Raw genomic sequence first — 72,089 nt, 5'->3', positions numbered from 1 at the left:
GATTGATTGATTGATTGCTTGTTGCATTTCTATACCGCCATTCATTAAAAGACAACCCCAAGGCGGTTTACAAAAGTTAAAAACATACAATAAAAAGACAATAAAAACATCAATCTAAAAATATAAAAACATAAAAAACAGGCATAAAAACAATACAAGTAAAAACACACAGAAGCAGCAGTAAAACGATTATGTAGAAGCCTGGGTAAAAAGCCAAGTTTTAACAAGCTTTCTAAAAGCTGTGATGGAGTCCGAGGAGCGAATGGCCACTGGGAGAGCATTCCAAAGTCTGGGGGCAGCAACAGAGAAGGCCCTGTCCCGAGTGCACGACAGCCGGGCCTCTCTCATTGTCGGCACCCGGAGCAGGGCCCCCTCAGATGTCCTTACTAAAAGTACTATACTGTACTTTTGGTGAAAGTGGTTGGTTTTTAGCCTCTATGTAGGAACATAGGAAGCTTCCTTATACAGAGTCAGATCATTGGTCCATCCAGCTCAATATTGTCTACACTGACTGGCAGTGGCTCTCCAGGATCTTAGACAGGAGTCCTTTCCAGCCCACGGGGGAGATTTCAGGGACTGAACCTGGGACCTTCTCCATGCAAAACAGATGTTCCACCATTATGAGCTATGGCACCATCCCTTAAAATGTGCAATAGGAAATAGCATTCATTATACCAAGTCAGACCATGGGTCCATATAGCTCAGTACTGACTGGTAGCAGCTCTCCAGATGGGTCTTTCCCAGCCCTGTCAGGAGATGCCAGGGATTGAACCTGGGACCTTCTGCATGCAACACTGATGCTCTTCCACTGAGCTATGGTCCTCCCCATATTTTAATTCAAAACATTTTGGGTCTATTAAAGACAACTAGCTGGGTCAGGTGCAGAGCAATTGTGCCTCCACCGGCCGCTTCTCCCCCCCCCCCCCGGCCCGCTTCTTCCCCCTGCCCACTTCTCCCCCCCCCCCGCCGCCTGGCACTTTCTGGTTGGCTGGCCGGCGACCGGCCCACCACCACCTCCCGCCCACCCGCCAATTCCCGGCGGCCAGGCTGCCACCTGCTCCTGTTGACCGGCCACCCACCTACTGGTGGGAGCAGCCAGCTTCTTCTCCCCGCCACCCACCCAGCGCTTTCTGGCTGGCGGGCCAGCCAGAAAGCTGGCCCGCCACCACCTCCTGTCTGCCTGCCAATTCACAGTGGCCAGGCTGGCCTGCTGCTACCTGCTCCGGGCGGCCAGCCCGCCGCTGCCTCCTGCTCTCGGCAGCTGGGCCAGGCCGGCCTGCTGCCTCTTTCTCCTGGAGACCGGGCCAGGCCGGCCCGCTGCCGCCTTCTTCTCCTGGCTGCCACCTCCTTCTCCCGGTCCGCCGCTGCCTCCTGTTCCCGGTGGCTGGCCTGGACCCTGTCCCTGTCACTTTCCTTTTCTTTACAAGGGGTTGGGGAAGGAAAGGGCATGCAAGCTGAAGAACAGCCCACCACAGTTTAACATTACAGGTGAGACAACATTAGGGGGCTATTCTTACGATCACAAAAATCGGGCTAGGAAAATCCTAACCCAATTTTTGTGATCGTAAGAACCACCGGGCTTGCAGCTGAGCCCGGTGGTTCTGGAGCGGCTAACCCGCTCCTGTAACCCACCCCTTAGCCCGGGTTTGTGGAGCAAGCGCTCCGCAAACCCGTGCTATCTGCTCGTGAGTAGCTGTGGTGCGGCTCCGTGCTGCGGCTACTTGTGAGTAGACCCCCGGCCAGGAGGCTTAAAAGCAGCCTTCCAGCTCGGGGGTCTCCCCAGTATGCCCTGCGCGCTCGTGCAGGGCATACTGGGGCTTCCGGGGGCCACGCGGCCCCTGAGCTCCCCAGCCCCCGCTGGCTCCGTCTTGGAGCCGGATGTCGTGTGGGCGGCCGATCCGGCCACCCAGGGCTCCCTGCCTGCTCGTGAGCGGGGAGAGCGGGCTTAGCCTGCTCTTCCTGCTCACGGCTAGGAACCGGGTCTCACTGATTGTGAGACCCAGTCCAATGTCTTGAGCTGAGACAGCAATTTAGAAGCTGTGGCTGTTTTTCAGCTCTACCCCCCAGACGGTCCTCCCTCCGTTGAAATCAAGGCCCAGGGGTCTTGGCAGATTGCTTTTCTAACTGTTGACTGACCCTGCCGGCTTGTTATTGAGAAATAACTTATGGCATTTATAACTGAGTCTCAAGGAGTTTTAAATTGCTGCTCAGTGTTGCTAGTGTCAAAGCTCTGTAGTCGTTTTATAGCTGTGTTGTAGAAATCTGGGCATTTAAATATGGGAATGTGCATGTGGGTTCTGCATCTTCCTTCCTTCCTACCATACATCCCCTGCTGAGAGAGGTCTGCTAATTTTGGCAGGAAAACAAATTGCTTTGCTGTGACTATTATTATAATTTCTCCCTTTTTTCTTTTCCTTCGTAAGCTTCACAGAGTGGGGGAAAAAAGAACCAGACAGCTGTGTCACAGTCCTTAATCTTATAAGAGACCTAATAAGCTCATCTGGTCAGTTCCCATTGGTGTGCTGAGCTCCTTAATAAACCTTGATAGGTCGTACAGAGCTAAGGACATGGTTTGTCACTCGTGCTCTATGGGAGCCTGACTTTAAGGGGCTGTAAACCAGTTTTCAACTTGACTGGACAGCAATACCACATCACAAAGAGGATTTATGTAAACATTGAAGAGCCCTTTTAATTATTAAATGCTCTTTCTTGAACAAATTTAATGAAGCATGGTCCAAGTACTTAGAAGCTTTGCTCATTTTTTATCCTGAGACTTAATTAATTTTTTAAAAAGTGCTTTCGGCATTATTCCAGTATTGCTCTTGGGTCAGATTTAGCTCCAAACCCAGCTTTTATGTACCAATAAGATCATGTAGAATCTGAAACTAATATTGTGCAGCTCCTAAAAATCTAATTCGTCTGCAGCATTTATTACCATGATGTATTAGAGCATGGGCGATGAAAAAGAGTCAAGCATGATGTCATTTACGGCACTTCTACATGGAGTTTTTATTGTGGTTTTAGGTGTAGTCTCCCCCTACACCAGGTAAATTAATTCAGTGCAGCCAAGATGCACAAATCCTATCACACTCAGGCACCTTGATCTCCCACCCATCCACACAACTGTTACAGGGTATCCCCAAGTAGTGCATGTGTGCTGCATTGGTCAGATAAAATGTGACTTCAGGCACTGCACTGTTCTAACTCTTTTGGCTGCACACAAAAGCAGAAACAAGTAAACTGAGATCCACTTGATGTAGATGCACCCCCTCATGGATAACGGGCTAAACAGAGGATATATAGGTATTGATACTTAGTCCTCCTTGCCATGAAGTGATGTTGACAAGGGCAAAGTGAATACAAAATTATGCCAAAAGAACGGTTTACTCAGAAGCTATCTTGTTCTAGGCTAAGCCAGGGTCTTTGCCAAAGGAGGGATCTAGGAGGGACATAAACCTCACAGCGATGATAGGCATCAGGACCTAGGCTAGCTCCGAGCAGGAGCCCACAAAAGCTGGGTGTAGCACCATAAAAGAGATGTTACTCTAGCACAGGGCTACTCAACTTCGGCCTTCCTGCAGATGTTGGCCCGCAGTCCCCATAATCCCTGGCTATTGGCCACTGTGGCTGGGGATTATGGGAGTTGTAGTTCCAAAACAGTTGGGGTTCCTTAGTTGAACAGGCCTGCTTTGCATAGGCTTGATGTTGTTTATGACTAAGTGAGTTGACTCTGTTGCTTAAAGGGGCCTTGCCTGATTTTCTAATAACTGGCCCTGGCAGTGCTACCTCTGCTAAGGCTGTCAGATCCTAAGGGGACCTCTCTGAGCCAGGGATGTAGGCAAGGCTGTGTCCTCAGGTCATGGTGGAGGTGTTGGCTTGGCTTCCTCTGGCTCTCCTGGTATGGGGGCTCCTGGTGGCATGGGGTCACACAGAGTCTGGGTTGCAATGTCTTCTTATCCTGTCTCATCCCCTGAACTGTTTGATGTCCCTCCATTGTGTGTGGGGCGGGGGCGGGGTGGGGAATCCAGGGTCAAGACAGGTATGCAGCTATAAAAGTTCAGCAGCAAGATCTCTGTCCCATTCAGTCTGGTCCTGTATTCGATATATGCTTCTGATCACATTCCCCCCCCCCTCTAATCTTTCCAGATCATGATCTGTCATTTGGACTAGCAGCAGACAACTGTATTGTCTGACCACATGGAGTACCCATCCAAGAACAGAGAGAAAATTGGGTCAATCTTTGTCACAGCTCTAGGGGTAAACTGAGTGGGACAGATAGTGTGGGTGCTTCCTTTTGCTATAGCATTTCTAAGACTATGTGTAGATGGCAGTGTCTTTCATGAATGTTGTAGTCCTGTGGCACTAACGGAGAGAAAAGGAACCCCAAGAAGAGGTCTCAACTAGCACAGGAGTTTTGAGCTTCTGACCGTGTTCCCCCTCATATCTTTCCAGAACATGATCTTACATTTGGACAAGCAGCAATCAGCACTGGGATTGGCATAGTTTCCTTGTGACTTGTGAGTGTCAAGTGTGCTAAAACTGTACTCAAAACTAACCTCCCCTGTGCCATCTGGAAGCACTGTGAAGCACAAAGTCCAGGTCCTGTTTTATGGGCCATTGCTGCATTAAACACACAGGTGTTACAAAATGCCACGACTCTCATGAAGGGAATGGAGGCACATGTATCTATATCAGCTGTGATGTTGGCACCTGGTATATTATGCTTAATTTGCATGTAAGTGTTACATGGCCCCCCTTTCCCCATATAAAACTGCTTGATCTCTGAGATAGTTGAGTGAGACCCTTTTGCATATTGTATCACCATGAGAGGCTCAGTGGAACTCCTTGCCAAGAGAAGCTTAATTAGCTCCCACTCTAGCTGTGTTCTACAAAATACTGAAAGTTTTTCTATTCCAGCAAGCATTTAGTTCTCTTGTTCCTGGCTTGATGGGTGGCAATGGTGAGGAAGTGGACAGATCAACAAAGGGGAAAAAAGAAGACACATCAGTAATATTAGCCTGTTCTGTGGTTTAAGTTCTCTGGAGGAGGGGTTTTAGGGAGAGAGACTCGGAAACCCTGCAAGAAGACTGTTGCTTCATCCTCAACACCGCCTATCCAGTAGCAGGACAGCACTCAACTGTCCACTGTTTGGGTTTGGTGGGGCTAAGAGTGGTGGGCTGTAGCTCAGTGGGAGAGCATCTACATTACATGCAGAAGGTCCCAGGTTCAATCCCTGGCATCTCCAGTAAGGCTGGGAAAGACTCCGACTTGAAACCTTGGAGAGTCGCTGCTAGTCAGTGTAGACAATACTGAGCTAGATGGACCAGTGGTCTGACTTGGTATAAGACAGCTTCCTATGTTCCTATGTATCTTTGCTTGAAATCGCCTTTAGGCGACCTCCCTCTGTAAGACTCGTTATATGTGTTTGCAAGGGTGAGCACCTACTTGGAACCCTATGGGAGGGGGAAGCAAAGGTGGAGCTGGAATGGAGAAATGGAAGGCAGAGAAAAGAATTAGCACCTGACCTCCCTGCTTCATATCTTTCCTTTCTGCAGCTCCCCACCCCCCTGAATAGCGCTTAGGAGTTTGTTACATCCCAATGCATCCACACAATCTTAATTAGGGTAGGAAGGTGTCCTACCCTAGTTTGGGATGTTGTTGACTACAACTCCCATAATCCCCAAGCAAAAGCCATTGCAGCTGGGGATGCTGGGAGTTGTAGTCAACAACCCCTGTGAATCCCTCTTACAGGGAACACTGGAACTGTGTATGTTCCTGTTTTCCAGTTATCTGTGAGGCTGGAGTGGAGGCACCGGCAGTGATCATGTGCTAAGTAGCAGTTGGGTCAGACGGTTTCATCCTACTCAGCAGCTGTACCCAGGTCTTTAATGAGGCAGGACGAAAAGCCCTCCCACCCAGCTGCCGCTTAGCACATGATCACTGATGGTGCCTCCAACCTTGTTTTTAACTCACAGATGATTGGAAGATGGGAGCACACTCAGCTCTCAGACTAGTTTAGGACCCTTGTCCCACCCTAATTAGGATCATGTGGCCGGCCTTAGTGTCTAGTTTAGCCCCCAGGAGGGCTCCTGGGCCTTTTGCTACTTTTGCCAAGACACACAAAAACTGGGGCAGTAAAGACACGACAGGGAGGAATTTTACTTCTCCTAGAAACTGTCTCGACTTCCCTTGTGGAGGCTTTGAGAGTCCTGATGCACCACACCTGTAGCTGTATAATCAGGAGCAGAAATGAGCAGCCGTTTGCTCATCCAGTTCATATTCATAATGCCTTGTTAGAGCCTATTAGCACCCCCACCCCCTCTTTGCTACTGGAAAGCAACAGATTGCAGTGAATCACTGCTGAGGTTCCTTTTCCATTTGCTTCTTATTAGTAAATCACTTACCGCTACCATTATCTTCCCCTTACATTAGTGCTTCCCTCCGTAGTTGGAACATTTTGAGCAACCTTAATTTGAATCAAATTGTGGCTTTAAATACCGCCCCCCCCCTTAATTGCTGTGTTTAGCTTTCCCACAAGACTTGAACTATTCAGAACTATCATTCTGCGTATTTTTGAACCAAATTTTGCTTTGCATCCACTAGCTTGCACCCTGGCGTGTGCCTTAGTTCTACGCACACAGTGCCTATCACATATCAGAAACCAGCAAGCGTCCAGTTGCTCAAAGATTAAAATAAAGTTTCTTCCTGAATAGGAATGTAGACAAAAGGTTGACATTTTTCATCAGGTTAAAAAATCCCATTTCCTGACCAGCTGTCATGCTTGCAAATTGTTGCTAAGGACCAGAGCCCCAGAGTGAATTCATGGATTCTGCTTTCCAGCCAATTGCACCATAAGGCTGAGGGAAGTGTGGTATTGCTGGTTTGCGGTGATTGAAAGGGTGTTGCCCAGACCTATATAACACAATCTGCCTTGCCTTTTTGTTTTGAATGCCATATGATTTTGCCTTTGCACCATTGTACTTTTGTGTTTCTTGATTTATAATTTCATCATAACACTCCAGAGCCCCAAATCCTGTTACACCCTTTTTGCTGTTTCTCTGCTTCCAGGGAAAAGTTCCTGGTTTTGTCTTTTGTTTGACTGGCAATACCACTGAATGCTGCCCCTTCCTCATTCTGCAAACAAGGCACGTCTTTCATACATTAAGGCTCCAGCTCGGTGCCTCCCTAGGCAAATCAAGTGTTTGCTGTTTGTAAATTAGCTTCAGTGGTAACAATTCCAAAAGCTAGGATTCAAAATTGGACACCTTTGAGGCCTGGTTCTCTCCTGCTGACCTCTTTTGTCATCACTCATGCTAGCACAAAATGTTGAGGTTAATTAATAAAATTATACTGGAAAAAGAAAAAGGAAATTAATGCTGAGGTGGTATGGTAAGGAAACATAGGAAGCACTTTCTCCTTTTGTTTGTACATTTGGTGTCATATTTCTCTCATAGAAGGAACATAGAAATCTGCCTGCGTGAGACCATTCATTTATCTAGCTAGCTCAGTATTTTCCACACTGACTGGCAGTGGCAATTGCTCTCCAAGGTTTCCAGCAGAAGTCTCTCCCAGCTCTACCTGGGACTTTTATGCATAACAGATTTTACCATGAGCTTACAGGGAGGCTTTATGGACTCAAAGGTCTCCCAAAAAACCAGTGCAGTGCAAATATTGGATTTTTTTTGCCCTGGATTTTTTTACCCAGTGGATTTTTTAACCCAGGCTACACTCTAAAGCACAGCGAAAAACCCGAATTGTGTGTGAATTGCTCCCCAATAATTCGCAGGGACTTTGAGGTAAATCTGGCTGATATGTGAATGCACCCCCTCCATTCTGGAGGAGATGTGAATTAAAGGGCCTCAAAAGCCTGATGTGAAAAGCTTCCTGGAGATGCCAGGGATTGAACCTGGGGCCTTCTGCATGCAAGCAGATGCTCTACAGCTGAGCTATTGCCCCATCCTCTAAAGGGAATATATCACAGCGGATGGCACTCACATGTCATCACTCATCCAAATGCAAACCAGGGGCAGACCCTGCTTAGCAAAGGGGAATTCATACTTGCTACCGTGAGACCAGCTCTCCTCCCCAAGGAGGGCTCTGTCCTCTCATAGGAACATAGGAAGCTGCCATATACTGAGTCAGACCATTGGTCTATCCAGCTCAGTATTGTCTTCACAGACTGGCAGCAGCTTCCCTGAGTTTGCAGGCAGGAGTCTCTCTCAGCCCTATCTTGGAGATGCCAGGGAGGGAACTTGGAACCTTCTGCTCTTCCCAGAGCGGCTCCAGCCCCTGAGGGGAATATCTTCCAGTGCTCATACTTCTAGTCTCCCATTCATATGCAACCAGGGCAGACCCTGCTTAGCTAAGGGGACAAGTCATGCTTGCTACTACAAGACCAGCTCTCTTCTAGGTCTCCTCTCCCTAGCCATTGCAACTGAGTCATCATCTGCTGTTCAGAGATTTTGTTTGCATTAGGGACAAACTGTATGTTACCACAAATGTGTGGCTGCCACCAGCTGACATTTCTTGCATTGGCCTGATGATGGTAATTAAAGAACATGACATCGTCATGCTCAGCATGTTTCAGCTCCACTGAATTGGCTGCTGCTGCTGCCACTGCAGGAGTCCGGGAATATTCAGCACAACGACATCATATAAGAACTTTATGTTACCGGGGAGACACAGAAACAGATGAGGATAAGCAGAAACATGTTGCTTGGTCCTGAGACCTGAGGGAACTGTGCAAATTGACCCTATGATATCAGTTTCTGCTTGGAAACAGCAGCGTTTTGTTGGTAATAGTGGAGAAGTTGAAATCAATCAAGTCAAGTGGTTGGGTTGGGGTAGAAGGGAGTGATTATGGGAAGGCAGGCAATGTCTGAAAAAGGAAGACAAGGTAATCTTTGGACAAGACCTTCTGTTCAAAATAACTGTGATTAACAGTGAAGTTATTTTAGTACAACTTTATGATTGTTTTAAATTGTTTCTAATGGTTCTGTTGTGATCTTGTGAGTTGTCCCGAAAACTCATTGGGTCATGAGGCAGGCTATATATATACATAAAAGAAGTAAAATTCCAGAAAAGCTTAGTAGGAAAACTACAATGGGTAACATCCAGACCAAGTTGTTGTTGTTGTTATTAAAAATTTTATACTGCCCTTCCAAAAGGCTCAGGGCGATTTACATCAAGTTAGTCATGACTAAGTCTCATTGAAATTAATGAGCTAGTAATGTCTAACTTGTCTCGTTGATTTCAGGGTAAGGGATGTGCTCGAAACATGATTCGGCATCCGAATCGCAACACAATCCCTTTCAAATGGAAGGCTTCCACAGCCCCTTTAACATGGAGGTTTCCAGCACGGAGGCCATGTGCGTGCCAGTGCTGTGTGGGGGCAGCTGGGGGAGAGTGCCACTGGGGTGCGCTGATAGCTGGGGCGGGGGGAGTGCTGCGAGTACAGCAATGGCGATGAGTGGAGGAGGAGCAGGGATGGACCTGCTCTCCTTTGTGTTAAAGGGTCCGTGGAAGCCTTCAGTTTTAAGGAGACTGTGCTGCAATTTGGATGCCGAATCGCATTTCGAGCGCATCCCTGTTTCAGGGGTGCTTGGTCACGAGTAACTAGTCTGGTCATGAGTAACAATACAATCACAACAATAAAAAATCCTATTAGCTTGTATAGTTAATACCCAAACAACCTGTAGAACTTCGAATAAAACGTTAAAGACATTGGCTAAAATCCAAAGCAGCATTAGGAGGGCAGAGTCGGAGCCATGCCATCCCAGAGAGGCTGCTTCAGAGCTCAGCCAGCATGTTGCTGAGCAGCAAAGCATGCATGGAGAGGGATGGGGGAGTGATTTTCATTGCTTTCTCCCTCCAAAATTACTGAGTCATGCAGCCCTCAGGGACATAATCTTGGCAGCCAAAAAGTACTTTTGGAGGGAGAAATCACTCCCCTTTCCCCTGTGCTCCACAACCTGCTGGCTGAGCTTTGTCCCCTGCAAACTGAGCAAAGAGGCACCTTTCAAAGTGTCGATTCTTTCATATTTAGCACTGGGAGAGCAACTGGGTCTTTCCAACTCAAGCACAGGATCTCTCCAGTTGCTGGTGTCTGTTACTATTATTTTTATATTGTGAGCCCTTTGGTGAGAGAGAGAGAGAGCGAGCGCCATCTTATTGACTTAATATTTACTTTTCTATGTAAAGTGCTTTGAGCACTTAATATTCTTGGTAGTAGTAGCAGCAGCTCTGAAGTAGCCACCCTGCAAGGGTACAGCTCTTGCTCTGCCCTCCTAACACTGCACTGGATGCTAACCATGACCTTTTTTGCTCCTGTGCTCAGTGCAGACAGTGCACTCAACAAACAACATTGCCAAGCTGAGCTTGGCTGCTCCTTCAGGCAGGCACCCTGGACGATCGGCTGGTTTGCCCACTCCTGAGGCTAGCCCTACGACCTTGCCACATCATCAGCTATCTTTGATTGATTTATAGTTTGGGAGAGTATTGTAACCTGTGCAGATTTCTCTCTTCTTTCTCTGTTTCTGTATCAGGCAGCAGTGATATAGGAAGATGCTGAAAGGCATCATCTCATACTGTGTGGGAGGAGGCAATGGTAAACCCCTCCTGTATTCTACCAAAGACAACCACATGGCTTTGTGGTCACCAGGAATCTACACCAACTCGACGGCACAACTTTACCTTTTTCTCTGTATCTATTGAGGAAAAGTGTCATCAAGCCCTTTTGACAAGGCAAATAGACTGATCAGAGAAAGGAACAAATAAAGCAACAGAATCCTGTATCCCATTTCTGTTCACTAGCCTTTTACTGAAAAGAGAGTGTCCTGCTAATCAATAATTTATTGAAAATGCTCATGTAATAAAGAAAAAAAGTGCTTATCCAGTTAAGATGCCTTCCCCACTGAAGATCTGTTGCATAGAAATGAATGTGCGTAATGCTTACCTAGTGATGTGCCACCTCCTTGCCTGTAGATCAGTGTTCTGGAGATTCCTCTTGTCTGCTCTCTCTCCTGCCCGATCTCATTGTCCTTTATATAACCACCACCAACACCTAATTACACCAACAGCCCTTGTCAGCACCCATGACCTTTGGAGATGGGGGATTGATTGGCTACATGGGAACATAGAAATGGTTTTGTTGCACACACCACCTCTTGTTCTGCTGGGATTTGTAAGAGTTCAGTGTTTCCAAGGAAGGTTGTTCCTCCTGATTGCTGTCATCAGAAATTCTGAACAATTCTCTCATCTCCATCTCCTTTCTCTGCCTTCCTAATCATTTTCATGTAGCTTGATCCATTTGCCAGTATAATTTTAAACATGTATAATGTCATTAGAAATCAAATGGTGGCATTGTGATTTAGGAGCTGTTTTTTCAAAATGTGTTTGCAACATAAATATATCTTAAAGATACACAGGCTTGCCTGAACCTTCACATCGTATATTTTTAGTAGCAAACCTAGTGTGTAATAAGGGATCGGCTTCCAGGGTCATCCTCAATGCATCTTGTGATAAGGCTCTACATTCTGGGCTAACTTGCTCAAGGGTTAATGCTTCTTTATCTGGGTTTCCTTCCAGTTTCTCCAAAGTTGCTAGATCTTAATACATATAATTACTAGGCTGTGCAGAATTCTGTATCAACAGAGATCCATGTTTGTTTTAAAGCAAGTCTTTCAGTGCTTATCAATTTGCATGAATTGTGGAAAATTATAGCCTTTAAGCATTTCCCCATCATTTATCCATATTTTTCAGCATTACAGAAAATTAAGGTGTCACACAGTAATTATGTAGACACTGAGATTTTGAAAGCGAAATCTTTCCTGGTATCATAAAAGATAAGTCAAATTACTTCTAAACATCTTAAATACAACATATCATCAATATATATATTGTTTGTTATTTTTTCTGATGCACAACTTTACCTAGGCATACATTTCACTTATTAATGACTGATAGATTATTTTTGGTTTAATGTTCTGTTGATGAATAGTAAAAGTTATGAAAGTGCAGTTCTGCCACATTTGTGCTTCATAGTCCCATTGAATCATCAGCCCACAGAGCATGCTTTGAAGCCCAAACCCTTGAAACTATAACCCCAACTTCTTTTCCTTGGTCTAAGTGGGTGATAGCCCTGAGGTTTGCAGAGATTCTCCAAAGGGGTGGTTTGGGGCTTAGAAGAGTCTTTACCTCATACTGTGCAAATGAGCCAAGCCTCTGTTGGACTCTGAAACCCTTGCTCTAAGATGAGTGTGACAGTGGCAAACATGGAACTGGAAAGGCTTCAGAGAATCGGGAGAACCTTCTCACAATGCACCATGTGGCCAGGAGCTGGGGAACCCCATTATGTCAGCAGCCACGTTCTGATTGTCCATGAGGGGGAAGGAGGTGGGACAAGCCATTTCAAGCAGGTGATCATAGAGGGGGCTATGCAGAGTGGTACATTCGAGGATCACAGCCCCTCTAGCCACAGCACTCTCTAGAAAATATGGTGGTTGGCTGCCAGGACATTCAAATGGAGTGGAAAGCAGACAGATAATCAACAACCTCAGATTCCGGAGCCCCTGCTATGCATTAATATGAGTTAAGATCAAGGGACAGTTTCAGAGTTACCCAGTTTTGGACGGTCCAGGCTTGTGGGCTTTGCCCTGCTTCACACATGCATCTATTATCTATTATTGGCTTCTAACCCAGGTTTGGCTGATCATGTGAAGAGGTTTATTGATTTGTATTGATCTCTACTTAAACAATATATACAACTGTAGCAGTACAAAACAAACACAGAAAAGAACAATTTATCATTTCCCTCTCCCTCTTTCCTGTTCTCTCTCTTTGGTTACAAAAAATACAGGGACATGGATTGGGTGGTCTGCTGGTGTCTGCTTGTGCAGTAGAAAAAAGTTTAGAATAACCCCTGAATTAATCAAGATATCACATTCAGTTTAGCGGTTTAACAAAGAGATCCCATCCATGTTTCTTGACCCAGAATGAATTGGTTCCCTTCAAGTGTTTTACCTGAACATCAAAAACACCTTGGTGGTGGTTGAGGTTAAAAAGAATGATTGAAAGTGCACATTCTCCCCTCTCCTCTTGCTTGCCAGCATAAACATGGAGCACCAGGAGCAAAGGGATGTGCTTGTAAAATTCCTTCACTCTTGGTCTGCTGTGTTTAATGCTGGCTGGTGAAGAGGAGACCCTTCCGCCTTGCCTGCCAGCAGTAAACACAGCATTCTCTCTGGGAGTGAAGAGGCATGGCCTGTGGTGTGTCCACTCCGTGCTGGTGGGTAGCATTAAACAAGGTATAAAGTAAAGTAAAGTAAAGTGTGCTGTGGAGTTGGTGTTGACTCCTGGCACCCACAGAGCCCTGTGATTGTCTTTGGTAGAATACAGGAGGGGTTTACCATTGCCTCTTCCCATGCAGTATGAGATGATGCCTTTCAGCATCTTCCTATATTGCTGCTGCGCCATATAGGTGTGCTGGGAGGGAAAAGCTGATGCTTGCTTTATTTAATGGCTAAAACAGAACCAGGGTGGGTGGCCAGCCACCCACCCAAGCTCTAGGGTTTACCCTGATTCTTCCTGCAGAAATCCAGCAAGACTTTTTGCCTGTGTGAGAACCCTTCCTTAATTTCTTATGATATCTCTAGTTTGGAGACAAAAATACATAGTATGACAAAATGAAATGAAAAACATGTCGCACAATAGAAAGAAACAAAGTTTATCAAGCAAATTCAGCAGTATAAGCACACAACTATGTATTTCCCAAATGTGTCTTTTTCGAAAAGGCTGTTTGCCAGGGACAAGGGTGCCATAGATATGGGCTAGTTGATATCGTTTTCCTCTTTGCTTTGGCTCACAGCCACTCAATGCAATTGCCAACATGTCCAACTGTGGAATTTCACCCAAGTTTTATGATAAGTTTCCAGCTCTCGTCCCAGTCATTAATGTCCTGTTTGATCACAACACTCCCTAAAAATGTCCTGGTAGTTAAGGTTCTCCCCAGAGCCCTTTGTATTTATTATAGTTTATTGTAAACTCCTTGAAGTGGGCACAGCTGTAAATTTCCAGGAAGGGTCAAATAGCTTGGCTCCTCGGGACTTGGTGCCTTCCCCCTAACGAATTTGTGACACCAGTTTTCATTTTAATTGAGTTTTAATTTTTTTTACAGCTATGATGGATGTGGCTGCAAGACAGCAGATGGTGTTGGGAACAGCAAATTAATTATCAGGAAAGGTCATTCTTTGAAAGCACAAAAGTTTCATATCTTTCCCGTTTTTTGCCAGTGAAATACGTCTGCCAGCAACATGAGGGGCAGCTTTTAGAATAAAAAGAAAATAGTAAGATCAATCATATTTGTATCAATTAGATGTCAGAGGACAAATTGGCTATGCAGATGCTGTTTCTGTGGTATCCCTCCAACTGATATCTAAGCAGAACCAATGCTCTTGAGATGAAAAAAACATATCTGGTGTGTAAACTGGTAACTTAGTGAGGTTATGCTTATTTTCAACATGTGAGATTATCCTAGAGGAGGAGAAATCACAGCCCATGTAATTTGGTGCTAAGGCCACTATTAAGTGTAATAGAGCTAGGATTTTGTGCCAAATGTTTTTTCAACACACAAAGGCTGACAAAATATCCAAGCCAAATCCTTGGCTGAAATAAGACACATTCATTCATTTGGTTCTAATACAAAAGATCTGATATGTTGTTTATTGTTAAAACAGAGTGGTTCTAATCCATTATTACTTCTGATGCACAAAGAAGGAAAAGGGATCCACAGAGATGGCGAAACCTTGGACCAAAGTTATAGTGTGGCTTATCAGACCAGCATATTTAAGCTGCCTCATTCTTCTTTTCTTAATCATGTTTGGGGATTTTAGAAATCTCAGTCTATTTAGGAGCAATTCACATAACCACTCAGCATATGGGTGGAGTCTGAAACAAATCTGTGATTGCACACTAATAAATAATAAATAAAAATGTCTTAAATTGTTTATTGTCAATACAGCTCATGCTTTGGCATTTCATTACTCAATTCATATTAGGAAGATTTGCAGTGTTGTTTGTGCTTCTGGCAGATGATTCAGACAATCCTCTGTCCTCACAGTGGTGCAAGCTCTGCTAGGAAATAATGTTCAAAGTGATCATGAGAACTAGTCTTCATTTAGACACCAAATCAGGTTAAAAAACAAAGTCCCAAGAAAACGCAGTTGCTGCACTAACATCTACCACTGCATAACCATGTGCAAACATCCAGCTCAGAATAGTTCCAGGTAATGTATACTGCAGAGTAATTTAAGAATACACCACAGAACTGAGGATAACACAATGAGACTTGCATTTATTTGCGGAAAGAAAAATAACAAAAGAACAATCTCCTGTCCAGAAGAAAAACAAAGCTACTTCTTTACAGTTCAAAGGCGGAAACAGTTGTGAAGATGCAGACACAGGACTGAATTCAAAAGTCAAATCAACCAGTCAGTGAACTAGATTCCTTCCCTAGGCCAAACCACACAATACACATAGACATAAATAATGTTTAGAGAAGAGCAAAGACAATGTTCCCAAAGGAATTTTTTCCAACAATGTAAACTTTAACGGACAGAGAATTGTCTTAAGAGCATCCATCTTGTCTCCAAGATCCCTAATCCCAGGAGAGCCCAGGCAAACCAGAATTCCACACCACCACCATTTTGCCTGCCCACATCTAAAGATTGTTCACACAACCTGGGGTAAAAGTGAGATAGGAGGACAGACATGCACAGCCTACCTCACACCTGGGTCATGTGGGTAATTGGGCTGCCGGCAACTTCTTTTGGGCTTCTGGGAGCCATACTTACCATAGAGTTGGGGGGGAGGAGTGGCCTAGCAGCGAGGAGATATCCCAATGCACCACACTGCTTGTGCAATGCATTGTGGGATATCTGGTGGCCAGGCTTACTTCCCCCCACCTCTAGATTGGCTCACCACTCATGTAGGCGTGTGAGTGACGGAGTACTGCTTGGGCTCTGGATCATGTGTGGGAAGGTAGGATCTTAGCTTCACCCTAGCCCCAGCAATCGTATGAATGATCTTCTAGTGTATTTGATTTGAAAATGGCTTAATCTGTGGTGTAAGGCCAAGGGTGGCTCTGGTGGGGGGGGGGGAACACCCGCTCAGACAAGTAGTTTGCTGCTCCACCTGCCCCCCCCATTTCAGAAATCTAATATGTGGGACACAGCTTGCCCTCCCATAAGTGCACTTTGCCCCATCCATGCTGCCCTCTCCCAAATATTTTTTTTCCTGGTGCCTCCACTGTATAAGGAGAGGACATTCTAATATGGGCAATATTTGCAAGCTGGTACTAGCTAGTGCACAGATGCCTTGTGGTCAATAGCAGCCGCTTCTATCTGTGGGTGTTCAGCTTTGCTAATGAAGAAAAGTGCCTTTGGCAAATTTTAATACATTTTTCTTAATATTAGATTTTGTCCCCCTGCATGCATAAATATTTGAAATTCAGAGGGTTTAAAACACATGTTCATTTGCAGCATAAATATTTTAAATGCACTGCCTTTAACTTGTGTTTCTATTCTTCCCAGCAGACTGGTTACATTTCTCCCAGCTTCTCAGCAACATTATTCATGTTAATTCACTGGAGCACAGTTGGGATGGGAGAGACAATCAATAGTAAGATTTAACTTGTGCTGCGTTCCGAATCTGCCACACTGCATACTATGGTTTCTAGCCAGGGAAAGCAATATCAGATTAAAGTGGGTTTTTTTTGGGGGGGGGGTTAAAGTTTCATTCTCTCTCACTTTCCCTGACTTTCCAAGTTCATGCAAAAGAAAAAGAAAAAAAAAATGTTGTGGGATCCTAGTCCAAATCTCAACTTGCTTTTAAAAAAAAATCCCAGTAAGAATTGGTTCAGTTTCAGATCTCACAGTGACATGAAGACTTAGAGAACCTAGCAAATCACTTTAAATGAGCTGACATTGTGCACCCAGCATAAAATAGCAGCATGACTTTGGGCAAAGTGGACTCCCCTGCTTATATGCACTGTCAATGGCAGGAGAAGTAGATGAGCAGGAGAAGTAGCCAGTTGAGACAACAATTTGCCTTGCCTTGGCAGCCCCTTCTCCACACCTCACCACAGCCCCCACCCAGGAGGCTGAAGTGTGCTGACGCTGCCCCCAGGGGCGTAGCAAGGTTGGAGTGGGCCCAGAGACAAGATTTTAAAATGCTCCCCCTCCCTGAAGCTCAGCTCATGAAGTAAAGACATCTTAAGTGTGGCTGGGGGAGTCAGTCATGCAACTTGTCTCTGGGGGCCCTCCCAAGGCAGTGGGCCCCCAGACAACTGTCTCCCCTTGCCCTGTTATAGTTATGCCCCTGGCTGCCCCTCTCCCTTTCTTCTCCCAGATATGCTTTGCTTACCTGCCAAACAGGGGCATTGAGTGAATGGGTTCAGGGACCCCCGACTGCCATGCCCCAGAGGCTGTGCCTGGCGTCTCAGCCTGCATCTGACATCAGGCGGAGAGGGCATGGCTGCATTAGCAAATGGGGCTGCATGCCTCGTTTGGAAGTAAAATTCGGCCAGTGCTGCGTTTGCATCATAGCTGGGATGGCTTTTCCCGGCTTGCAAAAGTCATTCTCAGCCAGGCTGGGAGCTCAGTGCTGGCCGAAACTTCTCAAAAACAGAGCCATGTGGTTCCATTTTTGTGACGTTTCATCCAGTGCTGGGCTCCCAGCCTCGCTGGGAATGCCTCTCCGTGTCTTTGCAAGCATGGAGAAACCAACCTGGCTATGCTGCAAATGTGGCACTGGTCAAATTTTAGTTCCAAATTGGGCGCGTGGACCCATGACATAGGAACATAGGAAGCTGCCATATACTGAGTCAGACCATTGGTCTATCTTCACAGACTGGCAGCAGCTTCTCCAAGGTTGCAGGCAGGAATCACTCTCAGCCCAATCTTGGAGAAGCCAGAGAGGGAACTTGAAACCTTCTGCTCTTCCCAGAGCGGCTCCATCCCCTGAGGGGAATATCTTACACTGCTCACGCTTCTAGTCTCCCATTCATATGCAACCAGGGTGGATCCTGCTTAGCTAAGGGGACAAGTCATGCTGGCTACCACAAGACCAGCTCTCCACTTCACGAGATCCGGTCTCCAGACTAGCTCTCCACTCCATTTGCTAAGGTGGCCACGCCCCCTGCACCTGATGCCTGACATCAGATGCAGGGGGCGTGGCGGGAGTGGCGGGGGCTGCCGGCGACAGGCTGGACAGGAGCTGCCGGCATCCTCGCCACGCCACTGCTGCCAGTTGCTCGCTTGTTACAACTAGGACTATGGATACTTAAATAGTGCTTTTAATAAGATTTCTCAGAGCGGATTATATAGAAAAGCATAAGTAGAAATAATTTTTTTAAAAAGCAGCAGTAGCAGCATCTTATAGGAAAGCATAAAGATAAATAAATAAATAAAGCCACAGCAGCATCTAGCTTGGCCTGCCCCGGGTTCCCTCACTGCCAGCCACCGTGCTACTGCTCCAGCAGCCATCACCTTGCTCCCATGCTTGCTGCTGCTCTGGCTGGCAAGCACTGCACGTGTCTGCTTTAGTGGGAGAGCTGCTGGCTCTCTCACTACTGGCCATGTCCATCACTCTCTGGCTGCTGCTGGCTGCCCAGCAGGGAGACAAACTGGACCAATGTGGCGCTGCTGGGGAACCAGCGGCAGCCAGAGTGATGGGCATGGGTGAGTGAGGTGATGACGATGGTAATGGCCAGCCCTCCGATGAGGAAAAGTAGGGCGATGGCTTCAAGCCGAGAGAGCATCAGGGGGCAGTGAGTGTGGGCGCGCTAACCCCTCACCCCCACACTGTGGGTATCACCCACCTGGCTGCTGAGCGCCCCGTGCTGTTGCTACATAGGAACATAGGAAGTTGCCTTATACTGAGTCAGACCGTTGGTCCATCTAGCTCAGTATTGTCTACACAGATTGGCAGTGGCTTCTCCAAAGTTCCAGGCAGGAGTCTTGCTTAGCCCTATCTGGAGATGCCAGGGAGGGAACTTGGAACCTTCTTCATGCAAGCATGCAGTTGCTCTTCCCAGAGCGGCCCCATTCCCTAAGGGAATATCTTATAGTGCTCACACATGTAGTCTTCCATTCAAATGCAAAGCAGGACAGACCTGGCTTAGCAATGGGGACGATTCATGCTTACTACCACAAATAAGGCCTGGGTCTTTTTGTGATGTTCCCTCTCCTGACCCTGCCCTCTCCTCACCAGGTGAGGACAGGGTCCCTTTCCCCTTCACTTTCCAGACATGAGCTCTGTCCCATCATCATGTCAGGTAAGGGGTGTGTGGAGTATGGTCTCCCCCTGCAGACTTTGGTCAGTAAGTTCCAGAGTGCCACAGGTAGAAAGTAAACCTTGTCCTCACCCCAAGAATGTCTTTCAGTGCCTCACTTTACTTTATTTTCCATAGATATGAATGAGAGCTATTCACATGGGAAAAGTGAAGACGACACCATTACCACTGGGATGAGGATTCAGCCTACTCCTTTCCCCTGATGACATCAGCCATTGAGCATGAAGCTTGATTGTATCTGCATAACCCTCACCCCTGCATCTGCATATCTGCATCTTGCTCCCCCCACCATTGAGGGAGAGGGTGTGCAGGGTGGGAGAGAGAGACTGATTGACTGAGTGCGTCCATGAAAAGGTCGTTTAGTTCTTGCACATTGGTGACTTTAAATTGTCTTACTTGTGCCTGAGTTCCTTTCCCTCCTGTCTATTCTCAGCCCCCTGTATGTAACGGAAATATATCAAGCCAAGCATAACAAGATAACCTACTGCAGAACTAGGAAGGACATTAACTATCTCTTTGTACGTTCCCCGTACAATCAAATCAGCAAGATGATGATGCATGATGTCCGAGTCTCTCTGATACAGAACAAAACATTGGCTTTAAAAATAAGAGCAGGCTGTGCTCTCAACCAATATCTCTTTGCTCATGTGAATATCCTGTAGAAGCCAGCAGAGGATGTTTGGCCTGGGTGAGGAGTGAGGGAGCCCTGGATACAACTTTTTCTTTGTTAGTCTTGTCCAAGGAGATAAGCTGTCAATGTGAGAAGTGTACCATGAAAAGAAATAGCTGTTCTTCATGCTGTAAAATCCCTGGAGATTTTCTAATAGCGTGAGTTGGATTAAACTAGACTTGGATGTACTAGATTTATCAGCACTTTCAATGGACACTTGTCTATTGCCTTCCCAACATTCTGTGAGCTTAACGTCATCATTTATCTATAAATAAGGAGTAGCATTTGTTTGTTTGTAAAGATCAGTGGGGCAGCCATTCATTCTGCATTGACACACACATGAAGTTCCAGGCCTCTGTCCCTCAGGTAGTGCTGCTACTTGGTAGATTTATCACAGCTATGGCAATCAGGAAGAATAAGAGGATTCCGCCTAGACTCAAGCCCGTTTAAAAAATGAACCCACTGTACATGTTTACAGTGAGCAAAGCAGGTTGGAAGACCTGCCCCCAGTATGTTTCTGCAATGTCAGTCATCCTTCTGCCAACTCTTTTCACACTTCAGGCATTTGCCTGTAGAGGCTAATGCCCTAAGCATGATTGCATCCATTTCCGTGATCAGCAATGGGGTGCCCAACTTACTGACTCAGGATATATGTGAAGGGGCCACCTAATGGCACAGTGGGGAAGTAGCTTGCCTGGGGAGCAAGAGGTTGCTGGTTCGAATCTCCGCTGGTATGTTTCCCAGACTAGGGGAAACACCTATATCAGCAGCCCAACTTTACTTTACGTATGTGAAGACTGAATCCTTAGCACCCTACCTCACCCCTTGAGATAATATTGCCTTAAAGTTGGGGGGGGGGTGTTTACCATTGTAGGTTAAGCCAGGGTTCCACTGAGGCAGGGATCTGGGAGGGACACAGCCTTAGGACAGCTCCAAGAGGAAGAGGATCAGGACTTTGGTTAGCTCAGCTGAGCTACAAGAGCTGGGTCTAGCAAGATAGAAGGAATGTTGCTCCAGTGGTTTTTTTAGAACTGACTGCTAACTTTTATGGGTGTTGCCCAGTGAGTGATTGGTCCTGCTCTTTTCCTAGGGAATGCTGTTTCTTCAAGGGCTTTGCCCAGTTTTTGAAATGCTGGCTCTTTTTGCACTGGGGGACCTCTGTTAGGACTGGCAGATCCTCAGGGGACTTCTCTGAGTCAGAGGATGAAGGCAGGACTGTATCATCAGGTCGTGGTGGACAGAGGTACTGGTTTGAGTTCTCCTGGCATGGGAGGCCCTGGTCTCCCAGGTCTGGGTTGTAGGGTCTTCCCACACTGTCTCATCCCCTGGACTGTCTGCATAATTTTCTAACTGGGGGGAGAGGGGAAGGGTGTCCCAGATCCTTCAGGTCATCACAGGGGATGAGTGCCTGGACTAAGCCCAGGAGCCCCTTCACCTCCCCCGCCCCCTGAGAATGAAAGAAGTTTCAGAATCCAAGTCTGGCTTTCCCTTATTTTTCTGCATCTATTCCACAAACGCTTGCGGAATTTCCTCTGGATGCAGTTCAGTGGTGAGGCTCACCGTATTCTTGAAAGCCTTCTAGCTGTTGTGTTATTTCAGCTCTGTGTGCCGGCAGCCAGTAGAGGGCTTGGAGCACTTAGAACAGCTACCTGAGGTAGAGTTAATCTTGACATTGAAAAAACAACAAACAACAAACCTAACTGTAAATATATCTGTGTCCTACTTCTTCCCTGTCACACATTTAAATCTATTTGATCCACTCTAATGGATTGATCTACAAGTTTGTGCACACACATCCTGCTTGGGGCGGACCGGCTGACAGCAATTCACAGATCATGACCTGTCACATCCACTCAGGCTCACCTCCGCCAGGAGCTGCTGGGAATGAATCCAATTACAGGATAAAGAGTTTTCTTCCCCTTCCATATGGTCTCTACCACTCTCCAGCTTTATCTCCATTTAACCCCTTTCCCGTTGGGTGAGCTCACAAGTCTCAGATAAGCAGCTCAGCAACTCAGCTATGCACCTCTGTGTCTACTGAGGATGGAGAGGGCTGCCAGTGGTGGTGGTGGTAGGGAAGTCTGATGTAGTCTGAGATTTCCTTTTGCCCTCCCCAGTAGGAAAGCAGCAAGCATTTTTTAGAATTTGAAACCAGGTCAGGACATCATTTAAGGCAGTGAACAAATGTTTCACCTAGCAATTAGTTTGCTTGCTCTGCCACTGGTTTCCATCATGACCTTGGGTGAACCTCTTGGAATTGCTGCCTTGCCAATTATTCTGTTTCCTGGCATCCTTCTTTCTTCTCACACACGATGCTCAATGTTAGATAAAGTTATATCTATTTCATAAAACTCAGCTTACACAAATTAGTTCCCTTTCCTTCCTTGCATCTGTAACCAATATTAATTTATTTGGATTAATTTGTGACTTTGAAAGATGGCTATAAGTGAAATGTGTCCTATCCGACATTCATTATTCAGTGCATGGGCTATTGACAATTCTGATGTTTTGTTAGATGTTGATGGGAGTTCAGGAAGTGCAGTGTGATAGAACTGGGATCCCACCCAAGCAAGGCATGGTAATGGTCTCTGGAGGACCAGAAGTGCTGGGTAAGTAATCAGGAAGGAAGAGAAAGAAAATAGGAAGCCAGAGTCAGAGGCACAGTTAACCTGTTGCTTAGCTGGAACATGATGTGATTTTTTTGGGGGGGGGGTAGGAATAGAAGTATGGGACTTGTGAGGGGGAAGCTGAAGTCCTACAATCCTATACCCACTTACCTGGGAGTAAGTCCCACTGAATTAAATGGAAATGGCTCAACCTTTGTGGGGGGTGCCTCCTTGTTCCCAGACACCCATGAGTAGGATTCAACAGAGCTGAGGATGGAGTTCAAAGTGAGATAGTGAAGACAGACCATTCAACAGGTGTTTTGGGTGGAGAATATGGGGCAGTGGCAAGAGAATGATCTCCAACCTGTGTTGCTGGGGCAACAGTCAGTTTTTTTAAAAAAATCCTATATGCCAAAATCACATCTTACAACAAATTCAGTTCCCAGCTGCCTCAAATCAAGATGTTCCATTCATCAGTTGTGGGATGCACTCCTGGCAGACATCTGTAATTTGAGATCCTTGCTGTCCTTTAGGAGAGCCCTTAAAACCTATCTGTTTGGCCTGGCCTTCCAGAGTTTTTAAATGATTAAAAAACTGTTTAAATGATTGAAAAAATTGCTGCCCTGGTTCTCCAGGGGTTTTTAGCTGTTTGAATTGTTTAATTGGTTTTATTCTGTTTTTACAGTTTGATTTTAACAGCTAACTTGTTTTAATTGTCTTTACCTTGTTGTAAACCGCCCTGAGCCATTTTGGAAGGGCGGCATATAAATTGAATGAATGAATGAATGAATGAATAAATAAATAAATAAATAACTCAGTTATCACCTCCAAATCAATCCAGACTCTATGTGCCAGAAGAGGAAAGCAAGAACGAACAAGGTATACCTCACCAAAGTGCCCACAGATTAGATAACTCCAGACGACTCGCAAATGAGCCACTTTGAAAGCAAAGGAGGAAGCCCCGACTCACAGATGCGGCAGCATTCCTCCTAAAACCCCAAACAGTAATCAGGAGGACACTGTAGGTAAAACAGTGAATCTCCTGTAAAGGAAGCTCATTGTGACACAAGAACATTCCATCTATTGTTCCACAGAGAGGATGAATATGAGATGCTTGATTAAATACTGATGGCTATTTCACTATTAAAAACAGGGGGGAAAGGGGGAATCAGTCATTAGACCAGCTCCACAAGAACAGAAACTAACAAGGGGTGATTCATAGAGATGACTTTAATGGGCAATCTGACACACACACACACACACACACACACACACACACACACACACACACACAGTTGGGCTCAATAAAACAGGCAGAACCTTTAAAAGGTGTTGACTTTAAAGACAAAGGAGTCCTGAAAACCCTAAATAGAGACTTGTCTGTCCACGCTACAGATCAGAGCTGCAATTACATCTAAACAACAACAACAACAACAACACCCCACTAATTCAACTCTGACAGAACACAGGAAGAGAATGCAAAAGACACAGGATGCCAGCAATGTGCAAACTATGTCAGGTGGATAAAAAGTGAGTGAACAAAAGATGGCAATTCCAGGAAAAGGGGCTAATATGGAAGCAGCCCAAGTTCAAGAGGATATGTATGTATGCAGGCGCCAGAGGGCAGGTGCTATCACCTGGGGGTCATGAAGAAGCTGCTTGGTTAGATCTGCCCCTAGTCAGCACAGGAGGGATTGATTCTCTCCTAAGAATAATGGTAGAGATTTTTACCAGATCACTAAATCCCACACAAAGGCAGAATGACAATTTTTCATTACTGCAATTGAAGGGCAGGTCTAATTTGTGTAGGAAATCGTCTCAGGGGAATGGATGGGAAGTGTTAACAAATCACACTTTTTGTTATTTCAGCCCCAGTGCATCTTCCTCAAGTGACTCATCAGGACCACAGGACCAGGACAAAAATAGCATTGTTTGATTACCTTCAATGAGCTTGCTTGCCAAGGAGCTTTCTGCTTTTCAAATTCTATTGTGCCATCTAAGCTGTCCATCCATCTTTCTTTCTTTCTTTTTTGCTAAGCCATTTTCTCTTTGTCAACCTTCAGCTCCTGGCCTGAGGTTAAGCACTGGAGGAAGCACTGCCATTGAGCTTTACAGGCAAACATATGCACCTTCTGGAAGGTAACAGAATTTGTAACAAAGGTAGAGAGATGGCTCAGAGCAAATCCATTACAGATTGTGCACACAGAGATTCATGACTATTTCAGGCAAGAAGGGCATTGATTGTAGCAGTGTGGAGACTTCTGAAATAATCTCTTCACAATGCTCTTGACCTTTGAATAAATACATTGACCCAAGTCTCAACAGAGTTGTTGTGTACATTTGCAGAGGCACTCTTACCCCTGGACTTTGTGGCCAAAATCCAGGGCCTCCATGGCCCTGGGGGCCTCCAAATCCTCTTTAGTTTGTCTTGGGTGGTATAGTCGCCTGGCAGAGCATGATCATGCTTAGTGTGTGTGTGTGTGTGTGTGTGGGGGGGGGGGGGGGCGGGGGGGGGGGCTCCAAAGGCCAGGTTCCAAAATTACCTAGGTGCACCTCTGTGTATTTGGTTGATTGATTAAGTGCCATCAAGTCGGTGCTGACTCTTAGCAACCACATAGATAGATTCTCTCCAGGATGATCTGTCTTCAACTTGGCCTTAAGACCTCTCAGTGGTGCATTCATTGCTGTCATAATTGAGTCCATCCACCTTGCTACTGGTTCTCCTCTTCTCTTTCCTTCAACTTTTCCCAGCATTATGGACTTCTCAAGGGAGCTGGGTCTTTGCATAATGTGTCCAAAATATGATAGTTTGAGCCTGGTCATTTGTGCCTCAAGTGAAAATTCTGGGTTGAATTGTTCTATGATCCATTTGTTTGTTTTCCTGGTTGTCCATGGTATCCTCAAAAGATTTCTACCACACCAAAGTTAAAAAGTGTCAATACTTTTTCTGTCTTGCTTCTTCAAAGTACAGTTTTTGCACCCATAGAGTATCATGGGAAAAACCATTGTCTGAACAATTCTAATCTTTGTAGGTATAGAAATGTCACGACATCTAAATATCCTTTCCAAGGTCTTCATTGCAACTTTACCAAGTGCTAGTCTGTGGCTTATTTCTTGACTGCTGGACAGAGGCATATCTAGAGAAAATAGCGCCTAGGGCAAGCATTGAAATTGTGCCCTTGTCCAAACTTCTGACACCCATCTTTCAGATAACTTTACCATAATATCAGCTGAAAAATACAAGTCTGAAGGTCACACACAAGTCACATATCTGAATATGTGTACAGTGACTTATATTAATTAAAAAAAAATTACCTGTAGCCCCTTTGGGGGGCTTCCTAAAGGCCATGGGGGGTCTGCAAAGGTTCCCCTTCCCCCCTGCTGGCCTTTAGGGCCTCACAGGGATAATTTGAGCATGTTTGGTGGCCATTTTTTAAAATACTTTTTTAAAAAAAAAAGTCAGCTAAAAACAAAATGGCTGCCAGGCATGCCCAAATGGCCTCTGTGAGGCCTGGTATGGCCTAGGGCCTCACAGAGGCCATTTGAGCATGCATGCTGGCCATTTTGTTTTCATCAGCCTTTTAAAAACATTTTTAAATTTTAAGAAATGGTGCCCCCCCTTCAAGTGGCGCCTGGGGCACGTGCCCTGCCTGCCCCACCCTAGATACACCCCTGCTGCTGGATCCTTTACTGTTGTGTGTATAGCTAATGTTTAATGGACTTTAGACAGATAACTTATACTGACCAATGCTAAACTAGAGATGGACAAATCCTTCTGGGCTTGACTCAGGACTGAGCTCAACAGAGCTTTTTTCCTGAAATAATGAGAAAATAATTTGTTTTTCTGTTTGTCCTAAATGGACTCCCACTCCTTTCCCCCTTCAGTTACCTGGCCTGCTTGTAGTGACTGCAGAGGTAGCAGCAGCAATGGAGAGGGTAGCCTGGAAGCCTCATTCTCCTGGGAAATATAGTTTTCTCAGTGCGACTACATTTCCCAAGGACCCTAGTAATTTGAATGCTAATACTGTATTTCAGGCACCAAGGAGGAGGAGGAGGGATGAAGGGTAAAGGAGGCTTCTCAGGCCTTCATCCCAGTTGCTGCTACAGCTGCTACCACCAAGCCAGGTAAGTGGAATGGGGGTGACAGAGCAGGGCTAGGTAGTTTTTCCCTGGCATTATATAAGCTGGAGGAGAACTCAGGGAAAGGATGAGGATGTTGCTCAGCTTGAGGCCAGCTCAAAACACTCATATGACTCAGCATTATGAGCTGGGTAAATTTCTGTCCCAAACTCTCCTTTCCCAAAATTCAGTGGCTTCTCTAATCTAAACTATATTTAAGGGGCAGGAAGAGCAAGAAGAGATACTCTTATTTGTAGCCTCTGTCAAGGTTCATAGTCTAGAGGCAAGCTGATAGTCCACAAAGCAGAAAGGGAAACAAGAAGCTCAGACTGCAGAGCCAGGTCAGAACTGGCAGCTTTATAGGATCAGGACAAACCAAATCAAGATCCCTTGTATCATCTGACCTCTTCTGAATACACCGCAGCCATGCAACCTTCTTGCTATGTGCCTTGCTGGCACTGAAGTTCAGCAGAGAACAGTGCTAACAAGCTACTTCTGCCTTGCCAGCAGACTTTTGGCAAGCTGTCAGCATGTCATAGAGAGTAAGATGTATGGCTCCTACTGCCAAAGTCCATGAGAGACCACTTACAGTCTCTGCCCCCTTAAATCTCCCCCTCTTTTGGAGTGGGGATACTTCAGAAAAGACCATTCAAGCAAGTATGTTTATGACAAATATAGCATGACAGGATCAGGGCCACATGGTGGCATCCCATTTACTGTTGTAGTTCATCATTTGAGGTTCAGGTTCTTGGCAGTTAGACTCCTTGGAAATTGTAATCCAGTACTGAGATTCTAAATGAGATTTACGGCCTTTTCAAATCCTGAAAATTAAAGGCTGAAAATTACCACCATCCAAACTGAGAGTGTTTTTTTCAGTCACTTGTATAAAATTACTAAAGCTGTGTATTTTTCACAGTAAGCAATGGCTTATTTCATGATATAAAGTATATTTTTCGTGGTATGTTATCCCTTCCTCAAGATCCGTTTCTTCAGATCTTAATATAAGAAAATAAGCTGTGTGACATTGGATGGATAAGTTCTGATGATGCTTTTAAAAAAATGAAGCCTTATAATCAGGAAGTTGAATATCAGGTGAGATGTGTTAGCTCATTTTAGCAATACCAAACATTGATGCTGATTCTTAATTGAGAGTCCAACCAAAAAGCTTAGGTGCGAAAGGGCCATGAACATCCAAAGTAACTTTTCCATGTGAAAGAGGAATTCTTCAGCTCAGTGAAGTAGATTAGCTTGTCCTTGTTGCTTTTGTGGGTGGGCAAATCTTCCCCTCCCCTTCTAAGATTCTGTTTCATCTAGCTTCCCCAAAACAAGTCTAGGAATTTTGTTTATACATACTAATGTATGTGGGATTTCAATGCAAATTATATAGCAAAGCAAAACAGAAGATGTACACATATAGCAAATTAGAACAAGAATAAAACTTTTTATATTATGAAGACTTGAGAAGTACTGCTTAAATTTCAGCAAGACAAAAATAAATATAATTAGATCTTAATGTCTTGGTGCATTTCTAATTTCAATGGCTTAAACTACTCTAAGACCTAATATGACAGGAATTCAAATTAATGAATAAATAAGCATAGATCATATTTGGCCAAGAAACCAAAAAGGGTGTTATTTTAAATGACCATCTTGGGAGAAGACCAAGGGGTATCATTCCATGAATAATCAGTTGCTTTACAATATGTGCCAGGTCCTTTTAAAGATCCAATCTGCAGAATAATCTCATGAGTTCTAACCCTTGAAAAGTCCTTTGGGCCTCCTAAAGATGTGACAAATTCTTCATAATAGTTACTGGGATGATAATCTCCTCCATATAGTGATGGGCAAGATAGTTGATTCACCTCTGGCTCATAATATCGTATGTGGAAGTCACCTTAATCAAATCCTGATGTTTATGTTCACACAGTGCTTGGTCAGTAGGCAGAAACCTCCCATTCTGACATCTCTTATTTGGCTTCTGTTTTGAAATGGATGTCTGACTACTCTATATCCTGCTTTGAAGCATATCCTCAGTTTTGAGCAAAACAAGAAATGTGATGATTGCATTAACCAACAAGTAACTGAACATATTTCTCCCTGCAGATTTAGTACAGTGGCGGCCGGTATGGGTGGATTGGGGAGGTGGTAAACGAGTCTCGGGTGAGGCTCGTTCTCACTCCTCTTGCCCCATCTTGGCTGCCTTGCTCTCCCTAACCCAGCCACAGTGTTAGCCTTGGGCTGGTCATTTGACCAGTTTTACAACCTGGCAAATGATCAGCCAGCATGGAAGGGGTTAATGCTGCAGCTGGGTGTGGTGAGAGACAGCAATGCAGCTGGGATGGGTCAGGAGGAGAGAGAATGAGTCTCACCTGAGGTCCATTTAACCCCCCTCCCATCTCCCCTACTGGCCAGTGGCAGCCACTGATTTAGTCTATGGGAAGTTGCTGAAGGTAAGTCTCATGTACAGGGCAAAGGGGCAAGCAGTCACCAAATGTGGCTGACAGCTACATGTTGTTGCAGTATTGTCTGCAGAGGAGTGGTGGGAGATAAGAACAGAAGAATAGCCCTGCCAGATCAGGCCCAAGGAACACCCAGTCCAGCTTCTTGTTTCATACAGTGACCCACCAGATGCCCCTGAGAAACCCACAAGCAAGAGGTGAGGTGAGAGCAACAGCTCTCTCTTGCTGTTGCTCCCCTGCAACTGGTATTTAGAGGTATATTGTCTCTGAGGCTGGAGGTAGCCTATCTGCCACCAGACTAGTAGCCACTGATAAGCCTGTCCTCCGTGAATTTGTCTAAGCCCCCTTCAAAGCCATCCAAGCTGGTGGCTGTCACCACATCTTGTGGCAGAGAATGCCATAAGCTAATTATGCATTGTGTGAAAAAGTACTTCCTTTTGTCGGTCCTAAATTTCCTAGCCTTCAGTTTCATGGGATGACCCCTGCTTCTAGTTCTGTGAGAGAGGGAGAAACATTTATCTCTGTCCACTCTCTCTACTCCATGCCCTTAGTCACCTAGAAAGGCCCAGGTGCTGTGGCCTTGCCTCATGTGTTCCAGGTCCCTGATCATCTTGGTTGCTCTCTTCTGCACTTTTTCTAGTTCTACAATATCCTTCTTAAGATATGGTGACCAGAACTGCACGCAGTACTCCAAATGTGGCTGCACCATAGATTTGTATAATATTAGCATTTTTATTTTCAATCCCCTTCCTTATGATACTAACATGGAATTTGTCTTTTTTACAGCTACCTTGCACTGAGTCGACACTTTCAATGAGCTGTCCACCACAACCCCAAGATTTCTTTCCTGGTCAGTCACCAACAATTCAGAACCCATCAGTGTATTTGTGAAATTGAGGTCTTTTGCCCCAATATGTATCCCTTTACACTTGTTTACATTGAACGTCATTTGCCATTTTGTTGCCCACTCATTTAATTTGAAGAGATCCTTTTGGAGAGCCTCACAATCTGTTTTGGATTTCAAACATTCCAACTTCCAATTCTTTTCAAAACAATAAAAACAATTCCCTCAAAAACAGTTGAGTCATGCAGTGAGAGTTTGCAAAATACTGGAAATACAATAATTCCAACAGTTGCAGAATATGAAAACATAATGCATGACTTTGCCTTAATCACAAAAATGACTTGTTACATATGATTAAAGAAGGAAGACAGTTATGGTCAACTTCCTCTAGAACTGGATAACTTTTGTTGTGAACTGGAGGTGTAAATCACACTTCTTATATGATGTACACCGTTTAACCTTACCATCAGGTAATCATATTGAATGAGATAATTCTTGAATGGTACAACAAACACAACTTCAATAAAAATTATTTTAAAAAACAAACACTGAGGGTTAATTCATCCTTCCCCCCATATATTTCACTCTCCTCTTGCAAATATTTGAGACGTATTGTGCAATGGCAAAGAGTGTTTGTCCTAAGCAGCAATGAAACATACAGCATGAGATGGTCCATGGGTGGGTGTCAGCTTTCCATTCTAAAGCAGACTCTGCTTCAGTGGGAAAGAAAGCACCACTGGGACAACAGCAGCCCTCTTGTTATTCAGTTCAACTTCCCAACTCAGAGTCTAATATGCAGTCTGAACTGCTCTTCTCACTGGAATCATAACTGTTCAGTACACAATACTGCCCCGCATGGCACTTTCATAGCTGGTTCACCATTCTCAAAATGTTAAATCATTCACATGGGAGAAGCAGGCAAACTGACGGAACGATACCACTGTCCAGAGGCATTGCTAGGCACTGATTTGGACCCTGGGACCACACCCCCCCTTTTGATAATTAAACTCAATCATATCCCCTAAGAGTAATTACGTGTGTGTTTTAAAAGGCTCTAGGTTTATAATATAGCACCTATGAAGGTGGAAGCAGCAGGCTGCCTTTGCACATAACGTCAAACCAGAACTGAACGAGCCAAAGGTTTGATTTGGTGGTTGTCTGAATGTGTGAAACCATGGTCTTGTCACAAAAGTGACCCGCGGTTCCCAACCCCAAACCTTAATCTGAACCTTTGGTTTGTAGTGAGTTTTGCTGCCTGAGCCTCAGGTTTGAAGGAGGCATTATGTCATCCAAATTCTGATGTCACCCTAACCGGGGTTTTGTGCTGTGCCTGCTCCCGAAACCATAGAGACGGCGGCTCAGACAAGCCCAGAAACACGTCAGCTCTATGCCTTCTGTGCTTCTCACTGGCCACTTCTCAGATCAGTTGCCCCACCCCCTGCAGTCCCCACAGTTCTCCCGACATTGCCCGGCAACAGGGACACCACATTGCCATGTCCCAATCTTCAGTACATGTCAAGGGAGAGACCCACATTATGGGGGTGGGGGTGTTTCCCACGTTCCACTGCATCTTATGCACCTCCCTTTGCCAATGCACACCAAAAAAAAAGGGAAGCAATGACAAGTCAGGGACAGCAGGAGAGCTCTCCACAAAGCAAGGGCTCCAGAAGCATGTGCACAAGCAGATGGAGTCCCCAGGTACCGGGCAGCCTGGTGGTTCCCCAAGAAAGATCACACATGCCACAGGGGCGATACCAGAAGTCTGGGTGAAAAGATGCCCCCTTGAATTCTTGAGTGGTGCTGCTCTGTTTTTTGAACCAGTTTGGGGAAGGGGGTTCCCATCACCTGAGGTGCACACATGCAATATCGGCCATACCTCATGAAAAGAACCATCCTGGGTTACACCTAGATATTGGTTAAATTAACCTGGCAATACTGTCAAGTGTCATGATAAAACCTTAGACATCCTCCCAAGGACCCCTCTCTCATGAGAGTGACAGGCCATAGAGACACGCATGCGGGCCATAGGGCTGCGACCATGCAGTCCTGTTGCTAGATCCCTGCAAGCCCTGGGGAAGGGTACCGCACTGCAACACCTTTCCTGGTCTTGGCGACTGGCCAACAGCAGGGTTCAAAGTGCTCCCTCTGGCAGTAAGTTCACCCCACAGCACACATGCCTGATTTTCTCTGTGCACCATGGCCACACAGATTGGCAGGGATAGTGGCCAATCTACATACACCACAACGCCGGTCCCAGCCCAGGAGTTTTGAAAGTTGTTAAGAGACATCCCCGATGTCACCCAACTCTTCCCACCGAGATGCGCCTAGACACATGGAGTGACCAGGACTGCTTGGGGGTTTGTAATGGTTGAGTAAAGAGGGAAAAGTGTGGAGTATTAATTCTATTATTAAACAGAGATACCAAAGGCCCCACAACAGCAGGGGGTGATGGGTTGGCTTGCCTCCACTGCTGCACTTCATTTTTGGAAGAGGTCCTGGAGGAAGGAGGTAGCTGATGAGATTTGGGGCTCTCAGCAATTCATTGTGGGTCAGTGCCCCATGGGCCATCCCCTAATGGTGCCCCTGCAGCTGTGAGAAAGAGGCAGATTATACTTAGTGATAAAAAAAGGAGCTTTCTTTCTGGGAGATATATTACAGTTCAGGGCTCCAGCTCCAACAGTGCAGAAATAAGGGATGGCTTTGCTCATCAGTCACTGCCTCTCTTACATCACAACAGCCAATGCATACTTTAAAAAGAATCCACAATCTGCCATTTTCCAAAACAATGTAGCTTTGCACATTTTAAAGCAGTGGCATACAAGTTTCTTTGGGGGAGAAAAGCAGTTTCACAGGTTCTTTAAACTGTACAGCCAGCACGCCCCAAGAAGATTCAGATTAAAACTATCACTTTCCTTCTCTATTACTAGAGAAGAGAAAGCTGAGGAAACCTCAGTTCATGTCCAGGCATGCACTGGAAACCCCATTTTCAGCCATGTATCATTTTCATCTCCTGAGTTGAGCTGAGATCTTTGGCTGTTGACCTGATGAGAACTCTAAAATCCATGTCAAGTGTGGACAAGCACATCTATCTAAATATTAATAAGCTAGTAAGAGAAATCTGTCAAACACAGAAGCAAGTAAGAAAATGAGTGCCATTACAAGTTTCTGTCCAAGAGGGACTTGGGTCCTTAGACTTTGTTAGCAGGCAAAATATTAATTCATTATATCTGATTGCTGAATCACAAACTCTTCCCACAGATGTTTATTTACAAGAGGACATGTGTGGGAGTTGATATTATTATTTGATTAACATGTTCAATTCTAAAGCTAGCTCTTTAAAGGTAGAGTTTTTAATACTCTGATTTGAATCTCCATACTGAAATTTGATGACGATGACGATTATACTGCTTTTCAGCCGAAAGGTTCTCAGAGCTTGTTTACATAGAAACAAGCATAATAAGATTAACATGTCCCCTGTCCCCAAAGGACTCATAGTAATCTAAAAGGAAATGCAAGGTAGACACCTAAAACAGCCACTGGAGGGACACTGCTGGGGATGAATAGGGACAGTTCTCCCCCTGCCAGATATAAGATCAATCAATCAATTCAATAAATCAATTCCTTTATTACAGTCACTGACCAGCACAGTTTACAAACAGAAGCCCAACAAAAACCCGTACATAACCTACAGGGTTATGATACAGTAGTTAAGCACATAGTTAAGCATAAAGATCAATTAACAATGATTCTTAATGAACTCCTGGCAAATTTTACTGGCAATTAAACAGAACTTAGCCACATTATAAGATCTCAAGTCATTCTGGTCAGTTAAAAGATAATCAAGATAAAAAGAATCTGTACAACCTGGATGGCAGCTAATAAAAGGCTTTATATGTTTATATGCCGTATATCTTGGTAAAATTGTCAATAAAGGAGCACATGAGCTGTTTCAATATCTCCTGATTTGCAAAGACAAGTACGTTTTTGTAGGGGATTTTTTGATATCTCCCTTCCAGGACTGCTGTTTGCAAAGCATTGCATCCTACCTGTGTCAAAGCTCTGGGGTATTTTGGCACGGTTATCTGGTTTAGGTATCCGGCAGAGTTGAAACTCAGAACTTGGTTGCCCAAATGGACACCGGCAGGAATAGAGCCCTGATCAATTTGACACTCCATATCATATATTCTTTGTCTGAGTTTGACCCTGGCATTTTCATACCCCAAAGTTATCAGTGCAAAAGGGGAGAAACCATAATGTTGCGGGCTAGCCTCTCCTCCAGCTCTTTTTCCCACCTAGATATCCTGGACCTTTAAGCCAGATATAAGAGAATCACCACTTTAAAAGGCGCTTCTTTGCTCAGGCAGTAGTGGCTGCTAACTTGATTGAAACTGACTGACAGTTGATTCCAGATAAGTTGATTCCAGATAAGTTATGTTTCTTCATATAACACATAATTAACATACTGAATGCATTTGCCATGGGATGCTCAGAGTAGTAGCTCATAGCACCAGTAGCTCAGAGTTAGTCAGACAACAAAGCACCATTAAGATCAATGAGAAAATTTAGCCACAACTAATTCAAGTCCCATTAATTTGAATGGGACTTAGTCATGACTACGTTTTCTGGATGCTGCCCATGTTTTTAAATTTTAATTAATAGTGAATTTATTTATTTATTTATTTATTTATTTATTTCACATATTTTTATACTGCCCAAAACTTACGTCTCCAGACGGTTTACAACACATAAAAATAACATTAAAACCTTAGTTAAAAACAAAACAAGAAATTTAAAACACAACAATTAAATGTTTTTTTAAACAATGCTCTAAAACAACATTAAAAACAATCAAAACAGTATATCAGTTAAAAGCCTGGGTGAACAGATGCATCCTTAAAGACTTTTTAAAAACTGTCAGAGATGAGGAGGCTCTTATTTCACTAGGGAGTGCATTCCAAAGCCTCGGGGCAGCGACGGAGAAGGCCCGTCCCTGAGTAGCCACCAGACGAGCTGGTGGCAAATGCAAATGGACCTCTCCTGATCATCTCAATGGGCGGTGGGGTTCATAATGAAGAAGGCATTCTCTTAAATACCCAGGGCCCAAGCTGCTTAGGGCTTTATAGGTTATAACTAACACCTTGTGTTTTGCCCAGAAACATGTTGGCAGCCAGTGTAATTCCTCCAATACAGGAGTAATATGGTCTCTCCTAGATGACCCAGAGACCAGCCTGGCTGCCGCATTTTGAACCAACTGTAGCTTCCGGACTACGTACAAGGGCAGCCCCACATAGAGTGCATTGCAGTAATCCAGTCTGGAGGTTACCAGCATATGAACCACTGTTTTGAGGTCATTCATCTCAAGAAATGGACGCAGCTGGTGTATCAGCTGAAGCTGATAGAAGGCACCTCTGGCCACTGCCTCAACCTGGGACACCAAGGAGAGACTCGGATCCAGAAGCACCCCCAGACTGCATACCTGTTCCTTCTGGGGAAGTGTGACCCCATCCAGAACAGGCAGATCAAAATTGTCTCCCGAGTTTTGACCCCACACAATGAGAACCTCCGTCTTATCTGGATTCAGTCTCAGTTTGTTATCCCTCATCCAGCCCATTACCGACTCCAGGCAGGCATTTAGGGAGGTTATGCCCTCTCCTGATGATGCTGAGATGGAGAAATAGATTTGGGTGTCATCAGCGTACTGATAACACCCTGCACCAAATCTCCTGATGATCTCTCCCAGCGGTTTCATGTAGATGTTAAACAACATCAGAGACAATACGGAGCCCTGAGGGACACCATACAAAAGTTCATATTTTGAAAAACAGCAGTCTCCAAGGGACACCATCTGGAACCTGCCCGAGAGGTAGGAGTGGAACCACTGCAGAGCAGTACCTCTCACCCCCAACCCCCTCAGACGCTCCAGAAGGATACTATGGTCATTAGTATCGAAAGCTGCTGAGTTCCAAAAGGACCAACAGAGTCACACTTCCGCTGTCAATTCCCAGTTGGAGATCATCCATCAGGCTGACCAAGGCAGTCTCCACCCCATAGCCAGCTCGGAAGCCAGTTTGAAATGGGTCTAGATAATCTAGATAAATGGGTCTAGATAAATTAATGAGGTATGATTCTATCGATGCCCTCCACCACCCCAGTTATGTTAGCAAAACATGAAACATTAATACTGAGAGGCAGGAAATCCTTGCATTGGAACGTACTATAGTGCCTTCCGAGGAGCAGAACTTTTCTGTATGGCGTACTTAAATCACTAAGTGCAACCTTATACTTGAGTAGCCTAATTGTTCTGTACTTTATGAGAGGTGCCCTAGTTCTCTACCCTTTGAGACCATGGCTAAGGGATCAGCACATGCAGGTGATAAAGATATTCTCCCAACCTCTTAGCCTTCTGTTCCTTCCTGGCAGCCTCCTCTAAACCTCCCTCTACCTTTGCTCAGTCCACACAGGGCTTTGGGGACAATCTAGTTTTTCCATCTGCATGACGTTCGCTTTTTCCAGCTCCTTTATCCTGGCCAAGGGGAGGGGAAAGGGGCTAGAGCTTACTGAAGTATCAGATTAAGGCAATGGAACCTGGCATATGCCGCAGATTAAGGGAGAACTCTATTTAGAAGGCTTGAATCCTTCTCCCATTGCAGCAATGCCTGGAGTAGAAAAGATCCGACTGGGTGGCAAGGGGTGGGGGTGGGGGATGAAGAAGAAAGAAAGAAACTAATTTGGAGCCTGTTGTCAACACTGAGTCACACATTCAAACAGTGATTCAATGGCTACTCAGAATGTGCCTGTTCTTATGTTATTTTTAAAAAAAACTGAAAATATATCAACAGTCAGGTACATAGCAAGCTGGGCAGTGACCTAGGGACAGACTGCAGCCATGTTTATCATGCCCCCCCCCACTGCAGCCACTGCTCCCCCCTCACCATATCACCCCGTTACCTCCACCGCATTCCTCCCTGCCTGACCATGCTTCTCCCCCATCAAAGAGGGCAGGTGTGTTCTAGCGCTGGCCACACTCCTTCCCCCAGCATCTTCTTGGGAGGAATTCTTCTCCTTGGAAAGAATACGTGGCAGCCCCCTTGCCCTCTCCAGCCCAAGATGGGCTTGCTTTGTGCCAGCTGGATGCTTTCTATTTCTCCAAGCAGCCAGCTACGGGAAGCAAGCACATTGCGGGCTGGAAAAAGTGCAGGGCCCACCATGCATTGCTTCCCGGCCAGCCAGGAAGATGCAGGGGAGAGAATTGTGGCTAGTGTGCCCAGCCTCCATTATAGGGTGGGGTGGAAGCATGGCACAGAGTGGAGGAATGCAGCAGCCAGAGGTGAGGAAAGGTGGCAGTATGAGGGAGAAACACCACTGTGGCATGAGGAGAAATGCAATGGTCAATGGAGCGGGGTAGCAAAGGACACCCAGGTGTGAGTGAGGGGGAGCCTTGGCAGGCCTCCTGGGCCCTGCCACAGCCCAGGGATACTCATTCCCCCTTGCTCCATTTCCCCTACATGCCTGTCAATGGTATGAGAGGTAACAAAGGGAGGGAAGACAGAGTGTATCAACCTTAGCCCTTGAGACCCATCAGTTAGTCTGGTTTTCCTGGCTTTTAAAATTGTTTTGTTTTAGCTGGATTTAAAGGTTTGATTGTTTAATTGTTGCTTTAACTGATTATTATTTGGGGCAGTATAAAAATATCTATATATTTAATTCTCTAAGATGTACCCGTGGCTAATCCCATGCGTGGCAGCTCTCGCAAGGGTGTGGAGAGCTGCCGGATAGCCATGGGTACGGGTGGGAGGGAAGAAAATGGCGGCAGTGGTAGTGGTCAGTGGGAAAATGGTGGCCGGCCGCTGTCCAGAAAGCAGTGGGGAGAAGAAGTGGGTGGGGGAGAGAAGAAGTGGGTTGGCTGTCTCGTCAGCCTAAAAGTGGTGGGGGTGGGGAGAAGCGGACAGGGGGGAGAAGAAGCAGGCTGGCTGGCTGGCCAAAAAAAGTTGGCAGCAGGGGGAAGAAGCAGGCGAGTGGGTGGGAGAAGAAGCGGGCTGGCCAGCCCACCAGCCTAAAAGAGGCAACGGGGTTGGCTGGGCGGAGAAGAAGCGGGCCAGCTGGCCGGCTGGCCAAAAAGTGTGTGTGTGTGAGCAAGCCAGAAAGCAGCGGGGTGGGAGGGGGGAGAAAAAGGGTGGGTACGCCGGCCAGCCCAGCTAGTATTAAATGAATCAATGGATAAATAAATGGGTCTGGTGCCAATGGTCAGCCAAGTCAGACTCTGGCTGACAGCCCACAGCCAACCCTGAGGTCTCAGTGCCTCAAATGTGCCCAGTGCTGGGAAGAGACAGTGGCACCAGGAGTCTCTCTAACCATCTCTGCCACCCACTTCTCTATCAGCCAATGGGAACAACATCCCCAGGGAATTGTGGTGCTGCCGCCTATGTGCACTCAGACATTTCTTCCAAGAATCCCGTGATGGCCCTGCTAACTGGGCAAAGAGGCACCTTTTACCGTGGCGATTCTCTTTATTGAGCAGGGGGAGAGTAACTGGCCCTATCCACCCCCAGCACAGTACCTCCAGTGACTGTTGCTGGTGTCTATCTTGTGTTTCCTGTTCTGTCCCTTTGGGGACAGGGATCCATCTTATGTGTTTGTTATTTCTCTATGTAAACTACCCTGAGCCATTTTTGGAAGGGCGGTATAGAAATCAAATTAATAATAATAAAAATAATAATAATGGCACAAGGAATTCTGGGAGGAAGATCAATTCACTGAGTGGGAGGGGGGAGGAGTTGCTAAAGAGAAACTTGCAGCAGTTTCTGTCTCTCCCCCCTCAGTGAATTGGGTGGGAGAGGAATGCAGAGGTGACAGCTCCTCCTCCCATCTTCTGAGGGTAAGGAGGAGGAAAAGCGGCTGCCGCAGCGCCTGCATCCCACTCCTCCAGTTCACCAAGGGGGAGGGGGAGAGCAGCCACCCACTGCTATGGTCCTCCATTTCCATTCAGATAAGCTCCAGGGGCATGATGGGTGGGGCACAGAGCATCATGAAAGGCCCACCGAAGGCCTTTGCTTCAGAGTCTTCAGCAACTTCCTCATTCCCCTTGGGTGGCTTAATTGTGATTCAAAAGGCACCAAAGAGGTTCAAACTGGCTTCTGCCCTGAAGTATCGAGCTCTTGAAACAAAATGTCGACACCTTTTCAGAGACCCCTTGCAGGTCATTTGTGAGAAGCAGTTGCCACAGGCTTCCATCAGTTTCCACCATGCTCTTGCCAACTGTGGGGTGAGGGGAGGGGTTTACAGTGGAGTGGTGAACGTTGCTGCTGAGATGCTTCATGTGAGGAGATTGTTCTTCACCACCCAATGCCTTTGGATGTGGTGGTATAAAAATGTAACAAACAAATAAAATTTTAAGAATTGAGTGGCAGTTGCTCAACTCTATTATAAACAGACGCCACGCTTCTGTTTGCATGTGTGAACAGGGCCACTACAAACTGAGCTCATGGAGTAAAGGATCCTGTAATAAAAATCATTCAGATTTTTCTTAACCCAAATTCTGTGCCAAGAAGATGGAGCAAAGCTATCCAACTTGTAGCAAAAAGAAAGGTGTGTTGGCTTGTTCCACAAAACTGTTTTTGTCAGGATGGTTCCCAATTGGTCACCTGTTTGTTGCTAATCCTGTTCAAACATATATTGGGGTTTTTTACCATTTCAAATGTTATGGTTTCCACCAAGGATTCTTGAGAATTGCAGTTCATTAGCGTGCCAAGACTTTTCTGTTAACAGGGCTGGTGTCATGGGTTGGGCAGGTTGGGGATAGCCCAAGGATCTACACCCATCCATGCAGCCAGCCCCTTTGCGATGTCATCAGTGGTTAGAGTGGCTGACAGATCTGCATCACTGCTGCTTCTGGGCACTATATTAGTCAATGAGAGCATTCCCCAGGCGTTTGCATCATTATGGGACCAGGAGGCTTTATGCACAGGGCTTCTACCCCGAATCTCCTTCAGAAGAGAGCGTGTGCATTCACACACCAGCCAAACTTACCCCAAAGTCCCTTTGAGATTCTTGGACCCACTCCACACACAAATTGGTGCAAATTCTAGCTTATCTCAACGTATTTCCGGATTTTTAAAATGCTGGTTTTAAGCTACTTTTTCTGAAAATGCCGGAGCAAATAGGGAGAAGCACTGATGTAGAATCATTAGCATGATAAGAGGGATGCTCTGTTTAGAAATGCAGATATTGCTCTTTAGGAAGCTCTCTCTCTCTCCCTACCCCCCATTGGCTAGAAGGAAAACATGGACGCCTGTAATGTGAACTTGTTTCAAAACCAAGCCAGAGAGCAATGGGTGAGGGTCTGCTTCCCTCAATGCCACGTGTAGTTCAAAGTGGCTTCACTCAAAATTTACCCCGAAGCATAAAGCCACATGTGAATAACTCCCTGGTGGATGCTACCATTGACTAATAGAGTGGGAGAAGGTGTTGCTGAAGAGTTTGGCAGTGGTGGTGACAGCTCTTCTCATCCTCTGAGGATGGGAGAGAGGAGTGCTGCCTCTGTCTGTTCATCACTGGCTAGTAAGCTGGGGTGGGATGCAGTTGCCCAGTATACCATGAGGAGGTAGAAACCCAGTATAGTCTGGTGCCTGCCTTTTCTGTTAATGTCAGTGCTGAGCCATGGGTAATTGCCAGGGTGGAGCCAGGAGATGGCAGATTAGCCAGGAATCAGAACTGGGGGCAGTGGTAGAACAAGCTTTGAAGTGGTCTGTGTGGAAGAAACGAACATGGGCCCCATCAGATAATTTCTCCATAGGGATCAATGGGGAAACTCAGAAAGATTAATAACTCTGGGAATTATCAGCACTCTCTCCGAACTAGATCTCCCTGGATAGGACTGGTATAAAACACATATAGCACTTACATTTATATACCGCTCTATAGCTGGAAGCTCTCTAAGCGGTTTACAATGATTTAGCATATTGCCCCCCAACATTCTGGGTACTCATTTTACCGACCTCGGAAGGATGGAAGGCTGAGTCAACCTTGAGCCCCTGGTCAGGATCAAACTTGTAACCTTCTGGTTACAGGGCGGCAGTTTTACCACTGCGCCACCAGGGGCTCCTATAAGTTTGAAGTGTAGAGATTGGAGCCTGCCAGCTACATCTGAAGGATGTGCTGAAGGATGACGCTTTGCCTCCTCTTCTGCAGGTAGCAATTATGACATCACCTGTGGTTTTTCTATTATGATGTGCTCATTGTCTCCTTGGTGATGGTGAAAGCTCCATCAACAAATTTTATCCATCAAGGTGTGGAGGATGCAGGAGAAGAAGCAGCACATCACAGGTGCTCCTTCTCCTATCCCAAGAATAGATGGGATGATAATCATGGCAAAGTAGTTGTGCTCCTTTAAAATATACAAATGAATGGTAAGGCTGCCAGGTAAGAAATATTTTTTCAAAGGCATAGATTCTGCCAAGTTTAAGAAAATAAGCTCATAACACAAATTGTGACACAAGGTATGGAATGATGTAAGATAAGGAACATAACGTGTTGCACTGTTTCACAAAAAGGGAAGGGAAAAACCTCAGTCAGATATTAACATCACCAACAAAGAGGTAAGTGCTTTATTGCTAAAGAAAGCAGCCATTTGGTTTCTTTCCTAGAGAATGAGAGGCAACACCATCACAATGTTCCATCATTCAAGCCTCATTTGCAGGAAATTACGCTGTTTGCCGCTTGACTAAGCGGCACAGCGCTCTTGCCTGGCCCCTCTAGAAGCACGAGGCTTCTTTTGACCTGATTGGTCAAAGGGCCTGTGCAGGGGGCGGGGCTACAGCTCCGCGTCCTGCTCCGAGCCCGAGAGAGCTCAGTTCGCTCTCAACAGGCACCCACCCTCCCTTCCCTTGGTACAGTCTGGGGTTTTTGCTGGTCGCCATTTGGGGCTGAGCAGGAATTTTTCGGGCGTTCGCTTGATTGGCCAGTAGTGTGCGCCTTGTTTCGCCTGCTCCTGACTGTACTACCCACACTTAGTTAGGCAGTTACTTTTGGTCACAATTTGGCAGGTGCAGTGCGGTGGGGAAGATATTTCAGGCTGGTGAACACCTTCGGGTAAGCGTTTGGCTATGGGTTGAGAAGGGCAACTCCCTAGAGACTGCACGGCTCAGGGATATCTGCCCTTGTTGACCTACCCTGGCAGGCTAAGCCCTAAGGAATCGCTGAGCGGCTACCTTGGGGTGATGTTTGTCAGGGGCCCGGCACTAGGTCGGCTAGGATAGGCAGCCCCGGATTTTGAGTGTTTGGGGTTGCCTGGAGCCAAGGTGTATTGCCCATGTCATAGGTTAGGCATGCCTGTAGTACCGCACTGCCAAGTGGGAAGCCATCCCTGCTCTTTAAGTTCTTGCTAAAGTTAAATAAATTGTGGCCCGATTTACACCAAAACCTTGTGTCTTGTGTCTTCTTGGGTGTCGGGCAATGGCTCCTTGCCTTTATATAAAAGGGGCAATAAGGGTTCTCAATAAGGGTTATTTGGGGGCAATAAGCGTTCTCAGCTGGCTCCACTCATCCAACTTACCTGATTTGACTAGAACCTTGCCTGGGCAATGATTGTCCCCCAGTCAGGGGTGGATCTATAACTGAGCAAATGTGTGCAGTGAACATGGCCTGCCACTAGGAAGAGCTGCATCTGCATTTTTAAAACTAATTTTAAAACTAGATATTTCTGGCAAGACAAAGGCTGGTGGTAGCCAGAAATTTCACGGAACATCTAATTAGGCCCTTGAAGATTCCTAGTCCCCTTCACATAACTATAGTTAACAGGGAATGACTGTTTAACCAGTTTAGGACTGTATTGTAATCAGGGGCGTATCTAGGGGTAGGGCAGGCAGGGCACGTGCCCCGGGCGCCACTTGAAGGGGGGCGCCATTTTGTAAAATTATTTTTTTTTAAAAAATGGCTGCCAAAAACAAAATGGCCACCGTGCATGCTCAAATGGCCTCTGTGAGGCTCTAGGTCATGCCAGGCTTTGCAGAGGCCATTTTAGCATGCGCGGTGGCCATTTTGTTTTCAGTGGCCTTTTTTTTAAAAAAAAGATTATTTTTAAAAACGGCCACTGCACATGCTCAAATGGTCCCTGCAAGGTCCTAGAGGCCAGTGGGGTGAGGGGGAATCTTTGCAACCCCCCCCCAGCCTTTAGGAAGCCCCCCAAAGGGGCTACAGGTAAAAATAATAATAATAAAAATATAATATAAGACACTGTACACATATTCAGATTGGCACTATGTACAGAGAATCGGCTTTTGAATACTGAGCTGACGCTTAAGAGCTAGGATTGTATTCATTTGCTCTTACTTTGCTTCTTGTGATAAGTGAGTTAAATGTGATGTCTTGCTAATATGGCTATTAATGGTGAGTTTGTCTTTGAATCAGTGTGAAACCCTTAATATTAAGGCCCACTGGGAGTTTATTGCTCTCTTTCTCTCATTTTAACTGTCTTTCTGAAAGACTAGAATATATTCCAAGCAGTGACACAGTTTACTCTGCATATCCTTTAATTATTTACAGAGTATCTGGGAAAAGTCAAATTCTCCATTTATTTTTAAAACTTATGTAATGGTGATGCTACAATGCATAGTAGAGAATTAGACAGGCACTTCTGTTTAGTTTTCCAAGTACATCTCCACATAGTATTTGGGTATTTCATGAGCCCCCACATACTGAAATTTGTAGTTTTCCAGCATTTTTTGGTCTGGCTATGTCCACTGCTAAATAGTTTTTGAAATATTAAAAGATTAACGAGCTTGACGTATTTTTGAGCTGATATTATGGTAAAGTTATCTGAAAGATGGGTGTCAGATGCTTGGACAGGGGGCGCAATTTCAGTGCTTGCCCTAGGTGCTATTTTCCCTAGATACGCCTCTGATTGTAATGAGAATATACCCTAAGTTGTTCTTAAGTCCCCTTGCCCTGTTTCTATAGCTTTTTGGTGCCTCAAAACCCTATTCTTGTCATAGACTGAGAAATATGGCCCAGCAGAACAAGACTGACCCAAGCACATGGGACAGGTGGAAGTGATATTACTCCTTTTCATTCCAGATTCTGGAACATTCTTTTGATGAATAAGCCTGCTTAATGCTTTTGGTATTTGCTGTGGTTGCAGTCTATAGTACATCATGGACTCGTAAAAGCTACAGGTAATATCCCTAGACTGGGATGCAGTCAGCATTCTATTCACTTGATCTTGTCCACTCAGTTTGGAGGCCACAGGAATGGGGAGGGGGGAGTGGAGAGTGTGCATGCACGTTCCTGCTAAATGCAGGATTAAAAAACAGTAAGTGAAAACTTCTGCCATGTGTATTCCCCCCACCTTCCCTAAGGGAGTCATTCGTCCAAGAATTCACATTTGCTCAATCCTGATAAATAAACTCATTTTAGAAAGCAGATCTATGTTTCCTCTTGCCTCCAGAAATTATTTGCAGGGCTGAAAACTGAAATTGCATTAAGACCTCGCCTTCTCAGTGTGCTTGTACAATAGCAATATGGGTACTCTTAATAACAGGAAGCACATTTCCTTAGAACACTTGGGGTTCAATTATAGCATGGAGTGCTGCAGGTGTGGGTTATACCTCTCTGAGGGGAAAAAAAATCACCTACTCTTCTTGTGACCCTACAGGCCTTTTTTCTACATATATGTCCCACGGTATTCCATGGAATGAAAATAAAATGTAAATTAGGGCTCCTCGTTTAATTGATGAATCAACCCTATGAAACATGAAAACAACTTGGGCTCCATTATAATCATGGACCTGATTAGCTGAGAATCACCCATGTGTTGCAGTGGTCTATGTGTTGTAGTAGAAATTAGAGGTTACCTGCTCAGCCAGTGGTGTACCTTATTTTCTTGCTCTTCAGTCAGCACCTAGGAGATGTTGGTAGGGATGTGCATGAACCTGTTTGGAGGCCCTTTTTACAGGCCTCCGAACAGGTTCGAACACTGACAGGCTCGAAGGTTCAATGGCAGGGTGTGTGTGTCTGTCTGCCTTTAAGGGTGGGGGAGGATGAACTTACCCCCCCCCCACGTTTCCCACGCCGGTGCTTGATTTCTTAAAAGTCTGTTGAGACTGTAGCATACCTCCCTGCCACCCCGTTGCCCCCTTTACCAGATGTAACCGGAAGTACTCAACGCGCCTGCACGCATTAGGCGTGCGCACACGTTGTGCACATGTACTCGACGTGCGCACATGTGTGCCTGATGGACACAGGCAAATCAAATACTTCTGGTTACATCTGGTAAAGGGGGCAACAGGGTGGCAAGGAGTTATGCTGCCACCCCGCTTGAAGCTCCGTAAAGACTGTATTAGTAATTTGAACAGTTTGTGATTTTGTAAACTTTTGAAATTCTTGGATTTTCTTATTCATGCTATTAATTGTTATTGTTTGTTAACCTGGTCTGTGACTGCAATAAGCATACTACTACTACTGCCGACCCGATGGACCTTTAGGAAATCTCGAGCACAGGCGGGGGAAACATGGTGGGAGGGGGGGGAGGAGTGCATCCTCCCCCATCCTTAAAGTTACTGCCTCCCCTGCTGTCAAACCGTCCCCCGCCAGTTCCGTGCACATTCCTAGATGTTGGTAACTTCAACAACAGGTCTCTGTTATTTGCAAGCATGAGAAGCATCGAGTACTCTAGGATGGTTTGCACAATCCTTTCCGACCAGCCCTGCTCTTATGCTTTTAAGACTTGGGCACACTGTAAGGTTGTTCTCACTGTTGCAGAATGTGAGCTGTCCGCGCCGTTTTCAGAACAAACACCAGTGCAAGGTTTAAGACAACTTTACTTGTAAAACAAACAAAAGAGGCACTTAGAGATCAGTACAGAACTTGCTGACTAGTACACAGTAACAGGAAGGAGAATCAAAACTCCTAGGTAACGCAGCCAGTACTGAGGAAGCTACAGTGCCCCCTCTGGCTTCATAGCAGTTTACATGCAAACTATACATTGTAAGTTAGGCTGCAGCTGTTGCATATCTCCACACTCACAACCAGCCCTACCTGGTTAGGACAGAGACGAGCCCAGGTCGGGTTGGTTGTGAGAAACTTCGGGATCACTCCGGATATTGCTGACTCTCCCCTTGGTAGCCTTGACCCAGGCTTAGAGTGAGCAAGGCTTAGAGTGAGGTAGGAGGACGAGGATGCTGCCTACCTCACTCACCAGTCGTCTGGAGCTCCGTGCTGCTGGCAGCTGCTTCTGGTCTGCCAGAGTCATCTTGGTCATACAGGGGGAAGGTGCCTTGTGGGATACCTGGTGGCCTTATAGCAGGTCTGCTCAACTTTGCCCCCCCCCGCTGTTTTTGGACTACAACTCCCACAGTCCCCAACCATAGTGGCCAATACCCAGGGATTATGAGAGTTGTAGTCCAACATCTGCAGGAGGGCTAAAGTTGAGCAGGCCTGCCCTACAGCCTTCCCCATAATCGCTGCTTATCTTCCCACTGCACTGCTCATGTGGGTGCATGGGCGGTGGAGCCCTGATCGGGCTCTGATTGTCTGAGGAAAGGCAGGTAGATTCCTGCCTTCCCTCAAACTCTCCGCCCCCCCCCCCCACTTGGTTGAAATGAACAACCTTTTTGAGTGTGCAAGTTTTTCCACTGCCCTGTTAATCTTTCGGGGAATGTAGTTCATCTGAACTGCCCTTCCATACACTATTATAAAGAAGTATTTGGAGCATATTTGGAAGGTGCTTCATGTGAGAATGGCAGCCCTACATTTTTAGCTGTTATTGAAGATATATATATATATATATATATATATATATATATATATATATATATATCCCTCTCCCCCACCCCCATAGGTTCACAACAGCATCAAGCCATAGGAATGGATGAGTATCTAAATGTGCACATTTACTGCTTTCTGGGAAGCAGGTTGGGGCTCAAACATTCTAGTCTGCTGTGGTGACTAGGTAGCCATCCACAGGGGACTGTGAATGTCTGGTGCCATTGATCAGTGACAGTTCATTTAAACACATCCACAAATAACAGACAAAACTGGATTCTTATGACTGCTGGTGGCACAGATTCCCATGTCAGAAACTCCTGATAAACAACACAGAAAGGAAACATGATGACACATGAATTAAAAGTGAGTCGCTACTAGAAATTTAGAAAATGCTTCCATTTTTCCCTGAGTGAAACTATGTATAGGTTGTAGTTGAAAATCTGGAAACTGCATTGGAGAGCCAAGAAAGACTCGACAGGGTTAATTAAACCTGTTTATTTTCTTTCAATTGCACAGATGTGGATTTACTAGCCTTTTATGGCGCAAACTGAAGTAGCAAGTAGAAATGAAGCCCTTGAGGTTTAGGGAATCCTAACTTAGCAACACATACTTAGGAATTTTATAGAGCATCTCATGTTTTCTCCTTTCCTTCATATCCTTCAGTACTCTGGGAAAATAAATTGTAAAAAGAACATTTTGGTCTGAATTCTGGGTTGTGAAACAAGCATTCTGGTCCAGTCTATCAAATAAATGAATAAAGTAATATTAATTAAATGTCAAAATCTCCCCCAAGGAAAAATTCATCATGGATTTTCAGGGAGAGAACAACTGGTCCTATTCAACCCCTGCACAGCATATTTCCAGTGACTGTTGCTGGTGTCTATCTTTGTGTTTCTTTTTAGATTGTGAGCCCTTTGGGGGACAGGGAGCCATTTGTTATTATTTACTCTCTATGTAAGTCACTTTAAGAACTTTTTGTTGAAAAGTGGAATATACTTGTGGTGGTGGTGGTAGTAGTAGTAGTAGTACCGCCGCCCAGAGACATAAGTTTTGGCGGAGTATAAATAGATAGATAGATAGATAGATAGATAGATGTAATTTTAGATAGAGTGGACTGATTACAGAATTGGCTTTGGGACCTGTCAGTTTCAAGTAGATGCCTGATCCACCCACCTATCCCTAATGTTAATAGGAAGACAGAATGGACTTCCAGTATTTAATCTTATTACTACCCAAACAGTACTGAGCTTCACTGCACATTCTTCCAGGCCTCTGGTGTTGTATATCCCCAATCCTTCAATGTTATGGAGATAATTTCAGACATGGACTAATCTACAAGCAATTTTACCTTCCGCTCTGAAATTCTGGGTGGAATGGAGCTCATTTTTTTCAGGGTTCCAACAAAACATTTCAAAGTAGAAGCCAGTAGCTCTACCCTGTGTTAAAGGGAAGAAGATGTAATGTTAGGTCAGCTCCAGGTTTGGGTGGTGGTGGTGGTCATTAAGCAAGATCCTGAGAAGTCCCACCACCTACTTGCTGCGGCCACCAATACCCATATGCTATGGGCCCAATTCATATCATGACCTAGGGAGAGAGGGCAAGGTGAATGGAGAGTGCTGCCCCTTTTTCTCCCCGCCCCCTGAAGAAGTCAAATGCACTGGGCATACTATATTTCTTGTAAATCCCAATTTTTAGCATCATTTTGAGGTTTTGCCTTCTTTGGGATGGAGGGACCTTCCACTAACCTTCGTGCTATTGCGTGGTGTCAGGAGAAACATTAATGTTCTTGTACAGCAGAGTATGCTCTGGTGGTAAAGAAGTTTAGCTGAGCTGAGCAGAGTATGTTCTGGAGGTAAAGAAGATAGTCTCCAGAGATTATCTTGAGACAGTAGATTGAGTCCAAGAAACAAAGATTTATTAAGAAACTAAAATATCACATACTGAAATACAGACACATACTCAAACAGGCACTAGCCTTCAACAACTGAACAATTCTGACTAATTGCCTTTAGAGAACTGTTAACATCCTCATGCTTCTAGTTGCCAAAAGAGGATACTGTGGTGCTAAGAGTCAATGCTGTAAAAGTCCCATTTTTAACAGGTGCCACCCTTTCCCCCAGCTCTTTCATCAATGTGACTTCCAATTCTGATACCGATGATTACTTATTTTATTTAAAAGGGGATTACACCACTCTTCTCTTGTGAAGCATCCCTAGCATTGTTTGTGTTAAGTTTCCTGTTTTGCTGAAGTTTGACACAACACAGTTGAAAGTTCAAGCCATTTCTGGATGATTTTTGTGAGGTAAAAGATTGAAAGATCCACTTGAAAAAATGTGAGGTGCTCAGAAACTGTTTCCACACACCACAAATAGAAAGGTGTGGTGTGGTACATGTAGTTCAACTGAAGAGCTTTCCTTCTGAACATTTAATGGCAATTTGTCAAGAAGGTTTTAGAAGCAATAGCCCAAGAGCTTCTTTTATGTCCCCAATCCCTGCAAAGCTGTGAGAGGGATTGGCATCTCACTTCCTGAGAAGGAGTTTCATCCGTGCAAGGAAGGTAAGCATCAGGAGGGGCTCCCCTAGAGGGCCCAGTGACCTCCTTTAGTTTTCAAGAGTGGTGGCTAGAACACTACCCTGAGTCCTGCCTCTACTAGGACAAAGAAAGCGTTGTTGTTGTTACTTTCATTCTGGTATTAGATAAATGATTGTAAAATAGCACCGGGAATACTATTTCACAATTACTTGAGAACGGTGGCTGGCATCCTGACTAATGATGCATACATGAAAGAGGGACTGGGGGAGTTGTGTGCGGGTCCCCATCATATCCCCACAAATCCTATTTACTCAGGCACTTCACCAGCATGTCAGCCAGTGATTCCTACCATTATTAAATGACAGGAGCCATTTAATTAAACGAAAAATTTCTTAGAATTCTGTCATGGGTGGGAGATAGGAGAGGGCTTTGGAATTCCATCCAGGGCCCTCCAGGTAAAAATGTAACATCCTTCTTGATGGGGCACTAGAGCTCACAGGAAACAAATTTCTTTCAATTCAGTGAGTCAAATCTGAGGAAGAAGCAAATCCTAACAGGCTAGTAATATTCAGGTCCTTCGGCAGAGAGGATAGAGCCTTAATCAAAACTTGGGTGAAATCAAGAGACATTTTTACAGTGAGGAACAAAATAACCAATATCGTGCTAGAAACTGCAGGTAATGTTCATATTTCAAAACCACAAGAAGCCTGACAATAATCCTAGGTGGTTTGAAATTGTGCCTTGCTTCAAGCTGAGGAGCATTTGTAACATTCGCTAACTCTGACATACTTCCTGTGGTCTTCCAGCTTCTGCTACATTAGTCTAATATTTGTATTATACTAAGTAGTTAAGCATAAGATTACAAAGTGTAAAGCAGATCCCAAATAAGACAAGAGCTGGCCCCTGCCAGCAATCCTTTGCAAAATGCTGAAGTAGGTCATGATGTAAGCTCATCTATAAAAGTGAACAATGTGTTAGTTCCTTGTAGCGCAAAATAAAGAGACCAACAGACAGACAACAGGTTGAACACAGCAGGGTGGGAACTGCTTGATGGGCACCAGATGATTTTGAAACCAACACTGGTGGTTGTTTTAAACATAGGAGCACCACAACTTTGTTAAACATGGGAGCTCCACATTGTGCTAGTCCAACAGAGTTCTAAATAACACTAGTCCAAATTTCTGGTCCTGTTCCACTATCCTTGTGCAAGTGCAATGAGGGCACAAGAAATTGGGCAACCTGATCATCCATGCAGCAATGCAACCTTCTTGCATCTGTGCAACTTTGTGCATTGTGCTAGCAAAGCATTAGTTTGGATATCAGGCATTCTGTTCCCATATCCAGGTCTACAATAAAGACAATTAAAAATACTTTGCATTTATGTTTCATTTTAAAGTGTTCCATGTACTTATAGATTGTCTTAGGATAAGGCAGATTAGTATTTATTGAAGTTGTTCTCATGACCAGCTCTACCAGGGCTAGAGCAGCCCTACCTAGGCAGAGCTGCTCATGAGAACTGCCAGGATCGGTCTTGAACCCGGCATTCTTCAGCTGGGTAAATGTGAGGGAGGAGGATGCAAACATGCCCTCCTACCCCACTTCCTGGTCATGTGGCAGCATGGACTGCCAGCAGCCCATCCTACCATAGAGGCCATGGGTAAGGAATGTCCCAGCCTCTAGAATGGCCACAACACATTGCACTGTTGGTGCGGTGCATTGTGGTATTCCCAGGTGATGGGCGGTCACCCCCCAGCCTCTCTTTGGCTGCACCACTCTCCATAGCAGTGATTGTGTGGCTGCACAGAGAGGAGGGAATCGTCGGCTGGTCATGTGGGGGGAGGTGGGAACACTCCTGCCTTCCCCCCACCTCTCCCCAACCCTGGGACTATTGGTCATGTGAATGATCCTACAATCATCCTAATATTGCAAGGAGGAAGGACCATAGGGGTGTTTTGTTTTAAGTCTCCCTAGCAGGTCCATAGCTGAGGTGAGACTTGAACTGGTGACTTCTCAGAGCTCAGATCCTTAGCCACTCCACGACACCAGCACTCTTTCCCAAATGCCCCTCTCAGCTGCTACCACTAGGTTATATGCACAGTTCCACACACACTCCCTTCTTAGAGCTTGGAAGGCATATAACAAAAGCATATTTTCTGCTGCAATTGTACATATGCACTTGTGCATGTGCACACACTTACGAAATGCAGACAATAATCTGCCAGTTAGATGGGAGACGCCAACGGCAGTTCAATCCTAATGTTGGGTGGAGACTAATAGTAGACAATTGCCACTGAAGAAGGCTTGATATAGTTGAAACACATCTGGCAACAACACAGGAGGGATCAGATGCTGCCAAAATCACTTTTTCACTGTTTCACTTTCTAATTAAAACATTGTACTGGGAACATTCATCCATACTTCTCCCATTTCATCGGTGATTTTGAAATGAACCATTGGACTTTCCAGCTGGACACAGAGAGTATCTCAATGCTCATTTTATATTAGTTTTATTGAGGCATATAGATATACTTTTATTGATTCAGATTCATTATATCTTGCATAGTTGGACAGTTTTTCAGACCACACAGTTTTATTACTATTATATTGAAACAGTAGTATATAATAGCAAGGAAGCAACTTCAGATGGTAACAAAAGCTTTCCGTCTCTCCTTTTCTGTATTTTTCGATGAACCCAACACTCCCCTACACCACCTCCCTCATTTCTAAATAAACCAAACCCCTTAAATAATATTAAACACTTAATAGAAATTAATACGCCTTAAAGCAGGTTTTGGGGCCAACTAGCTGCTTAGAGGGTGCTTAAAGCATCAGCCCCTCTCAATCCCATTGCCCTTGTCATATAAAGTTAGCCTAGACCCTAATCCTCCCTTCCTACCCTCCCCCACTTCCTCTCCTCCAGCAGAACTGGGCAGAGGGTATAAAACACCCTTTTGGATCCTGGCTCCGCCAGCCGCAGGACATAGATGAGGGCAGACGCACCAGCTCTGTGTTCCCTTAGGGGATTTGCTTCTTTCTTTAGAATTTTTAAAAACATTATCAAGGTTTGGGAGAAAACTCCCCAAATAAATTGGTTTAAAAAGGACAGCAAAATAGCAATTGATTAAATAAGCAAACCATGAATGGAACGGAAGGTACCAATTTCTATGTGCCACTCTCCAATAAATCAGGGCTGGTGCGAAGTCCCTTTGAATACCCCCAGTATTATCTAGCTGAACCATGGAAGTACAAACTTGTGTGCTGCTATATCTTCTTCCTCATCTCCACTGGGCTGCCCATCAACATCCTCACCCTTCTTGTGACCTTCAAACATAAGAAGCTGCGGCAGCCGCTCAACTATATCTTGGTTAACCTGGCAGTAGCAGACCTCTTCATGGCCTGCTTTGGCTTCACAGTCACTTTCTACACAGCCTGGAATGGCTACTTCATATTTGGTCCCATCGGCTGTGCCATTGAGGGCTTCTTTGCAACACTGGGAGGTAAGATCCATGAGGGGAGTAGTGAGCAGCATTGCGTGGAAGGAGTGGCCCATGTTTAACTTAGCCATGGAGAGCTGTGGTGTGTGTAGTTGGCTCAATTTGTTCTGCATGTCCTGGGTTCCTTTCCACATATCTTGAATGGTACTATCTGGTGCATCTGAAAAGAGCTGGCCCATTCTCGTGGCCATATAAGCCCTATTCATGTGTAATGTTCAGCACTTGTATGAGGAGTATACGGTGTACTCAGGTACAGATTTGTACACTGGTACAGTTATTCCTATGTTATGTTGAGCTGAGCGCAGGTAGAGTAGTTCACTTCCTATCCATACATGACATTTGAGGGGCCTGTAACCAGGTTCACATTTATAAGAATCAAGGTACAGTACAAGGTAAAGTACAAAAAACATGTTATGAATGAAGAGATATCTGTACATCTGTACAACATCATGTCTGAATAGGGCTATAGTGACTTTCTGAAGCTTTTCAGAATCTGTCGGTTTGATATAAAACTGACAGGGGATCCAGTGAAACGTCAAAGTAAAGTATATTGGCTGCAAAAATAGAAGGAATACTATTAAAATATTAAAGCTTTTTCATGTATTGAGATGTAAGTAACTTATTTTGACCTAACACCCCCCACCCAGGAGTGCCAAATTATTTATTATTCTGATTTGAAACATTAGTGTCCTAACTCACAAAATATTACTCCCCTTCTTTTTGCCCCATATAGAAAATGAAGTCTTTTGTGACATGTTATAACTGCAGGTTCAAAAACTTGGGGCTCCTTTAGAGTTCAAACATGACAACATTTATGGATGGGAATCACTGTGCACACAGCAAAATACGTGTATGTGTAGTCATGCATTGCAGTCGACAGTGAGTTGCATAATATTTCTGACATGAAAATACTTTCAGCATAGAAATTCTGTCATTTCTGAATGACAGAAGAGTTTAAGTTTCCTAAACTCTTGAAACCCAGTAGACTTGATGATGTTGTTTCATAACATCTTCAGTGAGTTACCACACACAATATCTGTAGTAAAGAAGACTGAGCTCCAGAAAGCAAATAGAAAATATGGCTCCAGGTCCTTTCTGCTTGCAAATACTACTTTGCCTGAGAGCACTTCTGCTGGCAAGAGGTACATGGAGATGACCCAGAAGGCAAATTCATGCATCTGAACGCCATAATTTTTAAGGTGTAAGGTTATTCCTTTGTTGCCTTTATATCTCACCTTTCTTCCACGATGGAACTCAAGGCATCCTACAGAAGGTTCTCAAGCAATTTCCCATCCAAGCACCAACTTGACCAAGACCTGCTTAGCTTCAGCAAGGTAGCTGTATTATGTACTGACAGATGATGGCTGCTGCATATACATTTACATATACATATACTTCAATTGATAGTTATAATTAAAGCCCTATATGGTTCTGCCCATACAATGAGGACCTTAGCTTGAGGCATGCTCTGGGTCCCGCTATATATAGAGGTGCAATTGATGGTGAGCCAGCGTTAGGCTTTTCCTGTGGTGGTCTGCTGACTATGGAACTCACTTCCCCCTTAAGTATGGTTGATGGCTGTATACCCTCTGCATTTCATCTTGGTGCCAAACCCTTTTTATTCAAACAGGTATTTATTTACACTAACTTGATGGATGAGATTTTAATGGACTTGCTGCCGTGTTTTGTTTTCTGCTTTGAGATTATGGTTTATTTTTATGCTGTTTTATTGATTGATATTGGTTTTATTCTTTTGATTGTATGACACTTTCATCATTTTATGGAAAAGCAGTCGATACGTGCTGTAAAAAAAACATTGGGGCTGACTAAAGTGCTCAAGGGAAGTCCCTAATTTGCCCTGTTAATTTCAATGGGACTTCCCTCAAGTAATTTAGTCAGAATGTTAGCCAGTGACACTAGACTCTTGCTCAAAAATTTCCAACAGTAGAAAATTGAATTGCTCATCTCAAATCCTGACCCCTGTGGCAAGCTGACTAGAAACATTTTGGAAATATTTGTCAGTTTAACAACATTTTCGCAAGCATTTCCCTATGCAACCTCTATGATCCATTGTCACTATGCCCTACAGAGAGAATCCAAATTATACACTACTGAATCTTTGCCTTCCCCTCCCCAGACTGCATATCTTTCTGTTTCAAGGACAAGACAGATTCTGATAGGTTGCATCAGTTTATCTTTGATGCAGCCACACTGACATCACTCCAGGGCTAAACCCAGCTAGCGTTTTAATATAATTAGCATCTTATATATGCAAGGGTGTGTGTGTGTGGGAGCCCTTATGATCTTCATCGTGTAAGGCTGCGTGCATGTGTGTGTACGCATGCCAACATAACATTTTAAAAAGCATTCTTTATTTATTCTGCATTTTCTATGTGGATCCCATAAAATATCCACAGTTCTTCATGATGGAGAAGCAAATAGATGATGAGGAATGATTCCCTTGAAAGCTTTAGCACTGATAAATTAAAGACTCTCCCCAAACTAGATCAAGTCAGTATTGTTATTCCCTGGGCTTGAGGAAGATCTCATGTATCACAAATGTCTCACATTTTGTCTAATGCTCAAATAGATGAAGAATGTCACTTCTTATTCTGCTGGACACATCTCCAAAAGGGGCTGAAAAAGGACACAGCTGGTGCAGCTGTGATCACACTGCAAAGGGAATTCTGCACAGGTGTCCCCCCTATTGTTTATAGTTTAAAGGAGGATTTGCAGGACCAAAGTAGGCTGTTCAATGTGCAAAGGGAGCTATGCTGTCAGGGGCATGATTTCCCACTGTAGTTTGGGGTGACGCAAGAGAAGAAATACCCACTTTCCCCAGGGATACTTCAATATGCCCTCTGAAAAACAGATAATAAATATGTTGACCTTTCAGACTATTAAGGATAATGGGTGATTTACCAGCTTACATGTCCTGCCTTCATAGGGTCAGTGAGATGTGGGTGAACATTCACCAGGAGGCTTTTCAGACAGCAGGCTTTGTCACGGGTTTACCACAAGTTAGGGGCATAACAGATACTCCAACACAAAAAGAGGATTTTTTTTAACCCCAGACATAAATTGGGCTAGGTTCTAGTACAGTGGGGAAAACCCAAATTGTGCATGAAGTACTCTCTGAAATATCATGCAGACATCGGGGTAGATCTGGCTGATATGTGAATGCACAGCCACATTCCCAAAGTCAGGGGTGTAGCAAGGTTGGAGTGGGGCCAGAGACAAGATGACGCCCCTCACTGAAGTGTGTGTGTGTGTGTGTATATATATATAAAATGTGCCACAATAGAACATCATCCTAAGTTATTTTTAAAAAGGTTTTGTTATTTGTGGATGATGCAAGTCGTTTAATGGTACTAGAGAAGGACATGCTGTTCTGGTAACTCCAGGTCTTAACACACACATCAGTTTCAGAGAATAAATACAACTGAAGGAAGCCCAGGTGGGTGCGTGGCTGGGGGAGTCAGTCATGTGACTTGCCTCGGGGGGGACAAGGCAGTGGGCCCACAGACAACTGTCTCCCCTTGCCCTATTATAGTTACGCCCCTGCCCAAAGTAAAGTCGCAGTAAAGTTGCCCTCTGAAAAAGCTCCAAGCTAGAGCAATGCTGGCAGGATTGCAGGGCTGGCTGGTGCTCAGACTTGATTGCGGGCTGGGCAATGCTGAGGCTAGATGTCAAGGCTGCTCAAGAGGAAAGAGACTGGAGGGTATTTCTGCAATGGGACTGGCACTAGGGAGCTGGAGAACACAGCTAACAGAACTGTTGTACCAGCAGCCATCTGAGATTCTGGAATCCAGCTGATAGCTGATCTCTGGCTTATTAAGCATTACAGCTGGAGCTGGTCCTAAAATTCCTCCTCAGTAGACCTCTTGCTCCTAAGGAGGACATTTCCCAGCAAACCAGGTGAGCACTTCCTCACCACTCCGGAAGGTTGGCTTGGGCTTGATGGCGATGGCGGTCCTGGGCACCGGGCAGCTCCTCTGTATCAGACTCACTAGGGTTCCCCTGGGGATCTGGAGAGGTTGGGAAATCCCAGGAGGTAGATGGTTGGGAATCTTCAGTGTCATTGCTCTGGGAGGTCTTGACAGGGGCTCTGTCAGAGTCCTCCCCAGTCTGGGTCTCCATGGGCACTGTACTAAAGTCCTCCTCAAGAGGCCTGTTGGGATCCTCCTTGACCTGGCGTTTTTCCTGGGCCAAGCTGGAGTCTTCCCTGGTCAGAGGCTCTCCAAGGGTCACGTCAGGGTCCTCTGACAAAGATTCCCCTTGGGCCATGCAGGGGTCCTCCTCTGAGGATTCCCCAGAGTCTGAGCAGGGGTAGATCCTGACATTGCACTACATAACACGCAGCCTAAAGAAGCACACATACAGCAGATGCATCCCTCCTTCTGAAGTGTGGGTGCTTGTGTGTGGGTGATCTTAGTAGTTCTCCCCTTCCCCTGGAAGTGCTCTGTGCAAAGCACAGTGCAGCCCTCAGTGACATATTTGCACATAGCACAAAGTTCTCCCAGGGGAACCAGATATTGGTGAAAAACACCCCCTCCCATGTGCAAGCACCCATGTATGGGGAGTGCATCCACTACACATGTGTTTCTTTTGGCTGCACATGTGTAGCATTTGTCAGGATGTCAGGGTGTGTTTCCCCTCACAACTTTCTCTAAGTTACAGCTTGAAACAAAAAGCACTGAGGATTTTTTTTCATACACAGCCAAAGAGATGTAGCCAACAATGGAGCACTTTTCTAATTTCATTGATTTCATTGGAAAATAGTGAAGCATGTACTTAATCCACATTACAAACTGTAGTACAACAACCAACCTATAAAAAAACACTAGCATGGTCATGCCTTAAGAGAAGAAATGCATGCTTGTAGTTATTAAGCTAGCAGTCCCACCTAATGGCACAGCGGAGAAATGACTTGACTAGCAAGCCAGAGGTTGCTGGTTCGAATCCCCGCTGGAAACACCTATATCAGGCAGCAGCGATATCGGAAGATGCTGAAAGGTGTCATTTCATACTGTGCAGGCGATGGCAATGGTAAACCCCTCCTGTATTCTACCAAAGAAAAACCACAGGGCTCTGCTCGCCAGGAGTTGGTCGACAGCACACTTTTACCTTTACCACACCACTATATGGCATCAGAATATCATAGTTCTGAAAAGGCCTGGAATCCGTTTCATTTGGAGAAGGATCCATGCTGTGCCAGGGAGGAGCAGAAGAAAAACATTCCATATCACTGAAAGATTAACTTAAAAGGGCCTAGCCAGGACATAAGCAGCATTGCTGGATCAGAGGGAAATGAATAGTATCAATAATATAGAATTTCAGGAAACAGGCAAACAGATATGGCAAGATTCAGGGACAGTCGAGGCAAAGCATGGCGAAAGCACACAGCTCAGCAAGGAGGTCTATATGGGAACTGTTGACCAGCCTGCCAGTAGCTTCTTCCTGCTTCCTTTTACAGGGGCTGCTGGGAGGCTGGAGCCACAGGAAAGCTCAAGTGCTCTCAGGTGAGCTTGCATTCCATGGCAGAGGGAAGTCGGGGAGCAGTTCCTGAGGGCGCAACAACCAGACACAATGCAGGAAATCCATGTTCAGGATGTCCACCATTTTTAGAAAAGTTAATACTATTCATGTGCATATTTTAAGCAATCTACATACTCTTTTAGTCATTATAGCTATGTGGAACCTTCATGTTCAGAGGCAATATAACTCAGCAGGGGAGGGCTATTGCTTTCAATTCTGCATCTAGCTGGTCACTCTGTGAAACAGAATGCTGGACTTGGTACTGTTGTAGACCTTTGGTATGATCCGTTAGGCTTATATTTATCACATCTGAGACTGCACAGCTCATGCTGATCTCCTAGTGCTTCCTGCATGTTTACCTGTATGCTGCAGTGCCAAACTGTTTTGAGCTCCATGAATGTGACAGATTATGGAAGGAAGGAAGGAAGGAGGGAGGGAGGGAAGGAAGACTTTATTTACGCTCAGTAATCAGGTACACAAAAGCCAAAACACCCCCCCCCACCCCACCACACACACAATATACAATACAATAGATACAGCAAATCAAATTAAATATAATAAAATTATTAAGATCAAATTACGTCTTGTGGGCAGTCCTTTGTTGTCTGATTTTCATGGCTGTGAACGAAGAAGAAAGCAAGCAGGTTTATACTATCACTGGCTGGTCTGAAAGTGGGAAAATTGGGATATATCAGGATGGGAGAACACACACTCCCAGAAGGCATAACATCTGAACCCACCCAAGTCCAGTTCCTGCATTCTCCAGCTGCAGAACCAAGGTTGTTTCTGCCTTGCTTAAGAGTTGTATTCAGCTGGCAGCCAGTATGGAGCTTTTGGAAATGTTCTAAAGCAAGCTTTGGAATATGCTCCCTGCTGAAATAAGAGTATCCCCTTCTCTGTTTGTTTTCAGGAAGACCCTCAAGACTCACCTGTTCTCACAGGCTTTTAATTAGAATTAATTTTAATAATTTGTTTTAATATTTGTTTTATGTTACTTTTTATTTCTGTTTTTATGCTACTGTTTTAATTGTGTTGTATTTTAATCTGTGCTGATTTTTGAATTTTGTACACTGCTTAGAGAGGTACATTTCAGGTGGTATAAAATCTGATAGAGAAATAAATAAATAAATAAATAAATAAATGTGATATAATATTCTAGCATCCATGTTTGGTTTGGAAGTTTCAATATCTAGAAGAATATATTCTTGCATTTGACAAAGAATTGCTTTCAAAACGGAGGTCATTGGGTCACTGTCTTGAACTTTTGACTTGTACATGTGATTCTTTATTCTTCATATAGATTTGTCATATCTGTGCTTATATTGCCTTTACTATTACTACTACTACAACAAAGGCGAATATTTATATACGACTTTTCAACAAAATTCTCAAAGCAGTTTACATAGAAAAATAAATAATACATAAAGAAGATGGTCCCCTGTCCCCAAAGGGCTCACAATCTAAAAAGAAACATAAGGTAGACACCAGCAACAGCCACTGAAGGGATGCTATGCTGGGGTTGAATAGGGCCAGTTGCTCTCCCCTGCTAAAGATAAGATAATCACCACTTTTAAAGGTGTCTCTTTGCTCAGTTAGCTGGGGGTCGTTCTTTAGTCGTTTATGTGTGTTACACTCATGGTAGCTATTGCTTGTACCTCGTTCATGGTACATTAACAGTGATATGTGTTCATAGTAGGGATCTTTTTTGTTGTGGTGGTTTGCAATTCTTTGGTGGAGATCTCTGTATACATTGTGTTTGTTGTTTGTTCACTTCTGAACCCACCAAACCTGAGCAGCGGAGAAATGTTCTCTGTCAGTCAGAAATGTTTAGGAAGGGAAGGAACCCAGTGTCAGACAAAGAGAATCAAACTGTAATGACAAGAACGGAAACAAGAGGGCCTCTGGTGCAGAAATATGCTCAACTAAGAAATGTGGGGGTTTCTATTTCAGTATGGGAAGGGGGAAAACAGTCTAAACTTAAAAGCTGCATTTGCTGAAACCCTGTGTCCTTATCACTGGATAATCACATGCTGGAGGTATTAACAGGCTTATGGCACAGCTTTAGCTCAGCTAATCCCTTGAGTTTTGATTACTTTTGATAAATAGATTAATAGACCCAGACACTCGTGTACACAAAGTACGATAATACTTGTAACATGGATGGCATTTGATTAGTGTTATGAATGGTTATAACTGGCTTTTACATGGCCATGCAATGCACCACAGGTCTTGCAGATTATCTACTTGTTGAATGCAAATTCAGATGAGCTCTTAGGAATGGCAAACCACAAGTATCTGGTCTCCCATTCTGGGCTGGGACCAAGAAACCATGCTACTGGTTAATGCAGTGTTAATGTTACCTAAATTAGGTAGGCTCTCGAAAAGAGAGCCCTCTCCTGGCCAGCACCTCTGTCTTACATTGCTTTGTCTATGTGTGTCTCTCCAACTCACCCATACCACTTGCAGGTCAAGTTGCCCTCTGGTCTCTGGTTGTCCTGGCCATAGAGCGCTATATCGTGGTCTGCAAACCCATGGGCAACTTCCGCTTCTCTTCCACCCATGCCATGATGGGCATTGCTTTTACTTGGGTTATGTCCTTATCCTGTGCATGTCCACCCCTCTTTGGTTGGTCCAGGTAAGTAAGATTAAGCACTATTGTACTTTTGTCTATATACTCAAATTAAACTAGTCAGTTGCGCAGTGATGATGAGAGCAGTATATACCCGATCCCCAACTGCTTTCATTGACATCTTCCCCGTTTATTTACATGAGCTGGCACTTGATAGGCAACAGTGAACAGGGCAGCAGAATTGGACTCTGTTTTGGCCGGACTGTATATAGAATTTCTCTGTATTCACATGATAATTAGTAAAATCTGAATGCACAGCTATGGATATTTGCAAATGTTAATCACACAGATGGGACCTCCAGATTACTCTGGAGGCCTGTTAGTATGTTTGCTTCATCAGCTAATCACTCCAGCATCACTTCTGGAGGAGAATGGAGGTATCTCAAGTTTTAGTTAGAGGTATCATTCTCAGTGCAACCATTTACTCTCTATTTTCAGGCCAATTCACTAGTGTATTGATAGGAAGTCTGAATCTGAAATGCCCACCTACTGTTTTCTCTTCCTCTGAGAACACCACCTTCTCCAGTAGGGTCTGATAAATTAGGAGAATTTTTTCAGCTCATTGGTGGCTGCCATACCCCCACACTCAGAAGTCCTTGGAATGACACTATGTCAGGATGTAGCACAATTTCCTGCAGAATTCTGGGGAGAGGAAAATCACATGGCATCTAGTGGAGCTACCACAAAGAGCTTCACATCACAATTGCTGCCACTGCCAAAGAAGAAACAGGGACAGATGCAAGAAAAAAAGGGCAGATGCTTGCCACCAACCAGTGGAAAGCTGCCTCTGAAACTTTCTCAGAATGTCTCTGGATCCTGCTTGAAATTTCTTCCGGTTTCAGCCTTGCTGAATTTTGCCTGCCACCCTAAATTTAAGGCCGAAAATCCTTCAGTGAGAATTTTGGGACAGCACTAATTGAAAATGTGGGTTGACTAGCTTGGTGCACTGTTTGGAATATCTTAAAGTGATGGTGTGAGAAGGGTGTGCACAAACTGAGGTTCGAGCACTGGTTCAGCGCTTCGGGGCAGCAAGTGGGAGCTTTAAGAGGAAAGCGGGAGCTTTAAGAAAGAGCAGCTTCCTGCTGGGGCAGTGCTTGTCCCAAGTAGCCGTGCGCGGTGCCAGTATGCACATGGTATGCATGCATCCGCGGGCACTATTTGCAACACCATGCTGGCCGCGCAAATGGTGCTTGTGCATGTGTGGATGCCATGTGCATGCCGGTACTTGAGATGAGCACCACCTCAGCAGGAAGCTGCATGGGGCAGCAGAGAGCAGGTAAGGACATGCTCTCCTCTTTCTTAAAGCTCCTGCTAGCCGTTCCCCTCTCCATGGTGCTGAACCGGTTCAGACCTTGTCCAAATCGAACCGGTGTCCAAACTTCAGTTTGTGCACACCTTTATTGTGTGTGTGCTTCTCAACATACCAAGGTCACAGCTCAATATATTTCTTGCAATGCTGCCAAAGTACACTGAGAGATAGGTGATATGGCAATTGAAGGCTGAGTTGTGAGCATATTGTGAAGCTTTCCCATGAACCAAATATTGGGTGAGAAGCCACTTATCTAAGTCTGTCCTGTGGAAACTCCTCGACTTCAAACTCCCTGTTTTCAGATACTGCCTTAAAACAATTTTTTAAAGAGCTTTTAAATTTTTTTTAGTACAGTCTGAGTTTTTTAAATTTTAATTGGGTAGCTTTTAATTGATTTATTTTATACCGTCTAGTGCTTTATCTGTTTGGCTGTGCATTTAATTGTATGCTGTTTTATTTTGTTGTTGTGAACTGCCCTGAGCAGTATTTCACTGGAGGGGCGAGATATACTGTAAATATTTTAAATTAAATAAATACTGCCCAGAAACATAACATCAGATGATTGAGCTTTACAAACATCCTTTGCACTCTGTTAAGAACTGCAGGCATGTTTTACATCCTATTTGTACTATTCCCAACTTGGGCTCCAGATAAAACTTTGCAGATGCATCTCCTTCTGATTCTTTATAGTATTCCCTAGACAAACTAGATGAGATGTTTATGTGTGCTTAGCATTTATGTAAATCATTTTTTTTTCTAATTAGCAGTCACAGGAGGATATAATTCTTTCTCCCACTGGGGTCCTGATTCATACCCTCCTCCCGCTATTTGCCTCAGAAAGCAGTCCAAACTCTGCTGCTGATGGATCTCAGTCCTGCCTTCCCTTAGAACCCCAAAATTGTCGCATTGGGCCACTATGTAGCTCAGTCTATCATTGCAGTCCAGTCCTGCATCTGTTCATTAGTATTACAATTGTAGGCTGTTTCTGAGCAAGAGAGTACTTTGTTCAAGCAAAATGAGGACTAACTGTGGCATCAGGTTGTCCTGAATCTTCTAAACTTCCTGCTGTTCAGGCTGAAAGGACCAAGCTACTAAGCAAAGGAAAACCAAGAGCAAAACTACAAAAGAGATCCTCTGTATTAGTTGTGAGTTTAGTGGAGGTGCTGGCGGCTTGTAATGCAATCATTTAATGCCATGTTCCACCTGCTGTGCTCCATTTAACAGCTGCTTTCTCCTCTGGAAAGCCTGAGGCACACTTGTGTGGGCATATATGCATGCATGCACACATGCGTGAGCATACATACAGCATCTATTTCTGCTCCAGCAAAGACTAACCTTCAATTTAGTAAAGTTGTGAGTCCCATTTTGTCAGCCTTAACCATTAATCCCTATCCATTTGAGTAATTCTTAAAGTCAGTGGGGTTCCCCATGCAAGTAGAGGAAGCAAAGATAATACCTTTGTGATGTGCAGATAAGTCCTGTTTCCTTCTAAATAGCAACACTGGGGAGGAACTGAGTGATAATCAAAATTGGAGCATAGTGCTGGAAAGCTTTCATTTCCCGAGTTTACATTTACAGTTCAGTAGAAATACTAAAGATTTCTTTACTAATGCCATGGAAGACAGTTCATTGAGCGCATCCATATCCAGTCTTCCCACACAAATATTTCCCATGGCATCCATTTATTTTGACATATCCAGGGTTTGAAACAGAAAAGAATGTGAACTGTATTCTATATGAAGTGGTTCACAATCCCACCCCCTCCACTGCACATAAGGGCTGGAATCCAAAGAACTACTTCTAATATATTCAAGACTCTCAGCATGCCTAGCATGATTTTGACTTTCCCCATTATGAACAACAGACCTCCATGCCATATCACAAAAAGTTGGTTGCCTTGTGACATTGAAGGTGGCTGTTTAAGAGACATGTCCCCTTGGGCATGTGGAACTAGTTGCAAGGTTGTTTGGATCCCAGCTAATCAGCTTTTCCACCAAATAAGCGTCTGTTCCTAAGCACGAAGATTCAGGTTTAATATTTGGAAATGCAAAATCAGTAGCCACTTTTCAGTCCTTTGACATCTGTTATCAAATCTTACCACATTCCTGGAGCAAAGCTTATTGTAGCAATTTTCATAGCGTCCTAATGGTGCGCAAATCAACAGGCACCTCCTATCTTACAAGTGGAACATAAGAGTACATAATATGTAAGTGCCTTACTGAGCATTAATGCTTGAGCATGCACTGTTATTACATTATGTTACACACAGTCCTTAACACTAGGCTTCAGCTGCTCAGTTTCCAAAGTATTGTTTGGAACAGTATAAACTCGCCTTATAATTGCACTCCTGTCACCGTCATTATGTTCATTGATAGAAGGGCCAGGAAAATTAATTGGTGGCTTAAGATAAGTAATCTTACAGGAGGAGCTGTAACTTAGTAGTAGAGTACGTGCTTTGAATTCAGGAGATCCTAGGTTCAATCCCCAGCATTTCTAAGTAGGGCTGGGAAAGACCCCTTTCGGAAGCGTAGAGAGCTGCAATCAGCCTTCATAGACAGCGCTGAGCTAGATGGACCAATGGTCTGGCTCAGCAGAAAGCAGCTTCATATATTCATATGTAATGCTTCTTCTGCTGTACCAGACTAACAGACATGAAGCTGCAGCCCTGGACAGAAGACCAGAAAGCTACTAGATTCAAACACAAATGTGTAATGGTGTGCAACTGCGCAAGTCCCCAGCAACTCACTGCCCAAACCATTCAGACTTTTTGAGCATTTCTATCAAGACTTGAAAAACAATTTCCAAAGTGGAATTTAACTCAAGATGGAATTCCAAAATAGAATTCTTTGGTCTCAGCTGCATTATCTGCTCTGCCCTCCACAGAGAACAAGATCTTGTCAGGAGTCTCTTTCAATTTATTTCAACCTCTCAGGCCCAAATAACATGTTACTATGAATGCATGGGTACTGCCAGCTCACATCTCCTTTCATGTCTGGTCATATTTAGTTAAAGCTGACACATGGTGATCACATCATGTGCTCAATGTTTGTGCTCAAATTTTCCTCATTTCTGCCCCATCGTATTGGCTGCTGCTTGTGTGGGAAATGGTACAACATCCAAGCATGAAAATAGGTCTTCTTTAATCACATGTCATTGTCAGTGGCTCACATACCACGAAGTCCCACTGATGGAACAATGGAGTGCGCACTCTCCTTCCGTCCTCTAGACCCCATGTGCACTGCTTGCAAATGCACAGAGAGCCTCCATGGCTCCTAAGAGTCATGTCCATGCTGTTGGATGCTTCTCACTTAGGAAAAATTGGAAGAAGCATCCTAGAATGATGACTTAAGATGTCCTTAAGAGCCTTAAGAATGATGACTTTAGATGTCCTTAAGAGCCATAGAGACTCTGAACATTTTCAAGCAGCAGCCACAGAGTTTGGGGAAGGATGGAAGGAACATGTGCACCCCACTCTTCCATCGGCAGTATGATGCTCAGTGCCAGTACCTATATGTTCATGGTAATATGTAGTTTGTACCTTGATCATTCTTTTAATCTGTGTGTAGATGAGATATGGAGGTGAGTTTAGGGATTATTAGCCCAGGATCACTGGGTGGCATGATGTGCATCATGATGTGCATGATGTGTTGATGGTGGTGTTCTGCTGGGGCTGTGGTGCAACTTCAAAGGCAGCCCCAACGGTGTAACGACACAGTTGCGGGCAAGAGTGCAGCATTGGAACATTGCTGTTCCAATGGAACAGTTCCTTCCATTGGAACTCATGCACTGCTGGTCAGAACCCTTTTTAAGGCATTTTGCAATGGTCCTGTTGCTTCACTGTTGAGGCTGCCTTTGAAGTTGTGTAGCTGCCCCGGTGGGTTGCTACTGTCAACAGGGGACTGCGAATCATGCCACTCAGTCATTACCTAAACAGGTCCTGTTTGTAGCCACCTCTTCTGCCACTCTCATGTTGTGTCATGAAGCCTTTGGAAGAAGCAAACTTGGTTGGTTTTTGCCGGGGTATGCAACATAGATATAAGAACCTTTGGAAGAGGCATTTGGATCCAAGATGTACTGCTTCCCCCTTTACTGCATTCAACAGGAGTAAATGCGAGACACCTTTGAGTTTACAGCTGTCTTCAGGAACCCAAGCAATCCCTGTCATTTTCCTCATTCTGCTTGCCATAAAGCGAGCAGGTGTCTGACAAGTTCAACCACATACTCAGCTGCACAGAGATTAGAAAAAGCTCGCTAGTTCCCTATGGGAGGTAGCAAGTGTCACAACAAACTGATGTTACACAGCCATGCACAACATGCTACCTAACAGCAAACACTCTCAGCTCATTTGCTGTATCCTCCCAATGAACCTAGATGTGGACATGGTACCATTCCTGTGACACAGAGACCCATTAGGCCCCTGGAGGAGGAAAGACAGTGGCCCTTGGACACATTGACTTTGCCTGAACATGACAACACATACTGGAGATGAATACTGTCCACAATTACTCTATGCTCTGGCCATTGCATGCTGTCTGGCTACTTTAGAATAAGCAGGAAGTGGAGTTAATCATACATAAAACACCAATCTGCACCTGCATTCTGAAGCAATAGTTGATTTAGGATGGGGGCACCAAGTGAACATTCTTCCGGAAAGACCCTGGGCTTACCTTCAGTGTGCCCAGGGCTATTTTGGCATGGTGGTGTAATGTTGTGCATGAAAAAATGGTGATGCCAGTTCACAGTAAACAATGGTGCATTATTAGCTTAGCTGAGAACAGGATAGGGACAATTGGGGGCTACCACAAGGGACTTAGGTGCATCTGGTTTTGGGTAGAAGGCAGTGGCAAAAGTAGGGAAATGATGTAAGAGGAAACTGACATAAAGGCACTCCAACACAGTCATGGCTTAATGCAGGGTGCTCAACTCAAATGCCTTGGTGGGCTGGAACCATCCACAACTTGGTGTGCAGGGGCTGAGCTTAGGTCAATTTTTAGCACATTATTACATTAAAATTAAAAATATTATTAGTTACTTGTGCATCTATTCCTCTTGTCAATGGACCCATAGTTTCAACCAAGGATAGTGGCCAGAGAATAGGTCCTGTCCCTGCTCAATCAGTGGGGCCCCTAGAGTGCATGCTAGCCCCAAACAAATGCCAACTCCTCTCCTGTCCCTAAATTGTTGTTACTTTCAAGCAGCAATGGTAGGCATGCTTACATGGGAGTAAGCCTCAATGGGCACACCATGGAGTATATTTCTGAGAAAGCATGCACAGGATGGCACAATAAGGCAGTTTCCAGCTCCCGTGTTGCTGCAGGATACCTGAGGGCCAGTAAAAAAGTTGCTGAGGGCTGAATCCAGCCCCCGGGCCTCATGTTGTGCAGGCCTGGCTTAATGCAATCAATTGGAAATTTGTGGGCACCCCTCAGAACTTGGGACATTTTATAGTTTTATAAAAACTCTTCTTGCTTCCTCAAACCTCCTAAGACATGTCACCTGAGCAGGGACCTTACAATTCACCTTGAAATTTTGTTGATGTCAGCTCAGGGTTGCACGAGGCCTCTCATCTTTTCTGATGTTTCACCCAAGCAAAAACATCAAAATACAGCTCTATCCTTCACTTGAGGTGAAATCTGGTGGCAACTCTATTACAAGTCAATAAGGGATGTGGAGAAACCATCTGAGAAAGTTCTCCTTGGGAGGAATCCTGAAATTAGGAGAGAATTTCAGCTTCGGAGGAGCCCCTGAGATCAAAGAGAATTTCAATTTCTACATGCTCAGACCTGGCTTTTGATTTTTGCCTTTATGCAAGGCCTTCATGTACAATAAAAATTCTAATCCTTTTCCTTAACTTGCTTTCTTGTTTTGCAGATATATACCTGAGGGGATGCAGTGCTCCTGTGGTCCAGACTATTACACACACAACCCTGATTACCACAATGAATCCTATGTCCTCTATATGTTTCTCATCCACTTTATTATCCCTGTGGTGGTCATCTTTTTTTCCTATGGGCGGCTCATATGCAAAGTCCGAGAGGTAGAGTATCATCCTCCATACTCAAGGTATGGAGAGGGAGAGGCAGAAAGCAATGTGGTGATGAATCATTCCTTAGAAGCTGGGCTCTTCAGATCATCATCCACATTGTTTGAGAGGTGTCATAAAGACATCTGGCCATGACTTTTAATACAGCCAATGTCTAGGTTTTATCTCTGCCATATAAGGAACTCAAGATGCTGGGCGGATTCTGAAGGATAAAACCATAAGTCATTTGTAAAATGTATCATTGGGAACTACATATGCCCAAGGGTTCTTTAAGTGGGACCCATTTCATAGGTGTCCATAGCCCCTGTTTTACTGCTCTTGACTATACTAGACATCAGTTCCCTGTAAGGGTTAACTCATGTTGCCTTCCTAATGAACTATTGCATGAGTCTCCCATTGCTATTGCCATCATTTGTCTTGGCCACTGGAAGATGACAGTGGACAGCTAAGACTGATGGTAGAAATTGCTTTGAGCACTTAGCACCCACCATACTCCAAGAGGAATCTGGATTCGATCTGGGTGCAGGCACCAATCTCCAGGCACTGCTGCCACTTGTCTTAACCATAAGAAGTCAGCAGGTTTTCTGTTTCTAGTGGCCTAGATAAATGAAACTGTGGCAGGGTGGGGGAGTAAAGAGATTAGCCCCAACACCTCCTTCCCCATGCAAAGAGGAGCATATGCTGGACCAGCCCCCCACTGCCAGCTCTCTTGGCTGCTAGAGAAAAGCAGTCTGCTGGCTACTTCTGGTGGTGGCCAGACAAGCAATGGTGGCAGCAGGGAGGATTGATTCCATACTCTTCCTCACTGGGAGGGTGATGTATGACTCACCCCAGTGTTGCTTGACCTGAGAGAGCCACTGTCTTCTACTTGTTCCTTAGGCAGCTGCTCAGCAGCAGGAGTCTGCGAGCACTCAGAAGGCTGAGAAGGAAGTCACCCGAATGGTGATCCTGATGGTGCTGGGATTTCTTCTTGCCTGGACCCCCTATGCTGTGGTGGCATTCTGGATTTTCACCAACAAAGGGGCAGACTTTAGTGCTACACTCATGTCAGTGCCTGCCTTCTTCTCAAAGAGTTCATCTCTCTACAACCCCATCATCTATGTCCTCATGAACAAACAGGTAAGATTCTCCCTGGATCAGTACAAAAACAAAGCAAAAAACCCTTTTATCTCCAGAGAAGACTCCACTGCAAACTCCTATATACATATGCTTTGGGTATTTTTGAATCATCATCCCAAATCTAGAAAATACCCGAATCCTGATTTGTAGCTTGCTGCCATTACAGTTTTGAATTTCCATATGGTTCTGAGGATAAACTTCAGTGTGAGCCAACAGCAATCCTTGGTGGTCAAGTCCAAATCCAATTGGCTGTGAGGGTCTATCCCATGTCTGCTCAACTTAGGCCCCCCCGAGCTGTTTTTGGACTACAACTCCCATAATCTCCAGCCATGGTGGCCAATAGCCAGGGATTATGGGAGTTGTAGGCCAACATCTGCAGGAGGGCCAAAGTTGAGCAGCCCTGGTCTATCCTAATCCTATCCTATGTAGAGCTACTTGGAATATCCCAATGACCATCAGGTTGCTTCTCAGAAATTGCCTCTTTGTGATATAGGTTAATGTTCCTATTGTTGACAAGCCAGTGAGGCATGAAGAGACTCTCTGCTTTGTACCAGAGTGTCTGCCTTGGAGCTCTGCTTCCTTAACTGAGGAGTATACTTGAGTTGTTCCAAGACATCTTTGTTTTACTCTTTCTTTCTAGTTCCGTAACTGCATGGTCACCACAATCTGCTGTGGCAAGAACCCCTTTGGGGATGAGGATGTCTCATCAACTGTATCCCAGAGCAAGACTGAGGTATCCTCTGTCTCCTCCAGCCAAGTGTCACCTGCATAAGCTATGGACAGTTTGACCTTCAGTGACCTGCCACATGCTGGGACCAGGAAACAGAAATGTGCTCACCCATTTTATTGCTGGTGTTCCACCAGCAACTCTCATGCATTCAGTCTCTTATGCACAAATGTTGTATACCTCACATATAGGAGTGCACAGTACAGCACCCCCCCTTTCAGACAACTAGTTGTACAAACACTATATTTAACCTCCCTATGCAATAGTTGTGTGCATTCTGTGTCCATTTGTGCAAGCATTCATTTGAGGAAATATCTGCTCATGCATTCAGTCCTCATTTGTGGAAATGGATATGTTCTCTGGCATGCATATTTGAGATCTTTGAACATCAGCATTGCAATACTAGAAAGGTCCTGCCAACTCATTCTATTTTTGTCAGGACAACCCTGCCTGCCCACTTGTACACATACAAAAAGGAAATTAAATGCTCTCTAGGTCTCTGGATGCTGCTGGTTGTTGGTGGGGGAGGGGGCGAAATGGCCAAGTTGCTTCTTTAAAATTGCATCTTTGTGATATAGGTTAATTTGCCTACTGTTGACAAGCCAGTGAGGCATGAGAAAACTGACTTTTTAGGTTGAGGCACATGGGGGGTCAAACTCTATGAAACCATGTGTGTGACAGTGGATGTGACATCCCTAGTGGTGACATATGGCTAAAACTCTGAAGTTAGGCACATAACTCAGCACTGCCTTCTTAGCACTACTTCAGTGCTTAACTGAAGACTGGTATGAAACAAAGGCATATATGTGAGGCCAAAGCCATAGATGATGTCTATATTGAAGCTGGCATTAATAATTAGAGCCTCTGGCTACCATCCATATAGGAAGATCATCAGATCACACAAGTGGTCACAAGGATCAGTTCTTGGTGCTGGATTTTTAAATGAACAAATAACAGGTTATATATCCAGGGAGAGTTCTCCATCATGGAAGTGAGTTGCAGTACTGTCCACACATATTGGCCACATTTGCACGTAACATGAAACTGAAGGTTGGTGGACCCAAGGTTTCAATTCTAAACCATCGTAAATTGCATTGCAGACGTTTGTGGACATAAATTGCATTGCAGACGTTTGTCCGGTTTCAAGAGAGGGGAGCCCCGCCCTCTTCCTGGACTTCCAAGACCACATCCCAGCAAGTTCCATAGCTCTTACATTTCCAGACCATGGGCAAAACATCAGCACATCACCAGAGCAGATGAGATTGGCCATGATCTTGAAGGGGGCATGCCGAGTGTGATGATGCCTGTTCGGAATGATCTGCCCGCCCTCGGCAGGGAAAGGGCATTTAAATCCCTTGCCATGCCAGAGCTGCTTCTTACAGCAATTGCACTGCCCACCTCTTAGGAGCCCCACAACAAAACTGTCCTGCACAAGCATGATTTGGGTATGTGTGTGTTGGGGGGGCACTATTTTCCTGGTACTCAGGAAGGGGAAGGGAACATGATGACTTTGAAGGAGGGGATATGTACATGAGGAAGAGCAAAGGACCTTGCGGGGTCTGGCTAGCCGTGACCTAGGATGCTCTTGTGAGGGTTCACCCTAGGAAAGCAGTCCATGCAGACCAAACTACACTCCCTCTCCCCTGATAGCTTGCTGCCGATGGACTAGTATTTTTATGAGGGCCAGTCTACTGGGGACCATTGGGTTAGACATCCCCGGTCTTCCGTCAACTCATGCATCCTTATGAGTTGAACTAACCCACCAAAGGGGGCCCTGCTTGTGTGAGGCCCCCACTCTCTCTGGTTAATGATAGAACTTTTGCACTGCAACCCCCTTCTTCCCTGGGAAGCCTTGCATGGACCCAAAGGAGATTGTGATGCTCTATGTGTCAG

General features: G+C 44.9%; 2 protein-coding genes across 2 annotated transcripts in view; one reads left to right on the top strand and one right to left on the bottom strand.

Moving 5' to 3' along the window:
* The window catches only part of MLN (motilin), a 14,680-nt gene extending 13,402 nt beyond the window's left edge, over positions 1 to 1,278 (bottom strand). Inside the window, exon 1 of the mRNA XM_053249254.1 lies at positions 1,218 to 1,278. The gene's annotated coding sequence lies outside the window, so the exon portion shown is untranslated. The remainder of the gene's footprint in view (positions 1 to 1,217) is intronic.
* Positions 1,279 to 52,473: 51,195 nt separating this feature from the next.
* On the top strand, positions 52,474 to 70,358 carry LOC128323766 (green-sensitive opsin). The gene is made up of 5 exons (XM_053247484.1): positions 52,474 to 52,834; positions 60,836 to 61,004; positions 68,179 to 68,344; positions 69,230 to 69,469; positions 70,110 to 70,358. The coding sequence occupies exons 1-5, from the start codon at positions 52,474 to 52,476 to the stop codon at positions 70,239 to 70,241; spliced, it is 1,068 nt and encodes a 355-aa protein (XP_053103459.1). The 3' UTR covers positions 70,242 to 70,358.
* The last annotated feature ends 1,731 nt before the right edge of the window (positions 70,359 to 72,089 follow it).

This window comes from Hemicordylus capensis, chromosome 4 (assembly GCF_027244095.1).
Source record: "Hemicordylus capensis ecotype Gifberg chromosome 4, rHemCap1.1.pri, whole genome shotgun sequence".
NCBI classification, from domain to species: domain Eukaryota; kingdom Metazoa; phylum Chordata; class Lepidosauria; order Squamata; family Cordylidae; genus Hemicordylus; species Hemicordylus capensis.
This window is presented reverse-complemented; position numbering and strand designations above follow the sequence as displayed.

What these genes read in the sequence shown, in the direction of transcription:
- LOC128323766 (XM_053247484.1), top strand. Translation starts at nt 52,474, where the DNA reads ATGAATGGAACGGAAGGTACCAATTTCTATGTGCCACTCTCCAATAAA. An exon ending in CCCCTCTTTGGTTGGTCCAG is followed by an intron (nt 61,005 to 68,178) that starts GTAAGTAAGATT and finishes CTTGTTTTGCAG; the next exon opens with ATATATACCTGAGGGGATGC. An exon ending in ATGTCCTCATGAACAAACAG is followed by an intron (nt 69,470 to 70,109) that starts GTAAGATTCTCC and finishes CTTTCTTTCTAG; the next exon opens with TTCCGTAACTGCATGGTCAC.